At 51.0% G+C, this 70990-nt stretch overlaps 1 protein-coding gene and 1 long non-coding RNA gene across 2 annotated transcripts; both read right to left on the reverse strand.

The window, feature by feature from the left end:
* Positions 1–6678: 6678 nt before the first annotated feature.
* LOC120384013 lies at positions 6679–7555 on the reverse strand. Its single transcript, XR_005588601.1, has 3 exons — positions 7532–7555; positions 6998–7133; positions 6679–6774 (listed from the first exon to the last, which is right to left on the reverse strand). It is a non-coding gene; the product is annotated as an uncharacterized LOC120384013 (long non-coding RNA).
* A 24006-nt stretch (positions 7556–31561) lies between these two features.
* LOC120383517 (butyrophilin subfamily 1 member A1-like) lies at positions 31562–58905 on the reverse strand. The gene is made up of 7 exons (XM_039501685.1): positions 58780–58905; positions 55207–55323; positions 49627–49974; positions 48834–49115; positions 42196–42303; positions 39364–39428; positions 31562–32263 (listed from the first exon to the last, which is right to left on the reverse strand). The coding sequence occupies exons 2-7, from the start codon at positions 55310–55312 to the stop codon at positions 31709–31711; spliced, it is 1464 nt and encodes a 487-aa protein (XP_039357619.1). The 5' UTR covers positions 55313–55323; positions 58780–58905; the 3' UTR covers positions 31562–31708.
* Between the last annotated feature and the right edge of the window lie 12085 nt (positions 58906–70990).

Here is a 70990-nt window from a genome sequence, read left to right on the forward strand (position 1 = left end):
CCCCTCTCCACAGCCCCACCCCCTGACAGGCTCCCCCCAGAACCCCTGACCCATACAAACCCCCCTGCTCCCTGTCCCCTGACTGTCCCTTGGGACCTCATGCCCCTTCTCCAGCCCCCCAGCCCCCCTCACCATGCTGCTCAGCGCAGTGTCTCTGGTGTGCGGAGCCAGACACAGTCTGCGCTACCCCACAGAGCGCGCAGCCCAGCCCCCCCAGAGCGCTGCCGGCGCCGTGCGCTGATCCTGCAGGGGAGAGGGGAGCAGGGGACAGGCTCTGACTACTGGAGGCCTGGATGCGAGCAGCTCAATCCAGCCCAGCTGCCATGTTAGCTGCGTCGCGCTCTGCACTAGGAGGGAAATCCCAGACCTTTTTAGATTTTTACAAATTCCTCCCAGATGGCTATTTAAAAACCAAAAAGCCGGACATGTCCAGGAAAATCCGGACGCATGGTAACCCTACCATAGGGACTCCAGGATCTGCAGCTGCTGCCACTTGTATGGTGAATCCTCCAACTCATCACCAAACAGCTCTTCCACTTTCTGCAAACTGGCCTCACTGGCTGACTGTGTAGAAGAACAGAAATCCTTTGTTACAGCAGAAGACTCTCGTCAATGCTGCACTCTTTGCATGGCTTTCAGAGGTCACCGTCAAACACGACTACCCTGCCCCTAGGAGTCTCTCAAGGAGCTGCCTGCGCAGTCACTTGACACCCACCAGTAATGGTCTCTGACAGTGGCATTGCAGAGGGAGCTTAGCAGACCGTCCCTTCTATGACTTCCCGAATTGCTGCCAGGACTGATTCTAAGAGAAGAGCAGATTTCTCCTCTGCGCTAGGGAGATTCCCATAGGAAAAGCAGCTGTGGTGGGGGAGGGGGCAATACAAGCACTACCCCTGAGCCCTTGAATAGCAGCAACCAGGACTCTGGGAGCCAGGGGATTGGTGTGTCTTGCTGGGAGAGCAGAGCTGGAGAGCAGAAAAGGGCATTGGAGGAATTGTAGAAAAGTCAGTGTCATGGCCAGGACATGGGCAGCCAGACCTAGTGGTCAGAGGCAGAGTCCACACTCAGAAGACAGGAGTTGAGAGTCAGCTGGGTCAGGATACTGGAAGAGCAGAAGCAAAAGACCAAGGAGATGAATGGGATCTTCCATCTAAGCCTCAATGGGACCCATGTTGCTTGGTTTGACAGGATGAGATCATCTGTCCCCACTGCTCTCTGAGCTGGGCTGGCTGCAGCATACATCTGTGTGAGAGGCTGGGACAGAGACTGGAAGAAAGATGTTACAATCAGGGTCCAGGCACCCCAGAAGGAGAACAAAGGGTCTGAAACCGAAAGGCAAAGCAATCAAATCACCGGATTCGACAGAGAATTTTTGTACAGTACAGGGACATCAAATAAGGTCTGTTAGGAAAGCTGAGATGTTAGTCTGGAAATTGCGAAGGCCAAGATTGTGACTCTTAAGATTCAGTTTTAGTCACTACAAAGTGTGTTTTGTTTTGTTTGTCTGTTTGAAATTTGTCTCTGTCTCTTGCTTAGCATCACTTAAATCTCTTCTTTGTTACTATGCTTCCCTAAGCACCTCAGTGTTGTGTGTGTGAGTGAAGTGTGAGTCTCCAGCCTACCTAACAGACTGAGCTGTGCCCTGTTTCTTCAAAGGTAGCAAATAATTTTGGAGTGGTGCTGGGCACAGAGTCCATGGGTAGTTCTCCAGACATCTCCTGTGAAGCCCAAAGAGAACAAAGGAGCAGGAGAGATTCAGGCCCCACTGACCTATGGGAACTTCCCATAGAAGAGGCTACACAGTGCTCCAGACACAACCAGCAGGATCCCTCCCACAAGCTGGGCCATGTCCTTCCCCTCCCAGCCCCACAGCTTCTTCCCTACCCCAGCCTCAGTAACCCCTCCCATCTCCCTGGTCTCCCACCCACGCTCCAATACCAGGCTGTTTCCATAATGGAAGCAGCTTTGTACCAGAGTTCACTCACCGCTAGATCCTGGCCAGTCCTCGTCTCACAGCTTTCTAGCTGGGCTAGCAACCCCATTGATAGCCACTCTTGCAGTTTGTTGTCTGGGAACTCAGCCCTCCAGCCAGGTGACTGTCCTTTAGGCCACTCCTTCCTGGGTCACGCTCCTTCCAAACAAAGTCAAAAAATGTCTTGAAGAGAAACAAGGACTTCCACCCTCGTGGGGAGCTCTTCCTCAGCCTGATTTTGGCTTGGCCTGCCCTTCTTGGGTTTCTATGGTCTTCTATGTCCCCTTCCTTAGGGACGGTGGGAGAACCCAGTGCTACCCTGGACTCCAGGTTTTGGCCCAAGGCCGTATACTGAACAGCTAGGGCTGCTTCTGTACTTTTGCTGCTGTTTTCCCTTGTTTCCTCTCAGGTGGGGCTCACTTGGTCATCTCCAGGCTTTGCAGCCACAGGCCAAGACACCCCGTTATATATCCCCTCCTCCTTAAAATCCAGACCAACCCGGGGCAAGTTCTACTCTTGTCCAGTATTCATCCCTCACCATCTCATCGCTGTCACCGGCTGTGCACTCGTACAGCCTCGTATTCACCAGAATTCAGAGGCCATCCTTCTCTTCCTGCAGCCACTCATTCTCATTTACAACTGCTTGCAGAGCCTTGTTCGGAAGCCACTAGCTTCTTCTGTAGCCTTTTTTTTTACTGCTGCTGCATCCCCCAAAACTTTTTCCATCAGGGTCTGAGCACACACCACTGCTCAACTCTTGTGCCTGATTCAGCTCTGTGCCAACCATTTCATCCTTCACCTCCCTGCAGCACCCGACAGGTGTGTTGGAGGAGGGTCTGCAAGGTCCACGGCCACCCCTGCCATCTCCACCTAGCCTGCCTCATGTGTGTTTGTCCAAGAGGACACCTTCTCCTTTCTTTCTATCTTCTTGGGGCCCTGGCCCCTCCTTTTGCCACTCAGGAATTTCCTGTGCAGGCCGGGTCTTTTGATGTGTCCTGCTTCTCTGCACCCAAACCAAAGAACTTTTGTTCCCAACTTGCCATTAGGCTATGCTTGTACACTTTCTCATGCCCTGCTCTCCTGGGCTAACCTTCTCAGTACAGCCCCAGCATGCTCTCCAAGTCTGCTCTTTTTGTCCATGGGTGTAGCAGGTTGATTTCCCTTTGCAGGATCTCTCACAGGTATTGCTGCTGCTCCCTCAAGATTACCAGCTGCATCTGTAGCTCTGCCTGCACTTCCTTCAGCTTCTGTTGGGTTTCTAGTAGCTGCCGGAGAAACCCGAGCCCTGCTTTGGCTGCTTAACCAGTCCCTGGAACTCAAATGGGAAATCCCACTTCGGGGGACAGACCTTCCCTCAGTAACCAAGACTTCCATGAGGTCTCATGGATGACTGGGTGAATTCAATCCTGCTGACTATGCCAATAATGAATGAATCTCCTCATTGTTAGGTGCCCTCTGGTCCTCCATCGATGGTCACTCCAGCACCATGGCAGTCTCTCTGCCTGGTAATTCGGCCCTCTGGCCGGCTCACCACCTTTAGTCCATGCTTTTGGGGCTCAGCTTGTCACACACTGAAAGTCCAAAGAGGTCTTCCCAGAGAAAAAAGTTCTTCTGCTCTCGCTGGGGCTCTGGCTCAGCCTGCAGCTCGCTTGCTGGGCTTGGTACCCCTCTCTGGGTGTGTGTATGTCCCCTTCTTTGGGGCCAGTAGAGGAACCCGGTCCCACCCTGACACTGGTAGCAGCCCAGGGCTCTGTATTCAACAGCTAGGGCTGCTCTTTTCTCTTTGCTATAGGTTTCCCTGGGCACATCCTACCTCTCTTCTCAAGTTCCCTTCTAGGCTTTCCTTGCTGCTTTCAACTTCCTACCTAGTTCTCATTCCAGTTCATAGCCCAGCTGGGCTTTATCACCACTGAAATTCGGTTCTTTCGGGGCCAATACATGGTCCCTCTGAGGTAGGACTCATTCTGTAATCAGTTTGGCTAAGCCCCAGGCTCTGCAGCCCAGGGGAAAGCACTCGCCTTTCCCTGTTACAGACCTACTCTGCCCAGTCCTGCTCTTCTTGGGTTGAAGTGAGTCTTGCCCCCATGGTCAGGGTTTAGCTGATCACCATATCTGGGATCAGGAAGAAATTTTCCTCCAGGGCAGATTGGCAGAGTCCCTGGGGGTTTTTCACCTTCCTTGGCAGCGTGGGGCACGTGTGGTTCACTTGCTGGAGGTTTCTCTGCACCTTAAAGTCTTTAAAGCATTATTTGAGAACTTCAATAGTTCAGACATAGGTTAGGGGTTTATTACAAGAGTGGGTAGGTGAGATTCTGTGGCCTGTATTGTGCAGGAGGTCAGACTAGAGGATGATAATGGTCCCTTCTGACCTTAAAGTCTAGGAGTCCATGAGTTCAGACCTGGTTTCCAGAGGGGCTAAGTTCACAAAGGCTCGACTGGCTGCAGTTGGAGTTTTGCTGGTTCTGGTGACTCTGACATTCACCATTCAGAGGCTGACAGGTTTGTTGAGGGGATGGTGAAACCCCATTGCTGATCAGAAGGAGGTCAGAGTCAGGTCTCTAGGAGCTGAAGGTTCATTTGTCCTGCTGTGGGAAGTGGAGCTGGAGAGCAGAGATGTTATGTGAATGAGACTGCATGGTGGAGTTGGAGACTGAGGGACGGGAGCCTCCTCTCAGAAACTCTCCCAGGAGAACAGGTTTGAGGACATCTCTGGGGAGCCTCTTGCTAGAAAAAAACCAAGAGTGGCACATCGATGGAGATGTCTCTGTCCCAGGGTTGTGGGGGGAGCTCCCAATCAGGCTATGCAGCAGGAATCCCATTTCTCCCCCAGGAGACCCATATGCCCAAAGAAGTAAATGGCTCTTACCTCCATTAGGGAGCGAGGTCTTCCCTCTCAGCCTCTTTGGGAACTAGCACTGCCTGGTTTCATAGGACAAGGTGACCTGTCCCCACTGCTCCCTGAGGTGGCTCAGCTTCTGACTGCCCCCATCTGGGAGGCTGTCACACCCCCCAGGGCCTAGAAGACGGGTGGGGAGAAGGTTCCTATTCATGTCACCCTCTGAGAGCCCATAGAAGGGCCACAGGAAGAATAAAGGGCAGGAGGTGAAACAGGCCCTGAGCCTCTGTCCCATCCTCACCTCCTCAAATGTGGAGCTTCCTGAGCTTCAGTTGGGCAGACAGTCTGCAGCCCTGACACAAAGGTCCTTCTGCGCCATATGGGGCAGGGAGAGCTCTGCCTGGGAGCACGGGGAATGGGATGGGGGTCAGAGCAAGGAAAGAGGGGAGGGGTATGGGAGTGAGGGGAAGAGCTCATGCCCCAGATGAAGGAAGTTTGGGGTCAGAGGGAAGGACCCTGGTCCACAGAGAGGGGAGAGAGTTTCTGTCAGTGACAGGGGCCTCCATTTCCCCTTCCACTAGCCCCCCATTTACAATGAGACAGAGCAGTACCTGCAGCAGGGAGCGGGAGTTGCTGAACATGGGAGGGGAACCTTTAAGGGCATCAGATGAGGCGCAGCCCTTGCAGCGCCTCGGGCACCTGGTGCAAGTGCCGGATGATACGGAGCTGGCACATCACCTTGGCTGTGACATCCTCCAGCTGCAGGGGAAGGAGAACATGTCAGAGACTGAGACACTGCCCAGGAATCAGGGAGGATTAAGGGCACCTGGAACCAGCACCATTTCCACCCAGCAGCTGCTCATGTCTGAGTGGTGGATTCACCCTCCTGATCCCCAGGATGGAGGCTTGTTGTTCTCTCTAGTGACCTCCAGTGCCAACCCCCCTCCTTGTAGGTTTAACTCCTGCCATCTCCCCCTCAGTGCCCCTGACAGCTGTTCCACCTCCAACCCACCTGGGGTCACCGCTCAAGTTCATAGAACCCTCTCCTCCACCCCGACCTCCATCCCCACCCAGGTAGGGGGGCAGGAGGGATTCTGGCACCAGTGAAGTGGGACAGGGGGAGGTTGAGACCTTTCCCCAAGTCACCCCAGTGACAAATACTGAAGCCAGAGGATGGCAGCCCTGGTGAACGGGACAGGTCAACAGCCCCTGCTGACTGAATCCTCCCGTTCTCTCGAGAGCGGGTCCAGATTTTCTACTTGTGCAGCAAGTAGCCGCAACTTGGGTCAGTGACAATGTGCTTCTTTGGAACAGTGGCTGAGGTCCAGATACTCTGCCATTCCCTGGCCAGGTCTGGAGACACGAGGAGGGCGCATATAGTCCATATTGGCTCTGGAACTCACTGTGTCCCCTACCCAGTTCCCAGGTTGGGGCATTCTGCTTCCTGACTGGCAATGGAATTGGACAAACCCCACATCCTTTCTCTGCTTCTACAGGGTGCAGGGAAGTAAACAAGGGTCTCATCAAGCAATAGTGACTGACTGACCCAGTGCTCTCCTCTCAGACACTTGGGGATCAGCCAGGGGGACAAGGAGCAGAGAGACACCCAGCGCCATAATCCTATATTAACTCACCCACCCGGGGATTCTCCTTATGCCACGTAGCAATGGCTCCATGTAAGACACTCAAATCACGGCAACTAGCCAGGTTCCAATGTGAGACCTTTAGCACCCGCCTGTCCCACTGGGTGCTGGGTGAGGAACTCTGAGCTGGAAATAAGGAGTGGGCTCTTGTCCTGTCTCCAGGAGACATCCACATCCCACCCAGCCCCACTCCCTGAGCTGTGTCATACCCTGCCACAGTGTCCTTACCTCCCCCACCCTGGCTGTGTTCTTATAGCCCAGGAGCCTGCTGTCCTGGTGTCAGTCGTGGCACCACAGATCTTCTGCCTCGTGTATGGTCAGCCCTGGAAGAGAGAGAGAGAGAGAGACACTTTGATCATTCTGGTTGCAGTTTCTGTGTCCTTCCAATCCCATTGGTGGCTGCACAGTGGAATGGAGAAGAACAGGGCAGAGAGAGACTTGTCCTCCAGTTGGGGTCAGTCTGAGAGAAATTGTCTGGGGTCCCATTATCCACCTGTGGTCACTCTCAGTCCCCTACTGGGTTCCGTCTGCCAGCGGGTTCCTTACCCCTCTGTTGGAGCAGCAGCTGGTAGAGCCGGTAAGTCCCCTCCCTGGCCTGCCGGCTGATGTCCTTGTCTGGGTCACTGACAAACAGAGCCAGCTGTGCCACGTGGTGACCCATCCTAGGGAACTCTGCTGAGATCTAATGGAAGGGAGAGGAGAGGGGACTCCATTAGCATTTTCCTGTCAGCTCCCTGTCCCCCCTGGGCCAGAAGGCTCCTTCCCCTTAGTCCCTCTGCAGGAGATGCTGGGGGAGAGGAGCCTGAGATAGGCCCTTCATTTGCTCTGCTGCCAAGGGAGCCAGGAGCTGCTTTGGGATGCCAAGCAGGGGCTGGAGCATGGTCCCTTTAAAGGCCCAGGGACAACACTTAACCAGGACAAGAAGAATTTGAGTCAAGCCTATCTCATTCCCTGCTCTGACTCTGCCTCCCCAAGAGGAACACTCTGAACCCACAGCCCCTGCAGCAGCAGATCCTACAGCCCGTTGGAGCCAGCCCGCCTACGCCTGGAGTCAGGAAGCTGGGGTCAGAGGTCACTTACGTCAAACTCAGGGAGCGTGACTGCAAATCTGAACAGGGATGTGCTGCTCCTAATGGCCCTGACTCTCTCCTGGGACACCCTGGACACGATCCAGAGGTTGACATGCTGTGGGGAAAGGAGGCAGGTCAAGATCAATGGGCAGGGGCCCGAGACATTATGCGCAGGGGAATAGCTGAGTGATTGATCACAGAGCTTTAGAAGGGGATTCTTTCCCCCAGGACACAGCTTGTATCCTGCAGGTCACAACTTGTCAGGGTCTCTCTAGATTGGGACAAGGTTCGGTGTCAGGGCTGGTCCCATCCTCCCAGAACTCCTGATTCCTGAACAGTTCACCAGAAAGGAGACTGAACCCTCACCCTTCCCTGCTACTAAAATCCTTGGTGGGATGTAGGGAGTCACTGAGAGCACAATCCCCCCAGGAATTTCAGAGCATACCAGAGAGAAGGGCTGATTCCCTGGGGTCCTCCTGTTTCTCTAGGAAGGAGCGTGTGCCTCTTCTCTGAGAACCAGCTCCGGAATCTCATGGGCTCTGTGTCTTGGGGGGTGGGGGGATGTTTCAGACTCTTATTCCCCAAGACAGCCAGGGGCCCTGTAGTTAGTGCTCAACAGAACCAGGCAGAGCTCTGGCTTGAAGTCCCAGCTCCTTCCTCTGTCCCTCAAGAAAGCAGGACCTGACACTGCATTGCACTGACCTCCCCAACCAAGGATGCCCCACTGAGGACCCAACTAGGAGGACAGAGTAGAAAATGGATCTTCCAGTCTCTCCTTACCAGTCCCCCAAAGAGTTAAGGTAAAATTGGTTCCCACCCCTCCTTATGGGGCTCACCTCCAAGTTGAAGTGGAGCCGGTCTGCATCTGGGGACTCTGCCAGCAGGTTCCCCAGCATGGCATCCAGGAGCTCTGGCATGACTTTGAGCAGAGCCTGCAAAGCATGGGTCAGAGTTAGGGAAACTGGGCCTACACCTGCCACAGGATGGGAAGAGGGGTCTCTGGGAAGCACTGGGGAGACTCCCATACACATCTCCTGGCCTCTCTCATTCACATCCCACTGCAGGCAATTAGCAAGGATTGATGACACCTGGATCTTTGATCCATGAGCTTAGCAGGTCTCTGCAGAGGGCCTTGTAGGCAGAAGAGGATGAAATAGCCAAATTGCTATGGATGGAAGCTGGGCTGCTGGGCAAAACATGGCATATGAAAGAAAGAAAGAAAGAAAGAAAGAAAGAAAGAAAGAAAGAAAGAAAGAAAGAAAGAAAGAAAGAATCCCCCAGGGAGGGGTAATCCTCTGGAGAGAAGGATCCAATCCTGCAGCTTGTTCCATCTCTGCCTACCCCACCCCTAAATCTGGAGCTCCAGCGAATCAAGGGAGCAGGACCAAGGACCACTCTGGAAGAGGAGGAGGATGGAGGAGGAGGATGTACCTGGATGTTGATGGTGTCCTTCTCCGTGCCCAGGATGAAGACGGAGAGAAGGGCAGCTTGCAAGAGGCGGGTCTCTAGGACAGGCTCAAGGGCAGGTTTCATGGTGCTGGCAAGAGAGAGGAGCTGGTATTAGACTGTGCAGTACGGGGGTGGGACTGTTGCCAACACAGACACAAAACCACAGGGATGTAGGCACAGGCTGGCGAGAATGGAAACTGAGGCACTGAGCTAGGGAATGACAAGGCCGAGGCGTCACAGACAGACAGTGGCAGGACAGGAATAGTGCCTGTTCCCTGGAGCCTGCTGCCCCTCCCGTATCTGAGCCCAGGAGTGAGCCTCTCCCCAAGGCCCCTGGAATGTTAGTGGAGTGAAAAGAACAGCCCAGCCAGGAGAGAGTGAACCTTCCCGCCCCACCAACTCTGCCAGAGGAGCCACTCCTGGGAGGTGACCTGGGAGTGAGAGGGACAGTGACTCCCAGCCTTGGGCCTGAGCAGCACTGGGGTTAGGGGAGCCAGCGGGGGTGGGGGTGGGGCTGTCTCGGTACCTGAGGTTGCCCACAGCAGCCAGGCAGTTGGTGAGGATGGCGCTGGGTGGAGAGTCTTTAGGAAGCTCCTCAATAAGCTCCTGTGAGACGCGAAGGAGACAAAGCAGCATGAGAGATTCGGGCCCTACTGACACTTGCCAATGAGGAGATTACACAGCCAGTGCCCCACATGGCCAGAAGGATCCTCCACTACCTCCTGCTCCTCCCATTTCTTCCTGCCCATCAAACTTGTCCCCCTTCCAGGATTCCTGCCCAGCTTGGTTCCAATCCCCTTCTTTCCTCCTCCCTGTCAAACCTGCCCCCATTCAGCACCATCCCAACTACCGAGCTGGGACCATGTGATTCCTTGTCCCCCAGTCTTAGCTGCCCTCCAGCCCCACAATTCCCCCACTGCCCAGTCTCACAATTCTCCCTTCCCTCTGCTGCCCCCTCCAACACCACCCAGCCCCCACCCATTAGCCCGGCGATACCCCAGCCAATCCCATGTCTCTCTCCTCCCTCCAGCTGCCGTAGGATGTGTCTCACTCACCACAATCCTCTCCATCACAGCCGCCTTGCAGCAGCGCGGCTCCAGCGTGTCCTGCCCTCTGTCCTGCCCAGCAAGTCACGTGGGGTAGATGCCCTGCAGGAACATGAGCTGCTGCCCCTCATCCTGTACCCACCAGGAGTGGGGGATAGCGAGAGAGAACCTGTTAGCTAGGGACCTTCCTGCCCCACCCACACCAGCTCCAGGGCTCAGGCCTCAGTGGGGGATTGTGGGGACCCACCTAGTGTCCAAATCCCCCACGACTCCTACACAAGCAGGACTGGGAACTGGGACAGTGCCTGTGGGGGGAGGAGACCTCAGCTGTTGTGAGACACACTACCCCCATCTTGGGGGTCCCACATCATGGATGTAAAAGGTCCCCATGAGGGGTGGTGGATCATCAGGGACAAGCCCCTTGGCAGGGGGTGGGGATGCTGGGAAGGGACAGGACAATCTTGGTTCCAGCCCAGGTGGGGAACATTTGTACCTTTTCTCTGCACTGGAGCTGCTCTCTGATGACCTTGAGAGCAGCTTCATCTGTGGACATGTCCACCCATTCCTCCTCCTCTGAATCCCTGGGGGTCCCTGCACCAGGGAGAGAAGGGAACAGGGTGATGCCTGCTGCCACTTCGGGGAAGGACAGGGGCGTGGTGGGGAGAGCAGGATTAAAGACCCCCCTTCCCACCTCAAGCACCCAGGGCAGATCGGGCCCCACACCTCCCTCTCAGGGATGCCTTCAGCCCCCAACAGCTTCAGAAGCCCGTAGCAGAGAGCCCCCCCCCCCCACCTCCACTGTCCAGGACTCCATGGGAGGTGCCGACTCCCCCAGCCCCAGAGCACCAAGGGACAAAGTGGCAGCAGCTCTTCATGCCCCCACCCCCAGTTCCCCTTGCTGCAGGGGCAGCTGTGTGACTGCTGCTGGTGTCAGTGGGGTTCACGTGGCTCAGGCCACACACCTGGGCAGGGGCGGCTCTAGAAATGACGCTGCCCCAAGCAGCGCGGAGCGCTGCGCCGCCCTTCCCCGGTCCGCGGCGGGTCCCCTCTTCCCGCGGCTCCGGTTGAGCTCCCGCCGGCATGCCTGCGGCAGGTCCACCGGAGCCCGGGACGAGCGGACCTGCCGCAGTCATGCCTGCGGGAGCTCAACCGGAGCCGCGGGAAGACGGGACCCGCCGCAGTCATGCCTGCGGCAGGTCCGCTCGTTCCGGGCTCCGGTGGACCTGCCGCAGGCATGCCGGCGGGAGCTCCACCGGAGCCAAATGCCGCCCCCCCGGGAAACGGCCGCCCCAAGCGCCTGCTTGGCGCGCTGGTGTCTAGAGCCGCCCCTGCACCTGTGCTGGGGACCCCCCCCCCGCCATATCCCTGGGAGAGTGTCTGGGCCCAGGGTGTTCACATCCCCGTCCTCACCCCTCCCTGAGCCCAGCCTGGCTCCTCACCTGGAACAAAGCAGCAGTGTCCATCGGTGTCGTTGCTGCCAGAGTCCCAGGCACTGCTGCTGTCCCATGCTGAGCTGCTGGTGCTGGGACAGGGATCTTCCACCTCCTGGCCTGAAGGGGCTGGAAGATCCTCAGTGGCCGGGCAGGGCGATGCCTCCTGCTGGGAATGGGGGCCGGGCTCCTGGGGCCGCTGCTGGGCTGGGTCCTGTCTGTGAAACCGCATCCTGAGCCAGCTCCATCTGGGCCTGGTCGGGGCCTTTCCCAGCTCGGTGCCTGCGCCGGGAGCTGGGTTTGTTCACCAGAAGGCTGGGCACTTCCACCTTCTGGCCTGGGTGGGAGCTGCTTCCCCCCCAGCGGGGACGGAGAGGTGGCTCTGCCCCTTGGGAAGATGGCAGCTGCTTCCCTCAGGCTCTGGGGCCACCTGCAGAGCCTTCTTCCCGAACATCCTCAGGAGCCCGGCCATCCTGGAACCAAGCGGGGAGCAGGTGTGAGTCTGGGCTCAAGGCAGCCTTTCACTCATGGGCCTTTTCAGTCCCTCCTCAGCCCTGCTCCAACCAGAGCAGCCCCTTCTCCCCCCACAGGAGTGCAGGGAGTGCAAGCTACACACACTGGCAGGAGTTCATTGCATGATCTGCTCCCAATGTTCCCCCTCCTAATCCCTGCTGCTGCTGCAATATCCAGGAAGTCTAATCCTTTTAGAGCAATGGGGTCAGTCCCAAAGAGCAGCGGTTAATCTGGACAAGCAGCCCCCTCCTGTCATCCCAGGCCACACTCCCCTGCCCAGACTACGGAAGGAACAGAACCCAGGAGTCCGGACTTATCCAGGGAAACCATTCCCCATGTCAAAGTCACAAAGACCTGAGGCACAGGAAGACCAGGGGCCTCCTCATGCCCCATTGATTTCCATGCTCAGCAGCTCACAGGGGCTGGCCCAACTCAGAGACTCTCAGCCTGGGGAACAGTGTCCCACAAGGGAAGGGCTGGGAGCTCCATTGCTGGGACCTTTCCAAAAACACTGGAGACGGCTCTGGAGAAGCCCCTGCCCAGTCTGAGAGTGAGGGGCTCTTGGGGGCTGTTTGCAAATGAAATCCCCCTTTGGAGATGTTCTCTCTCCCTCTTTCTGCCTCTCCCCAGACAGACAGGGGAAGTCACCGAGGAACCCTAATGCCACTCACTTGCTCTAGGTGATGGTATGATGGATGGTGGATGTTCAGGGTCAGCAGATGTCCCTCGCCCGCCTCCTCACTCCCCAAGCCCAAGGCAGGCTGGAGAGGGTGGTGACCTGAGAAGTTACCTTGCCCAGCCAGCAGGCAGGGTGATGACACTAGGGTGATCGACTGGCTGTGAAAACAAGAGTCTGTCTTATTGCCAGGGGACAGAGAAAGTCAGCCAGCAGCAGCGGGGTGCAGAACACTGCCCTAGAGCGGAGGTGACAGTGGCTCCAGGATCCTGACATCCCAGCACTTTATACACCTTCCTGGAGTCTCCCAACCCCCCTGGGATGTAGCCATGGGACCCCAACCCTACTGATGGCAAACGGGTCTCAGCTACCGGCTCAGGGTCACACCGAGTGTCAGAGCCATGGATGGACCCCTTCACTAACCACTGCTGCACACTCCCTCCCACAGCTGGCAGTTGCAACCAGGCCCTAATGTCCGGTCCCCCTGCCTTTGAGAGGGAGTGTCACTACTGCTTCCATTGCTGCCTATTGATCTGTGGGACTGGGCAAGTTGCTCCCCCTCTCTATGGCTCTCTGGGACTCACATCCCCAAGTGGGCTTTAAAAAAGACAATGGTTCAAATTTGGCCCCAACTATTTCTTGTTTCTCTCCACCAGCCATTTTAGCAAAGTTTAGAATTCTTGACGTTCAACACCTGGGAACGTCCCTTTCTCCTTCACAGACAGCTTGAGCCTCCCTCCTCACCCAGGCTCTCTGCTGCCTGGAGTTAGAGAATTGACCCTGTTCCCATTGGACCTACCCAAGGAGTCACACAGCAAAGCGGTGACAGAGCCAGAAAGAGAAGCCAACAGTCCTGTCTCCTGTTCTAACTAACAGACAACAACCCCCACGGAGGCAGGGATAGAGCCCAGGAAATAAGGGGTGAAAATTTTCTTGGAAACCCTTTTCTGTCAGAAAATCCATTCAGACTAAACCACTTTGTTTCTTGAAATCATAACAAGTAGGATGAAAATTCTTTGCAAACAAATATTTGTTTGCAAAACAAGAGCATCTCCTGTTTGTCACGTGCATTAAACTGTCTCGTCATACACAAAGAGGAGACATTGTGATCTAGAAAGTTAGATGAGATGCTTCAGTCTGAGCTAAGTAGTTGCTGCTCTTAATTTCAAAAGAATAAAATACCAATCAAATAGAATATTATGTCATCATCTGATATGGCTCAATGTGATAGGACACCTCCTATTCTGCACTGCTACTAGTGACACTCTTCAATGGATCCCCATCATCCACCCAGCATGAGGTAGGTGGGAGAGGATTGTTATTCATACTTGACAGAGGAAGAAACTAAGGCTGAGAAAGGAGCAGTGATTTGTCTTAGCTGATGCAGCCAGTCAGTAGCAGAGTTGCTCTCAAATGAGCTACAGACCAACAACTGTTCATAGTAATTATTCAGCAAGTATTTTAGAAGAATTGGAATGTTAGAGAGGATCATGAACTGCTCCGAGACAATGAATGGAGAGCAGCATCAACACTGATCAAACATATCACTGGTTGTGACTTATTTGCTTGGTCATAAAAGAGAACCACAAAGACCAGAGTTTCCTCCCTGTCAATAGCCCCCTCCTCAGCCAATCAAGGTTGAGACTTTGAGGGGTGGGAGGCTAAGGGTTCTTATCAAATAGCCCAAAGAATGGCGCAGGTCACCACCGAGGGGATCACTCTCGGAGCACTATTCCAGTCTCACCTCTCTCTGAGGGCCTCCCACAACACCCCCACCCTCGCCCCCGCTGCACACACAGAGCAGGACAAAGGACAAAAGAAGCAAGAAGAGAAAGGTAGGAGAGACAGAGGAAAAGGGAAAACAAAAAGGAGAAACCCAATGTCCCCAGTGATTCTAAGGGACAAGTCCTACGTTGGGAATACAATGCTGCCACCTCAATTTAGTGTTATCCATTCCTAGAATTCAGCCGGCACCTGATGGATCAGACTGATCAGGTTCCAAACCTCTTGGAGGCTCTTACCTTCTATACAGGGACATCTGTTTTCTAGCAAAATGAAGAAAAGAAAAGGAGAAAACTCCAAAGAGGGTTCTCCTTGTGCTCACTTACGTGAAAGTGAATTCTCTCTCAGTCCTCAAGGAGAGATCTCGAGAAGGAGACGTGCTGAAGCAAAGCCACAGAGATCTCCAAGGTTGCCCCTGTCCTGCACCCCTGTCTTGCCTGACTGATGTCAAGATCTCTCTGTGAGATCATCGCCTCCCCACCACCTTTGTCCAATAGGCTGTCCTGTCAAAGGCCCTTGTGATGTCACTGCCACACCCACCCCTCCCCTGCAGTGCTGATGTCCTGCCCCTGTCCAGCCACACTGGATGGTTGAGCTGCTTCCCCTGGATCACCCCATTCAATGACTCTTCATTGTGGGATGACACCAACTACACAGTAGAACACGAGAGGCTCTTCCCCAGGCTGCAATCAGGTTTTCATAAGTTAGTAGACTTTATGGCCAGAAGGAACCATTAGAGCATTTAATCTGATCCCCTGCGTATCCTAAGGCCTCCTGTGTGTCAGAAGAGCTGGGTTTTTCTTTTACTCAAACAATTTCCAGAAAGGCATCTAGTCTTTATTAGAAGATATCAAGAGATGGAGAAGCCATCATTTCTCTTGGTAGTTTGTTCCAGTGATGAATCACCCTCTTACAAACCTGGGTCTTATTGACATTATACTTTTTATGATTTCTGCTTCCATCCATGAGGTCTTGTCATGCCTGTCTCTGCTAGATAAAAGCCCTTTTATACTCAACACTTTCTCTCCATGAATTCAAGCAACTCACCTCTCCTTCTTCTTTTGTACATACTAAACAGATTGAGCTTTTTCAATGTCTCATTACAAGGCATCATCCCCATCACTCAATTATGAATCTTTTCTGTACCCTCTCCAATTTTTTAACATAATATTCAAAATGTGGACAGAAGAACTGGATTCAACATTCCAATATCAGTCTCACCAATGCTGGATCACTTTCCTTTCCATACTCACTACTCTATCCATCCAAGAATGGCTTTAACCTTTTTTACCACAGTTTCACATGGACAGGTTATGTTGAGCAGCTCGTCCACTATGGCCCCGAAATCCTTTTCAGGGTCACTGCTTTCCAGCGGACTGTCCCCCATTCTGTAGGGTGCCACCTGACTCTTTTGTGACTGGAAGTATGGGTTTGCATATGGCTTTATTTAAACCCAATTATTTAGAAAGTATTTTAGAAGAACTAGCCCATTAGAGAGAGAAAGACAATGAATGGAGAAAAGCGGCAAGAGCAATCAAACACATGTTTGGTTATGGCTTATTTCCTTGGTCTTAAAAGTGAGTAACAAGGACCTGAGTTTCCTCCCTCACAATCAACACTGAGACTCTGAGAATCAGAAAGCTGAGAGTTCTCACCAGATGTCCCAGGTCACCACCAGAGGGAGTCACTCTTAGGGCTTGTCTACACTACAGGACTATTTCGAATCTACTTAAGTCGAATTTGTGGATTCGACCTTAATAAGTCGAATTTGTGTATCCATACTAAATACACAAATTTGAACTTCTGAGTCCACATTCACGGGGCCAGCTTCGACTTTGGAAGCGGTGCACTGTGGGAAGCTATCCCACAGTTCCCGCACTCCCCGCTGCCCATTGGAATTCTGGGATTTCCCCCCAATGCATGCTGGGGGGAAAAATGTGTCGTCATTGAACCGTCAATCACGCCCTCCCTGTCTTCCTTGAAAGCGCCGGCGGGAAATCTGTTCGGGCCCTTGTCTGCTCGGTTACAGCGCGGATGCCACAGCACTGCGAGCATGGAGCCTGCTGCGATCATCGCTGCACTTATGGCCGTTGTCAACTCCTCGCACGTTATCGTACACCTCTTCCACAGTCAGATGCTGAGAAACCGGGCGAGGAGGCTCCGGCAGCACGGTGAGGAGAGTGGTGCAGACCTCTCAGAAAGCAGGGTACGCCGGGCAGTGGAGATCATGGTGGCAATGGGTCAAGTTCATGGTGTGGAACGGCGATTCTGGGCCCGGGAAACAAGCACGGACTGGTGGGACCGCATAGTGCTGGAGGTCTGGGATGACACAGAGTGGCTGCGAAACTTCAGGATGCGTAAGGGCACTTTCCTTGAACTGTGTGACTTGCTGTCCCCTGCCCTGAAGCGCCAGGACACAAGGATGCGAGCAGCCCTGACTGTGCAGAAGCGAGTGGCCATAGCCCTCTGGAAACTTGCCACGCCAGACAGCTACCGGTCAGTAGCGAACCACTTTGGCGTGGGCAAATCTACCGTGGGGGTTGCTGTCATTCAAGTAGCCCACGCAATCGTGGAGCAACTGCTCTCAAAGGTAGTGACTGTCGGAAATGTCCAGGTCATCATAGATGGCTTCGCCGCGATGGGATTCCCAAACTGCGGTGGGGCTATAGATGGGACTCACATCCCTATCCTGGCACCAGCCCACCAGGCCAGCGAGTACATTAACCAAAAGGGCTACTTTTCAATGGTGCTGCAAGCTGTGGTGGACCATAGGGGACGTTTTACCAACATCAACGTCGGGTGGGCGGGCAAGGTTCATGACGCGCGTGTGTTCAGGAACTCTGGTCTGTTTAGACGCCTTCAGGCAGGCACTTTCTTCCCGGACCACAAAATAACGGTTGGGGATGTGCAGATGCCTACAGTGATCCTCGGGGACCCGGCCTACCCGCTAATGCCCTGGCTCATGAAGCCCTATACAGGCGCCTTGGACAGTGAAAAGGAACTCTTCAACTACCGGCTGAGCAAGTGCAGAATGGTGGTGGAGTGTGCTTTCGGACGTCTCAAGGGGAGATGGCGGACCTTACTGACTCGCTCGGACATCAGCGAAAAGAATATCCCCGTAGTTATTGCTGCTTGCTGTGTGCTCCACAATCTCTGTGAGAGCAAGGGCGAGACCTTTTTGGCCGCTTGGGAGGTTGAGGCAAATCGCCTGGCTGCTGTTTACGATCAGCCAGACACCCGTGCTGAGAGAATATCCCAGCGGGAAGCGATATGCATCAGGGAGGCTTTGAAAGCGAGTTTCCTTGCAGAGCAGGGTAACCTGTGACTGTCCACTTGATTTTAAGAGAGCCTGATCATAAACCAAGTTTCCCCCACTTCCCAAGGACGTTTTAAAACTAAGGACACGTTTTAGTAATTAATAATAAATCTTTCGTTGACTTTGCATTTCTCTGTCTTCGTTGAAACATGGAAGCATTCTGTGCTGGTTACGGTGTGCACTGATGGGTGGGTTTGCAGGAAGGGGCGAGGGGTGCCGTTTTTGGATAGGGGTTAACATGACGGCTGTGGGTTTGGGCGTTGGAAGGGGTGAGGGGTGAGGGGGAAGGGTGAGTATCTGCCCCTGGATGAGGTCTCTTTTTGGGGCTCAGGGCACCGGGGAGGATCGTGACTACGGTCCAAGTGCATGTGAAGGGAAGCCTGCCTTTACATTCTGGGATGTCAGGCACCAGGACCCTGCACAAGCATACACATCAAGGAAAGACCCGGGGCAGCATACACCACACAGACTGTCCCTGGTGCCTAGTGACTGCAGTCTGTGTGTGCCCTGCAGTTGACCCTGCTGCCAAGTCTGTAGCATGGCACTGTGGGCTATGCAGTGAAATTACAACCCCCCCCTCCCGTACAGAACAACAGAAAGTCTTCTGACACCAGAAACGTGACGGAAACAGTCAGTAACACAAAACCGCTTTTAATAATGTAGTAAACAGTGGGGGGTTTGAACTTGGAGTTGGGACTGGTTGATGCTTTAAGGAAAGAGCTTGTACAAATTTACAGCGCGACAGTTGTCTCGAACATTATCGGTGCGCTGCGGTGCAGGGACAGTTCTCACGGCCCCTACCGCCCCTCCGTCTTGTCACTTTGGGTGAGGGGGGGACAGGACTTCTTGGCGTTGGAGGGCAGTTGCAGATGCACTGCAGGGGGGCTCTCTCCTCCTGACTGCGGTCTTGCAGAACATCTACAAGGCGCCGGAGCGTGTCCGTTTGCTCCCTCATTAGACCAAGCAGCGTTTGAGTCGCCTGCTGGTCTTCCTGCCGCCACCTATCCTCCCGTTCCATGTGTGTGCGATGCTGCTGACACAGGCTCTCCCTCGACTGTCTCTGCTCTGCCGCCTCCGCTCTGGAGCTGGCCATCAGTTCCTGGAACATGTCGTCCCTTGTCTTTTTCTTGCGGCGTCTAATCTGAGCCAGCCTCTGCGAGGGGGATGGCGGGCAGTCGGGAAGGAGCCGAAGCTGTGTGATGCGAAAAAGTAGGTGATTTCCTTGAACAAATACATGTTTGCCAACAGTAAACACAGTCTAGTCAGTTTCAGTTAAGAAGACCAAACAGGGAACCAAGTCTCAGGAGATCTCGGAACTAGTCCGAGATTTCGGAATACGCTCTCATTGGCGGCGCGATTGCACTGGATAGCGCACCAGCGAGGAGAGACAGCTGCATCCCTCTTGCACAAAGTCCTGGTAAGCCTTACAGTACAGAGTGCTTATCAGTTAGTGCTTAGCTGTGCTCTCCTGCTGGAGGCAATGTGCAAAGCAGAAAAGATGAGCGTTATGCGGCACCTCCCGCCAGTGAACGGGAAAGACCCCTGTATGCTTTTCCTCTGTGGCCTGCAACACGTGGCTGTTAAGCGAGGGTCATTCTTATGCAAAGTACAACTCTGTTAAGCGAGGGTCATTCTTATGCAAAGTAAAACTCTGTTAAGCGAGGGTCATTCTTATGCAAAGTAAAAGTCTACCATGCACAATAGTAACAGTACACTAATTCCACTAATTAGATGCAGCACTTCCACAACGACATCACCCTGAGGCGTGTCAGGCGCACACAGAGAGAGCGGATGCTAACAGAAGCCCTGCACAGACCAGGACCATACGCTGCCATGCTCGTAGAGGCGATGGTCCCCCTGTACCTGAGGATGGCCTGGCGCAGAAGAGTGTGCTTCAACGGAGCACCCAATAAAGCACCTCTCCCAAGAAACCTCCTGCTGAGGCTTTTCCAGCTGCTCTCTGAGAGCTTTTTTGAACTGTCCCCAGAGGACTATTGCTCCATTCCTATCTGTGTAGACCTGCTGTTTGTATAGTTTCATATTTAAAAATTTTTATATAGTATTTCTATTTTTTATATATATCCCTGTTTCTTAAAAAAATAAATGTTTCCCTGTTTGTAGCACTTACCGCCTGATCCTTCCCCTGATTCCGAGTCCGGGTTAACGGGCGGGGACTGTTGGTAGGGGATCTCTGTGAGGGTGATGAAGAGATCCTGGCTGTCAGGGAAAGCGGGAGTGGGTTCGATGTCGCCTGCACCGTCCTCAAAAGACCCTTCCTCATCTTCCCCATCGGTGAACAGGGAGGGGGAACTGTCCCGGTACACTATTCCGTCCTCGGAGTCCACCGTCACTGGTGGGGCACTGGTGGCAGACCCACCTAGAATGGCATGCAGTGCCTCGTAGAAGCGGCATGTCTGGGGCTGGGCTCCGGAGCGTCCGTTTGCCGCTCTGACTTTTTGATACCCTTGTCTTAGGTCCTTCACTTTCACGTGGCACTGCATCGCATCCCAGCTGTATCCTTTGTCTTTCATGGCTTTAGAGACCTTCTCGAAGGTCTTCGCGTTCCGCTTGTTGGAGCGCAGCTCCGAGAGCACAGACTCCTCGCCCCACACAGCGATCAGATCCTGGACTTCCCGGTCAGTCCATGCTGGGGACCTCTTTCTAGTCTGGGATTGCCCGGACTCCTCTGCTGGAGAGCTCTGCATCGTTGCAGGTGCTGCGGAGCTCGCCCCGATGTGCAACCAGAACATCAGATTCAAACCGCCCAGACAGGAAAATGAATTCAAATTTTCGCAGGTCATTTCCTGTGTGGCTGGCCAGAGAATCCAAGCTCGGACTGCTGTCCAGAGCGTCAACAGAGTGGTGCACTGTGGGATAGCTCCCGGAGCTGCTAAGTTCGATTAGCATCCACACCAAGCCTAATTCGAGCTAGCAAGTTCGAATTTAGCGTTACTCCACCTGCCGGGGTGGAGTACCAAATTCGAACTAAAGAGCCCTCTAGTTCGAATTAAATGGCTTCCTGGTGTGGACGGTTGAGCGGTTAGTTCGAATTAACGCTGATAAATTCGAATTAAAGTCCTAGTGTAGACCAGGCCTTTGAGCACTATTCCAGCCACGTCTTTGGGAGGGCCTCCCGCAATGAGAATTGGAGTGTAACTCCTCCCCCACACACACTCCACATGCACAGACGGGTCCTGGTGGTGAAAGGAGAGCAGGGGGAATGGACAAAGATGCAAGAGAAGAAGAGAAAGGAGGGAGAGACAGGAAAAGGGAAAACAAAAAGGAGAAACTCCAATGTCCCCAGTGATTCTAAGGGACAAAGTCCTAGGTCAGAAATAAAATGCTGCCCCCACAGTCTAGTGTTTTCCATTCCTGGAATTCAGCTGGCACCTGATGGATCAGACTGAACAAGTTCCAAACCTCTCGGAGGCTCTTACCTTCTGTACAGGGACGTCTGTTTTCTAGCAAAATGAAGAAAAGAAAAGGAGAAAACTCCAAAGAGGGTCCTCCTTGCGCTCACATACGTGAAAGTGAATTCTCTCTCAGTCCTCAAGGAGAGACCTCGAGAAGGAGACGTGCTAAAGCAAAGCCACAGGGATCTCCAAGGTTGCCCCTGTCTTGCACCCCAGTCCTGCCTGGCTGATGTCAAGATCTCTCTGTGAGATCATCGCCTCCCCACCACCTTTGTCCAATAAGCTGAGGTCCTGCCAAAGGCCCTTGTGATGTCACTGCCACACCCACCCCTCCCCTGCAGTGCTGATGTCCTGCCCCTGTCCAGCCACATTGGATGGTTGAGCTGCTTCCCCTGGATCACCCCACTCAATGACTCTTCATTGTGGGGATGACACCGACTACACAGTAGAACACGAGAGGCTCTTCCCCGTGCTACCCTCAGTTGTTCATAAATTATCAGACTTTATGGACAGAAGAGACAATTAGAGCATGTACTCTGACACCCTGCCTATCACATGCTTTCTGTATAGCATAGTAGCTAGTTTTTGACTAAACACGTTCCAGAAAGGCATCTAGTCTTCATTAGAAGACATCAAGAAATAGGCAATTCCCACCACTTCCCTTTCCAGTTTGTTCCTTTGGTGATTCATCCTCACTGTTGAATACTTGTGCCCTATTTCTAATATGAATTGGTCTCATTTGAGTTTCCAACCACTGGGTCTTGTTATGCTTTTCTCTGCTAGATTAATGAGCCCTTTAATACCCGATATTTTCTCTCCATGAATTCACTTCAAGACTTCAGTGACGTCACCTCCTGATCTTTTTGATAATCTAAACAGGCTGAGCTCTTTCAATAGCTCACTAGCAGGCATTTTACTCCAGCCCTCATTGCTTTTTGCTGCCCCATCTCCAATATTTCAAAATCTTTTTCAAAACTGGATGCAGTATTCCAGGATCAGTCTTACTGATGATGTGTCACCGCCCTATGCTACTCACTGCTCTTTTCCTACATCTAAAGATGTCGTTAGCCCTGTTCACCACAGCATCACACTGGGTGCTCATGTTGAATGGCTTGCCCAGCATGGACCCTAAATCCTCTTCACAGTTAGTGCTTTCCTGGATACACTTCCCCATTCTGTAGGTGCGGCCTGCATGCTTTGCTGCTAGGTATAGGACCTTTCACTTGGTTCTTTTCAAACTTTTCTTTGAATGGGTCCAGCTTATCAAGGGATCCGATTGCTCTGTGTCACTGCCCTGTCCTAGCATTAATTACCACTCTGCTAGTATTTTATCACCCACCAATGTTAGCGGCAGTGATTTTATATTGCGTTGCAGTTCATTGATACTTATTTTCAAGAATTAGTCCTTGAGAGCCTCTTCATATCCCGAGTGCCCAGACCCTGCTCCACACAGCCCAGCAAGAAAAGGCCGCCCAGCCCAGCTGTTCCATAGGGGTTAAGCACAGAACAAACTTAGGAGCTTGTGTTATCCATAGGTTCTGAACAACATGTGGAGGTCATCAGCTTACAAAGACATTCTAGATCAGTAGCATAAACAGGCCCCAAATGTATCTAAGTTTCCTGCCTTGCAAAATAGGAGAGAGAAAAAACAGAACCTTGATTAGCTTCATGTTATAGTTGTGGAAACTGAGGCACACAGAAGCAAAGAGATGATCAAAAAGACAGGAATAGAAAATGGCAGATCTGCTGATAGTCAGTCCTGGCCCTAGCCGTGTTTATCCTGACCTCTCTGCTTCAGCTCCAGTAACAACCAGAATAGAGGTTTTCTTCTTCTCCATGTTCTTTAACTTCACGTCACTGCAGAAGAAAGATTTTTTCTTACCGGCTGGCTCTAATGCATGGAGATGTCTTTCCAGAAGATGTGCTCTGGCTCAGGCACGTCATAGGTTTTCTGGAGGAAGCACTCGGTGATGTTCTAGGGCCTCTGCTATACACACGTTCTAGGCCGTGCCATCCTTCCCCGCTGCTCCTTCTACCAGCTCTGCAGATGTCCCTCCCCCAAGCCCCAGGGCATACGCCAGGTGGCAGCAACTCCCTCACCTGCCACTACATCATCTCCTCCGCAACCATCTATAGTGGCCGGGGCCCCCCACTGTGACCAGGAAGCACGGCATCTGTTGCCTCCTGGTGCCCACCTTGCCCCAAGTGGAGAACTACATGCAGGCGTTGGCAAGGGTGGTGGGGCACATTGCCATTGAGGCAGCCTCCAAAATGTACGGGAAGGTCGTCTTCTTCCTAGCATCGGAGGCCGCTGCTCAGGAGGTGGTGAAGGGTCTGGCAGTGGGGGCGTGTTCGGCCCCCTGGAACCGTTGGAAGACCTAGGTGTCCAGTTAGTCCTGATCTCCATCCCTCCCTTCCTGCCCAATGCTGTCCTGCTGCTTGTGCTTTCTACCCTGGGACGACCAATCTCTGTTATCAGCCTTCTTCCATTGGGCTGCAAAGACCCCACCCTCCATCACGTCCTCTCGTTCTGCCGGCAGGTGCAGCTTCAACTGCCACTGGCGGCATGTGATGGAGAGGCGCTCGAGGGTTTCTTCCTCGGCCCCTACCATGGAGCCCACTACCGGGTGCATTATTCCATGGGGAAGGCCCGGTGCTACCTCTGCCGGGAGATGGGACACGTACGGAGGGACTGTCCCTTGGCCCATCACGGAGGGTGTAAAGAAACCATGTTCCAGGGGAGTCAGAAGGGTCTAATGATTATGGCACTGGACTAAGAATCAGGAGACCTGGGGTCTATTTCTGCCTTGCTGGGTAAGTCAGAAATTCTCAGTGCACAGACTGTAGATTAAAATAGGGTTGACTTCTTCAGGGACAAGAAACTGTCCAGAGCTGTGGCATTTGAGGCCCTTTCAATTATCCTATGCTGGTTCCATCAGGCAGTTTGTGTTTCCACTGCTTGGTTTGAGTCTCTCTTAGATCTCCAAGGAGACCTTTGAGTGCTCTGGGTAACGTTCTCTGGTTTCATTGGAAAGACAGCAGAGAACCCAGGGAGTTACAGAAGGTTTCTGGTCACCCTGCTGTCCCTGTCACATGCTTTGCAGGAGTTCATACAGGATCTCATGCCAGGCAAATGTCCTGCTTGGACTGGACTTAACTTTACAACCCCTGCAATGAAGTGGACCTGAGCAGATGGCTTCCCATTAAATCAAACACTTTGCATCTTTCCCCATGTTAAATACACCTGAAGTGTTTTTAAACATTAGCTAAGCTAACTGTTTATCATGATCTGTATTTATTATTGCTGCACAATAAATCCTCTAATCAGCTTTAACACAGTGCAGCAACCACTTCTATTGCCCGCTGTGCTGGCACAGTGAAAGTGAATTTATGCAAGTTTTCAGTTGCGGAAGTTTGGCCTGTATTTATTTATGTCTGAAAAATACCAAAAGTTAGATTCTGACTGTGTGGAGACATCAGCTATTATAGAAACCACATTATAATGTTTACTTTGCTTACTATAGATGGGATTATAATAAAAATGTCATAGGTAAGATCCAAATGATAACTCTAGCCTGTGTTCTTGCACACAGGTTGTTAAACCCCGGGAACTGCTGAGAGCAGATTTAATCGGACTATATCCAGTACCACAGAAGCGATACCTGTATGTACTGACAGCTACAGATGATTTTTCAAAAGAGGTAGAAGAATTTCCACTTAGAACTATGACAGCACATGAGGGGGAGAAGACGACATGTAAAATTATATATCAACATGGCTGTGCAGAGCAGACACTGGCAGATCTAGGTTCTGAATTGAATAGTGAAGTAACTGTTTCCATTTGGGTGTTATTTCCACAATATGGTCAATTACACAATCATGGCCATGTGCCAGGGGCTGTTAGCAGCTACAAACTGAGCCCTTTGGAAGCCGGCACCCTGGTCACTGAGAACACCCAGGGCACCGGGTACAGTTAGAGTAGGAGGGACTGAGCAGTTTGGGTTTGGAAGGGCAGAGGGGATCACTGGCACCTGTAGGGAGCCTGATGAGGTGACTAGCTCAGCGCTGAGAAGAAAGCAGCAGTATAAAATTCTGAACCAGAGAGCAGGAGGGAGGCTCCTCGTAACTGCTGTTATGTTGTGATGCACCATAAAAAGTCAAAAAGACCCTTGGTGGAAGTTCCCTGGCAGACTGCCTGCTGCTTAATTCACACAGAGGTCTGCCAGCCAGGGGCTGCAGGAACTGATGGGGGAGCCCATTCAGAGTTAGAAATTTAAAAATGAACATTGCCTGCAATCTCTTTATGAGACTTCATGCTGTAAATTGTGACAACACGTTATTGTGTCTTGTCAGATAGTAAAAACCATGTTGTATATTAACCTATTTGCCAACATATTTCCCCATGTAATAACACAATAAAATTGGATAAGGGAACACAGTAATTACACATAATTCAGTGAGAACTAGGGAAAGGAACGCAGAGATTTCTGAAGGTAATTTTATGGAAAAATAATCTATTTTTAGATTAATATTTCCCTGTGTTAAAAATTAGGAAAATCACAAAGCTTCAGGAGCCCATGCCACCTAGACACCAGTAGACTGGATAAAAAGCACAAATGACTCCATTAAAAGATAATTTTAGGGTATTTATTTTCCAATAATCAAGGTAAGTTTAGGGCACTCTGGCATGGATGGCATATTGTGACTAAGGGTATGTCTACACTACAAGAGTAGTTCGATTCAACTTAAGTCGAATTTGTGGAATCGACCTTATGAAGTCGAATTTGTGTATCCACACTAAGGACACTAATTCGACTTTGTGAGTCCACACTAACGGGGCAAGCGTCAACTTTGGAAGCGGTGCACTGTGGGAAGCTATCCCACAGTTCCCGCAGTCCCCGCTGCTCATTGGAATGCTAGGTCGAGCCCCCAATGCCTGCTGGGGGAAAAAAATGTGTCGAGGGTGGTTTTGGGTAACTGTCATCATTGAACCATCAATCCCGCCCTCCCTCCCTGAAAGCGCCTGCAGGCAATCTGTTCGTGCACTTTTCTGGTCAGTGACAGCGCGGATGCCACAGCACTGCGAGCATGGAGCCCGCTGCAGTTATGGCTGTTGTCAACTCCTCGCACCTTATCGTCCACCTCTTCCACAGTCAGCTGCTGAGAAATCGGGCTACTTTTCAATGGTGCTGCAAGCACTGGTGGACCATAGGGGACGTTTTACCAACATCAACGTCGGAGGTTCCATGACGCGCGTGTATCCAGGAACTCTGGTCTGTTTAGACGCCTGCAGAAAGGTAGTTTCTTCCCGGACCACAAAATAAATGTTGGGGATGTGCAGATGCCTATAGTGATCCTCGGGGACCCAACCTACCCGCTAATGCCCTGCCTCATGAAGCCCTATACAGGTGCCTTGGACAGTGACAAGGAGCTCTTCAACTACCGGCTGAGCAAGTGCAGAATGGTAGTGGAGTGTGCTTTCGGACGTCTCAAGGGGAGATGGCGAAGCTTACTGACTCACTCGGATCTCAGCGAAACCAATATCCCCATTGTTATTGCAGCTTGCTGTGTGCGCCACAATCTCAGTGAGAGCAAGGGGGAGACCTTTATGGCAGGATGGGAGGTTGAGGCAAATCGCCTGGCTGCTGATTACGCTCAGCCAGACAGCCGTGCGATTAGAAGAGCCCAGCAGGAAGCGCTGTGCATCCGGGAGGCTTTGAAACCTAGGTTCCTCAGCGAGCAGCGTGACCTGTGACTGTTCAGTTTCTTTACAGAGAAGCTGAACCTGCCCCTGTTTCTTTACCCAGTTACTGTTGACTATCCTCTGCAGTTACATACCCCATTCACCCAGTTTCCCCCACTTCCAACACACGTGTAAAAATAAAATACATGTTCCATTGTTACTTAACAAAGGTTTCTTTATTAATGACTTTGCGTTAAAGGGTTGAAACTGGGACGCAGACTGTGCTGGGTAGGGTGTGCGGTGATGTAAAGACCGCCTCTAAACACGAGGAATGACAGGCTCCTGCTCCTAGAGCAGTCCGCAGTGCCGGATTGGTTGTTTCAACGGAGCCTGCCATCCCTCCTTTTTGGGACTCTGTGTGCGGGGGCTATGTGACCTTGCGGCGGGGGAGGACGGTTATAGATTCCCCTGCTGGGTGGCTCTGTGGTCCAGGACAAGGACCGCTGCATAAGATCTGTAACCGCCCTCCCCCGCTACAAAGTCACGTACCCCCCCACCCACATAGAACCTGGAAACCACCTCCCATACCGACCAGGGTGCCTACTGACTGCACTGTGTGTGTGACCTGCTGCTGATCCTGCCCCCGTGTCTGTACCCTGGTAAAGGTGACTGCCCTATGCAATTACCAACCCCTTTCCTCCTCCCTTCAAACACAGTCTTCTGTAAAAAAACATGAGGGAAACAGTAATTAACAGCAAAGTATTTTTAATAATCAACTAGACAGTTAGGGGATGAAACTGGGATTGGGGCTTGGGTGAGTCAGGAAGGGAAGGACTTCTCAAAATTGAGGGTATGAGAGCTTTTGGGTACTTGAGCACTCTGCTGGGGTTCAGTGACAGTTTTCACGGCCCCTGGCGCCCCTCCTCCTGGATATTTTGGGTGAGGGGGGTATGGGACTTTGTGGTGGGGGAGGGCGGTTGCAGATACACTGCAGGGGGGCTCTGTCCTCCTGCCTGCGGTCCTGCAGAACATCCACAAGGCGCCGGAGCGTGTCCGTTTGCTCCCTCATTAGTCCAAGCAGCGTTTAAGTCGCCCGCTTGTCTTCCTCACGCCACCTCTCCTCCCGTTCGCTGTGTGAGCGCTGGTACAGAGAGAGGGTCTCCCTCCACTGGCTCTGCTGGTCCGCCTCGGCTCGGGAGCAGCCCATAAGTTCAGCGAACATCTCGTCCCGTGTCTTTTTCTTTCGCCGCCTAATCTTTGCCAGCCTCTGTGAGGAGGATGCTGTGGCAGGTCTGGAGACAGTCGCAGCTGTGTGATGGGAAAAAGGGAGTGAATTCCTTGTAAAGATACATTTCTGCAAACAATGAACACAGTCTAGTCTGTCTCTGTGAACAAGACCATGCACAGCACCTATCTCGTGCGCACTCCTGCTGCAGGCAATCCGGAAAGCATAAACTCTGCCCCTGTTCCACCCCATCGCAGTGTCCCCCAACCCTTGGAATTCTGGGTTGAGATCCCAGTACCTGATGGGGCAAAAATCATTGTCGCGGGTGGTTCTGGGTAAATGTCGTCAGTCATTCCTTCCTCCGGGAAAGCAACAGGAGACAATCATTTCGAGCCCATTTTACCTGGATTACCTGGCAGACGCCATAGTGTGGCAACCATGGAGCCTGTTTTGCCTTTTGTCACTGTCACCGTATGTGTACTAGATACCGCGGACAGAGGCGATTCAGCAGCGCTACACAGCAGCATTCATTTGCTTTTGCATGACAGCAGAGATGGTTATCAGCCATACTGTACCATCTACCATGCCATTGTAAATTGGCAATGTGATGACGGTTACCAGTCCTACTGCACTATACCTTCTGCTGCTGTCATAGGTGCCCCTGGCTGAGATCAGCCAGGGGTGCGAAAGAAAACTGGGAATGACTCCCTGAGTCAATTCCTCCTTTATGGTATCTAAAAATAGAATCAGTCCTGCCTAGAATATGGGGCAACTGTACTAGGGTTGCAGCGTATCAGAGAACTAGAGAGCACAGCCGCTCCGTGTCAGATCCTGCAGAAATGACGAGCTGCATGCCATTCACAGGGGGTGCCCCTGCAACAACCCCACCTGTTGCTTCCCTCCTCCCCCAGCCTTCCTGGGCTACGGTTGTAGTGTCCCCCCATTTGTATGCTGAAGTAATAAAGAATGCAGGAATAAGAAACAGTGACTTGTTAGTGAAATGAAATGAGGGGAAGGCAACCTCCAGCTGCTACGATAGTCCAGACAGGACATTAAGCAGTGTGGGGGAGAGGAGACCAGCATCCTGCTGCTATGATAGTCCAGGCAGTACAGAATCTTTTCTTTACACATGAAGGGTGGGGGCTGATGGAGCTCAGCCCCCTGTTGCTATGATGAAGACGGTTAGCAGGCCATCTACTTATGGGCTGATGACGAGGACGGATACCAGTCATATTGTACCATCAGCCACCCATGAGGCGGGGGGGGGGGGGTTAAGGATGCTATAGTATAGTGCCGCAGCATCGCGTCTAACAGCAGCATTCAGTACACATAGGGTGACATTTAAAAGAATCAAGAGACGATTTTTTTTCCTTTTCCTTCTGGGGGTGGGGGAGGGGGGTACATTGACGAGCTATGCCCTGAACCGCCGCGGACAATGCGTTTGACCGTACAGGTATTGGGAGCTCAGCCAAGAATGCAAATGCTTTTCGGAGACTACAGGAACTGTGGGATAGCTTGCGTCCTCAGTCCCCCCTCCCCCCATGAGCGTCCATTTGATTCTTTGGCTTTCCGTTACGCTTGTCACGCAGCAGCGTGCTGAGACTCTGCTACGCCGTCTGTCTGGAGATTTTTTAAAAATACTTTGGACCAGGTGTAACATTACAGTAATTCTCCTAATTAGATGCAGGAGTCACCGAGCGAGATCGCCCTGAGGAGGGTCACTGAAGGAGATAGAGAGCGCATGCTGCGTGAAAGCCAGCACAAACCAGGGGCCTATGCTGCCATGCTCGTGGAGGCAATGCTCCCTGAATACCTCATGAAAGCCTGGCGCGGAAAAGTGTGCTACCACGGAGCACCCAATAAGGCAGCTCACCCCAGGAACCTCCTGCGGAGGCTTTTTGATTACCTCCAGGAGAGCTTAGTGGAGATCTCCCAGGAGGATTTCTGTTCTATCCTCATATATATAGACCTCCTTTTCACATAGTTCAGATTCCTGTTCCATTAATAATAAAAGTTTACATGTTTAAAGCAGTTACCGACTGATCCTTCCCCTGATTCAGGGTCCGGGTTAACGGCCAGGGAGGGTTGGTAGGGGATCTCCCTGAGGGTGATGAAGAGATCCCGGCTGTCGGGGAAACCAGTGTTGTAAGCGCTGTCGCCTGCCTCGTCCTCCACAAACCCTTCCTCATCTTCCCCGTCCGCGAACATCGCCGAGGAACTGGCCATCGACACTATCCCATCGTCGGAGTCCACGGTCACTGGTGGGACAGTTGTGGCAGACCCACCGAGAATGGCATGCAGTGCCTTGTAGAAGTGGCATGTCTGGGGCTGGGCTCCGGAGCGTCCGTTTGCTGCTTTGGTCTTGTGGTAGCCTTGTCTCAGGTCCTTGATTTTCACGCGGCACTGCGTTGCATCCCGGCTGTATCCTCTGTCTGTCATGGCTTTGGAGACCTTCTCATAGGTCTTTGCATTCCATTTTTTGGAGCTCAGCTCCGAAAGCACAGACTTCTCGCCCCACACACCGATCAGATCCAAGACTTCCCAGTCAGTCCATGCTGGGGCCCTCTTTCTATTCAGAGATTGCATGGACTCCTCTCCTGGAGAGCTCTGCATCGTTGCCGGTGCTGCTGAGCTCGCCCCGATGTCCAACCAGGAAATGAGATTCAAACTGGCCAGACAGGAAAAGGAATTCAAATTTTCCCAGGGCTTTTTCTGTGTGTCTGGTCAGAACATCCAAGCTTGGACTGCTGTCCAGAGCGTCAACAGACTGGTGCAGTGTGGGATAGCTCCCGGAGCTACTAAGGTCGATTTCCATCCACACCTAGCCTAATTCAACATGGCCATGTCGAATTTAGCGCTACTCCCCTTGTCGAGGAGGAGTACAGAAATCGAACTAAAGAGCCCTCTAGGTCGAACTAATTAGCTTCCTGGTGTGGACGGGTGCACGGTTAAGTCGAATTAACGCTGCTAAATTCGACATAAACTCCTAGTGTAGACCAGGCCTAAATCTTCAAAACTGAATTATTACATTGAAAATGTTCATAACGCATCACATTTAAAACAAAAAGGAGTCCTAGTAATGCCATCTGATGTGCCTCCCCTCAGACTCTGCTCAGATAGATCTTCAAGAAATTAGGTTCAACGGCTAATTTCAAGGAACCAGATCAGTCAGTCACTATTTTTACAGAGCTTTAGAGAAAGTGGTGGACAGAAACCAGAGGAATTGTGATGAATTTCCTGGAGAAACTTTATTTTCTTTGTACTCTAAAGCTCACATGAGAACAAAAATATCACATACTGTTGAAATGTAAATTAAAATATTCTTGTATTTACACCTTGTTACAATAATATTTTCTAAATTAAAATAATCTTTTTCTTTCATATTTACATTGAGATTTCACAGGGGTAGAAAATTCTGACAGGAGTGAATGACCCCATCCCCCACCATCTGCTACCCCTGGGGCAGGGGAAGGGGAAGGTGGGGGCTGGGAGTTCCCAAGTGTCCGGTTTTCGACTGGAACCTCCAGCTGAAAAGGGAAACTGGCAGCGTCCGGTCACCTCAGAAAGTCCAGTTGCTGCAGTAACTGGCCCCCACCACAGGGACGGGAAGAGCAGCAGGGCTGGGAGGGGCCAGTCTGTGCCGCGGGGTCACTGTCAGGGACAGAGATTCCCTCCGGCCTGAGCTGGAACCGGGCAGATGATCAGGGGAGCCGCGTTTGTACCCCCAGCATTGTGACCAGGACGGAAATAAGGGCGGAGCGTCCCGGAGAAGATGTCGGTGAAAGTGAAGAGATGGGACCTGTCAGTCACATTGTAAAACGAGACCTCGCCCGCCTCATAGTCCAGGAAAATCCCCACCCGGCTGGGCCTGACGCTCACAGGGAGGGGGGTCCAGGGGGAGGTGAGGGCCTCGTATCCCCCATCGCACAGCCCCATGGCCCAGTATCCATTCCCAGGTGTGAGTGTGACCTGCCCCTTCCTGCTCACAGATTCCCTACAAACCCCAAGGTACCATCTCGTCTTGTCTCCCACCTCCACCTCCCAGTAACGCTTCCCGCCCGTGAACCCCTCAGCGCCCAGGACACAGATACAAGGATCAAATCTCTCAGGGTTGTCGGGCAGATCCTGGCGTTTGTCTCCATATCTCACACATTTCCGATCCTCAGACAGGACGAGCCAGGGATTTGCCGTGTCTGGATCCAGAGTCACATCCACTGGGGAGAGAGTCACAGAGTCAGAGCCGGGGGCAGGGGCTGGTCACTGGGATCAAAGGGAAATTAACCTGCGTCCCCCTTAATCATTGGCAGTGGTGAGGGGGTGGGCGGGTTTTTGCCTGGGGGGAGTCAGGGGAGGGGACAATGAGGGGAAAGAGCAGGAGAAGCGGGGGAGGGGGTGGAAGGTGTTGGAGGAGGTGGGGAGAGGAGGTGATAGACTGATGCTGGGAGAGGAAAGGGGCGGGGGAGGTGACAGGAGCAGAGGGAGTGGAGGGAGGGACATAGGGGTGGGGCAGGCACCAGGGGCAGAGGGGGTGAGGGAATGGGGAACTCCAATGGGGCAGGGGAAATCAAGGGCAGGGTGAGCTGCCAGGGGGTGAGATGATGAGGAGTGGGGAGGTGGAGCCATGGGGGGGGGGAGCGAATGAACAGGCATTGGTGCCAAAGGGGCAGAATGGGGGGTGAGGGAGCAGGTGAGCAGAAGGGGGGCAGAGAGAGGGGTGTGGAAAAGGGCAGGCCCTAGGGGGGCAGAGGCGTGTGCAGGGAGATGTGGGCACCAGGGGGGCAGAGAGGGGATGAAGGGAGGGTGGGACCCAGAGGTTAGGAGAGGGGAGGGGAGGGGTGGGGCAGTGCTGAGGTGAGGGGAAGGGCTGAGACCAGGGGGGCGAGGGCAGGGACTTGCACCAGGCAGGCAGAGGAGGCAAAGGAAACAGCAGGCACCAGGGAGGCAGATGGGGCCAGGGTAGAGCTGGGACTTGGGGCAGAGGAGGAGCTGGCACCAGGGGACTGGAGGGGTGGTGAGGGGTGCAGGTGTCACGGAGCCAGGGGGGAAGGGGAGGGGCTGGGGTGAGAATTACGGTGAGGGTGGCAGGGGCGTTGGGGGCAGCGGGGCGCGCGGAGCGCCGGGCCCGTGGGGCTGCGGGTGGGGAGGGGCTGGGCACCAGGAAGGAAGGGGACAAGGGGAGGGTCAGGTGTTGAGGGGCAGGAGGAGGGAAGGGGCAGGCAGCAGAAGGGTGCGGGGGGGAGGGGAAGGGCAGGTGCCAGGGGATTGAGGGGGTTGAGCAGAAGGGCAGGCACACGGAGGGCAGTGGAGGGAGGGAGAAGCACTAGGGGGCAGAGAGGGGTGAGAGGCAGAGCAGGTGGGCAGAGGGAGGTGTTAGCAGAGGGGATTGGGGAGAGGCAGGTGCCAGGGGTCAGAGTGGGGCTAGAGGAGGGGTGGGCACTGGGGTGAGGGAAGGGGCAGGTGCCAGGGTCAGAGAGGGTGGGGAGAGGGGCAGGTGTCAGGAGGGCTGAGGGGAGTAAGAAGGGCGAAAGTCAGGACAGCAGAGGAGGGGGAGGGGAGGGGTGGGAGACATGGCACAGAGGAGGGAAAGGGGAGAGGTGGATGCCAGGACATAGCGGGGGTGTGAAGTGATGGGTAGGCTCCAGGGTGCAGAGGATGTTTGGGGGAGAGGGGCAGATGCCAGGAGGGCAGGGGGAGAAGGGATGGGCTGTTCCAGTGGGGCAGAGATGGGTGGAGGGCAGGGGCATGTGACAGGGAGGCAAAGTGGGAGTAGAGGGGCAGGGGCCCAGAGGAGCAGAAAGGGAGTAAGAAGAGCGGGAGGGATGTTGGTGAGGGGTCAGAATAGACGCAGGGTCCAGGGTCCCTCACAGGGGTGAGGGAAGGGTAAGGGAGGGGCAGAAGCCAGAAAGTGAGGAGGGAGAGGCAGGCCCCAGGTAATCTCTGTTGCTTTCGGGCAACGTGTGGTTGGTTTCTCGCTCAGAGCAGGTTGGTGCTGTCCCCACACACACTGGGGGTGCAGCCCTGCCCCAGGGGGAGCAACTGGGACTCTCCAAGCTGGCAGGCCCCACAGGCCCCACCATCCAGCCAGGAAAACCCCACAGCCAGTCCCTCACCTCGCACGGCCTAGCCCCACCCCCACAGGGGCAGTTGCCTGGATTGGGCTCACTTGGGGGGCACTACAATGGAAGATTCGGGGGGGTTATAAATGCGCACTAATGGGCTGTTGCTAATGAGGCCAGGGCAGTGGGGAGGGGGCATTTCCCCACTTACTGCCCCCTCCATCTGGGAGAAGCTGCACTGGGGACCAGTCCCAGTTCACACCTGCACAGCGCGTCTGCACTAGGGGTTTGCACCAGTACAGCTACATCAGTGCAAGGAAACCCCGGCAGACATGGCTGAGACACTGCTGTGCCAGGGGCCGTAACCCCTCCCATCACTGGGGTTATGGATCAATAATTACAGGGTCACTGGAGCAGGGGAGCTGGACTCTGGGCTCCCAGGTGGGGGCCCAACACACTGGGCTGCAGAGTCATTCTCACTCCCAGGCTCTGGCCCAGGGCCCATGGCAGTGTTCAGACACAGGGGGACGTCATCAGACACCTGGAGCCCAGCGGGTCGAGCTCTCATGGCATCACACAGGGGGATTGAACATGGGGCTCCCAGCTGAGGGCCCAACCACTGGGCTAAAGTCTACAAGGGAAGCGGCAGCACCTTTTTCTGTTCATTGAAACCAGTCAGCAAACCCGACATGGAGTCGCGAATAGTTTCTGTTGACCCGAAATATAATTTTGCAGCAAATAAACTATTTGTCCAAAACATTTCACCCAGCTCCACTGCAAACCTGTCTGAGCAACTTAGGAGCCCCAATCCCAGTGACCTGCAAGGAGAGACTGCAACATCCCCAGAAACGCAGTTACAGGCAGGCCAGGCTCAGGACAGCAACTGTGAAACACTCCAGAGCTGCTGTTTAATTTGCCCTTTGCAGACAAATGCCCCCTGGGCCCCTGATCTCACCCCCACAAATCAGGCTGAAAATGGAGACTCGGCTCCAGCCTGAACTCTCTGCCCAGAGCCATTTGTCCCATGGAAGCTGCTAGCGGCACAGACCCTCTGCAGCTGCACCTGGGCATCTCCCAGAGCGGATAACAGTCACAGAGACCGTCTCAGAGCCCCAGGAGCTCAGGTGTCTCCATCTAACAACTGTGCCAGCCAGGGGTGAGCTGGAGCCGGTTCGCACAAACCCGTTGTTAAATTTAGAAGCGGTTTTAGAACCGCTTGTTAACTCGCTTTGCGAGGGAAGCTTTGATGGGCTCTGGCTGGGAAGGGTGTAATTTCTCCTCCCGGCCGCCGGGGGGTGCTGCGCTGCGGGAGCCATGTGAGCTGCCTCCTGGCCCTGTTGCTGCTGCTGCTCCTCGGACCTCTGGCCGTGGGGCTCCTACTGCTGCCTGGTGAGTCCCCGGGGGGCTGCTCCCAGCCGGTCCCCGCATGAGTACCTGCATCTCCTGCCCAAAGCCCCTGGCACAACCACCCGCAGCCACCCCTTGCCACACCCACCCCCTGCCACAGCCACTCTCTGCCCACAGCCCCTGCCACAGCCACCCACAGGCACCCCCTGCCACAGCCCCTGCCACAGCCACCCGCAACCACCCCCTGCCACAGCCACTCTCTGCCCACAGCTGCCTGCAGCCACCCTCTGCCCACAGCCCCCCCGCCACAGCCCCCCCCTGCCCACAGCCACCCCCTGCCCACAGCCACCCCCTGCCACAGCCCCTGCCACAGACACTCTCTGCCCACAGCCCCTGCCACAGCCACCCACAGGCAACCCCAGCCACACCCCCTGCCACAGCCACCCACAACCACCCCCTGCCACAGCCACTCTCTGCCCACAGCTGCCTGCAGCCACCCTCTGCCCACAGCCCCCGCCACAGCCACCCCTGCCCACAGCCACCCCTGCCACAGCCCCTGCCACAGACACTCTCTGCCCACAGCCCCTGCCACAGCCACCCTCTGCCCACAGCCAGCCCCTGCCACAGCCCCTGCCACAGCCACCCGCAGCCACCCGCTGCCACAGCCACTCTCTGCCCACAGCTGCCCGCAGCCACCCTCTGCCCACAGCCTCCCTCTGCCTGCAGCCGCCCACAGCCACCCACAGCCACCCCCTGCTAGCCCCTGTCTGCATCACCTACCCACAGCCAGCCCCTGTTGCAGCCAGCCCGTGTCACACTCCCTGCCTCCAGCTAGCCCTGCCCCACGCCCCTGCCTGCAGCCAGCCCCATGTCCACTGGTGCCCTGCAGTTCCCAGGGCAGTAACCCTGTACACCTGCTTCAATGAGGGGGGCAGGGAGCAGCTGGGACCCACACATGTGCCCACCCTAGGGTGACCAGACAGCAAGTGTGAAAAATCGGGACAGAGGGTGAGGGGTAATAGGAGCCTATATAAGAAAAAGACCCAAAAATTGAGACTGTCCCTATAAAATAGGGACATCTGGTCACCCTAGCACACCCCAAGGGAGTGGTGGGGACCCACACATGTGAAAAGGAGCTCATTTCTAGTTCAGGCCCATCTTTTTAAAAAAGAACTTTAGGTAGGGTTAACATACATCTGTATTTTCCTGGACATGTCAGGCTTTTTGCTTCTTAAATCACTGTCTGGGCAGAATTTTTAAAATTTAAAAATTCCTCCCAGGAAAATACGGACGTATGGTAACACTATTGGTACAAAAAATAAATGCTCTGGCACATCCCTTAAATAGAGAACCGGTTGTTAAGATTTTAGCAGCTCATCACTGGTGCCAGCCACTCCCCTCGCTCTCATTAACCAGCCCTGGGACAGACACGCTGGGAACTTTCACACCCAGACTCTGGAGACACTTTGGGTCCTTCTACACAGCCTGCAGCAGCGAGTCTTGGAACAGGGTGGACAGATTCAGGCTTACGAGGCTCCCTCTTTGGAATTAAAAATAGCCGCACAGATTTTCAGGTTCTGGCTGGAGCTCAGGCTCTGAAGCCCAGGGTGGAGCTGGGTCTGTCCCTCACAGTGCAAGAGGGGACATTGTCTGTGTCCACATCCCCTTCACCCCCTTCCTGGGATGGGGAACAGCAGCCCCAGGGCCCCTCCCTTCACCCCCAGGGCAGGGGAGTGAGAGCCCTCAGCCTCCTGGGCAGTGGGGCCTCCCAGCACAGGTTCCTGGGTGAGCGTGAAACTGTCTCCACACAGAGAGCTCTGCGCACCCGGCAAATACACAGATGCGCCTGTGGATCAGGATCCGGGATGGTGCTCTGCCCAGGAGTGATGGAAGCTCCCTCAAAGTAGAGGGGTCACCCACTCGTGCCAGCCCTTCTCCCTGAGCTCCTGTCCCGGCACCCCTGAATTCTCGCTCTCACACTGCCCCTTCTTCCTGAGCCCCTGCCTTCACACCACCTCTTCCCCACACCCTGACCCCCTGGTCTCTCCTCTCGGCCCCCTCCCCCATCCTCACACACCCTTGCAGCTGGTAAAAAGTGGGAGGGCATAGCCCTCCCACTGGTAAAAGTGACAAGGCCATGGCCCCCTGCCCCCCTCTTCCAGTGCCCCTCACTCACTCGCTCTCACCCCAGGAGGTTTGGGGTAGTGGCAGTAAGTTCAGTGCTGGGGGTACGAGTGGGGTTTACACCCCAGCTGCTGGAGCTCTGTGTATCGAGGTTACTAGGACGTCACAGCAGCTGTGTGAGCCCCCCACTGTCCTGCCAACATGGCTCAGCCCTGACACCTGCTGGAGCCTCTCCCTGGGGAGGAATTGTCGCTGTAGCCCATTCAGGCCTTGGCCTCCCTGCGGAAGTGGCTGGTGAGGCTGCTGTTAAGGGGAGTTGCAATGTGCGCTCAAAGCAGGACCAATCCCCCACTAAACCATCCCAGCCAGGGCTTTGTCAAGCCTGACCTTAAAAACCTCTAAGGAAGGAGATTCCACCACCTCCCTAGGTAACCCATTCCAGTGCTTCACCACTCTCTGAGTGAAAAAGTTTTTCCTAATATCCAACCTAAACCTCCCCCACTGCAACTTGAGACCATTACTCCTTGTTCTGTCATCTGGTACCACTGAGAATAGTCTAGAGCCATCCTCTTTGGAACCCCCTTTCAGGTAGTTGAAAGCAGCTATCAAATCCCCCCTCATTCTTCTCTTCTGCAGACTAAATAATCCCAGTTCCCTCAGTATCTCCTCATAAGTCATGTGCTCCAGCTGCCTAATCCTTTTCGTTGCCCTCCGCTGGACTCTTTCCAATTTTGACACATCCTTCTTGTAGTGTGGGCCCCAAAACTGGACACAGTACTCCAGATGAGGCCTCACCAACGTTGAATAGAGGGTAATGATCACGTCCCTCGATCTGCTGGCAATGCCCCTACTTATACAGCCCAAAATGCCGTTAGCCTTCTTGGCAACAAGGGCACACTGTTGACTTATATCCAGCTTCTCATCCACCGTAACCCCTAGGTCCTTTTCTGCAGAACTGCTGCCTAGTCATTCGGTCCCTAGTCTGTAACAGTGAATGGGATTCTCCCATCCTAAGTGCAGGACTCTGCACTTGTCCTTGTTGAACCTCATCAGATTTCTTTTGGCCCAATCCTCTAATTTGTCTAGGTCTCTCTGTATCCTACCCCTACCCTCCAGCGTATCTACCACTCCTCCCAGTTTAGTGTCATCTGCAAAATGGCCACTTCAGAGCCTGTCTGTGTCAGCGCGAGCAGCCCTGAGCTCACTGCTTGGGTCCCACATTCCCCATCACCCCTTTAAACACCAGCACGCTATTTGTAATTGTTCCATCCCACGGGTGTTTTGCAATTTCTCCAGCAAACACATTTTCTCTCCCTCTCCCCTCCCTCCCCACTGGAATTGTCTCTGTGCAAATACCTTCCCCCACCACGCCAGCTGGAGGGGCTCTGCTGATTTCCCACCCGTCACCGCTCCCCATTGCTCTGCCATGTCCCCGCTGCAGGCGCTGCAGCCCATGTAGCTCCACAGCCTAAGCCATCATGTCCTACAGACCCTCCATATAGCCGGATCCCCAGGGGTGAGGAGGGAATCCCCAACTGTGACCATCTTTACATGGAGTCCCAGCCTCCCTTTGGCTTCATTCCAAATGTCTCCCCTGCCTGGCAATCTCTAGTTTACTTATGCGCCACATTTTTGGGAAACATTCTCACATAACCTTTAACCCACCCCACTGGTCCCAGACACTGACCTTTCTCGCTCTCCAGTTCAGATCGCAGCATCTCTATGGGGAGAAAAGTTGGAGAGGTGAGATTCCCCTGTCATATTTATAGGAATGACTCTTACATCAGTTAATGTAACTGGCCCCAGACACTGACCTTTCTTGCTCTCCAGTTCAGATCGCAGCTTCTCTAGAGGGAGAAAAGGGGGAGAGGTGAGATTTCATTCCATCTTGTTAATGGTAAAGTTTCTATTGTTGTTTAATGCAGATCTGCTGTAGTTATAAAATAGAGGAACAAAGGGAGAGACACAGATGGGTCTGTCTGTGGAGGTCCCTGCACTTCCATCCCAGGCCAACTTCTAATCTTGTGGATGGTGCCTGCCTCCTGGTCCTAACGTTACAAGAGAACAGCTCCCTTTAAGGCCAAGTTAATTGGGAGATACCCCAGCTACGAATGGGATGGAGAGGCCTTTCTTTAGCTGGGTTCTCAGGTCAGCATGGGCCAGGGAGGGGTGTATGGATGGGCTGCTACAGGCATCACCTCTAAGATCATCTCTTTCCACTGGGAGCTCATCCCCGGGGTACCAACACTGCTGGAAATGGAGGTAGCGTCATGTCTGCCAGTCACTGCTGAGCACAGCCTGAGCGAAAGCATCTTGTGCCCAGTATGAGCAGTGTCTCAGACCAGCCGTGCAAATCCTGAGTGTGTTTGTGTTATTACAGCATCCTAGTCACAGCTCACCAGTGCAGCTGGTGCGGAGAATTCTCTGAAAGGCCCAGGGAACAAGACAGTGACAGTTAATTGTTCTGATGGTTTCGTGTTTGGAAAGGAGCCCACCAGAATTCTCTCTGGGCACACAGACAAATTCTATACACCACTCAAAATGAGTTAATCCCTGTCACCTAATCAGTGCTGCGAACTCTCATGATTTTGTCATGAGTCTCCTGATAATTATTGTTTTCCTTAAAGCCCCAGCTCCTGGAGTCTAGTGGAGATGTGATGATTTCAGCCTTCCTTCTTAGAGAAAAAGTACATTTCTAGCCCTTGTGGCTGTGGAGAAAACTGTAGTAGGATGCCCACAGAACAATGGGATTGGGAAACCTGCATCATGTGATGCTGTGCCTGCCCCATGAGGCATTGCAAACCCTTCCCAAAGCACCCTGCGGCCAGTTGCACAGTGGGATAGCTACCACAATGCACTGCTCTCTTTGTCGTTGCAAGAGCTGCTAATGTGGATGCGTTTCACCATCACAAGGAGCACAGTGTGGACACGCAACAGCGGTTTAATTCCAGCGCTTTAATAAAAGTGGTATAACTGCTTGCGCAGAAACTTCCCAGTGTAGACATACCCATAGATTGACACTATATTTGCCCTTTTCCAGTCTTCTGGAATCTCTCCTGTCTTCCATGACTTTTCAAAGATAATCGCTAATGGCTCAGATATCTCCACAGTCAGCTCCTTGAGTATTCTAGGACGCATTTCATCAGGTCCTGGTGACTTGAAGACATCTAATTTGTCCAAGTAATTTTTAACTTGTTTTTCCCCTATTTTAGCCTCTTCTGACCCTACCTCATTTCCCCCGGCATTCACTACATTAGACATCCAGTCACCACCAACCTTCTTGGTGAAACAAGTCATTAAACAACTCTGCCATTTCCACATTTCTGTTATTTTCCCCCTCCCCCCACCCCTTAAGTAACAGGTCACAAACTAAACCAGTTCACACCTGGTGCTGACAGAGTGTGTAGGTGACAGTTCTAAAGATGCAACATCCAGTTCCAACTTTCACAAGTAGAAAGCACAAGTAAGCAGCACAGCTCCTCTGCTTCTTGCAATTAACCTGCTTCCGTCCCCACTGGGAAATCATTGTACCAGACATTTCCCCTTCCCAATCCTTCCAACACTGGTACATTTCTACATACAGTTCACAGCATTTCAGGTAAGAAAACCCTCCAGGTGAGACTTTCACAGCTCCCTTGGGGGTTTGCATATTCGGTGTCCATTACTTTAAACAAAAATCGGGCATTCAGAGGCCTTAGGCAGCGTTGAAAACCCCAGCGCCCTATAAACACATAAATCACTGAAGGACAATTTCTGCCTTTTGGGACTAAAGGAAAAAAACCTACAGCTGAGGACTTATACTACAATAGAGGGTTCACTGCCCTGTCGCTGTAGCAGCATCTCAGGCTGAACAAATCTTAGGCTTTGTCTACACTGCCACTGTCAGCACCAAAACTTCAGTCATTCAGAGGTGTTAAAAAATACCCCCCAAGTGACAAAAGTTTTAGTGCTGAAAAGTGCCATTATAGACAGCTAGCACTGCTCGTTTGGGGTGGGTTTTTTATTCGCTGTGAGAGCTCTTCCCCGGCAATAAACTGTGACTACACTGCCCATGCCACAGTGCTGCCATGGCCGTGCTGTAACGTGGGCAGTGTAGACATACCCTTAGTGTAGATAAGGTAACTGCTAACCTTTCCATTTGCACAGCCACTACTCTGCCCATCCACAGCTCCTACTCACCTGCATGGGGAGATGGGAGGTGGGGGGTTCATGCACAGACTGAAGGGCAGAATTGGGCCATAAGTTCCCCTGCCCGGCTTTGCATTCTGGTTTTCCTGTAAGGAGCCAAGTTACGTACGTCGGCACTCCAAGCCCAGCAACCTGAGCCTCACAAGGTGTTTCAAACTGAGCCAGGCTGATCCCCAGGGAACAGTTCAGAATCACATTCAATTGGGATTCCTTGAGTGAGATCTGAAGGGGTGAAACCACTTGACGCTTCTTGGTTCAAACATGATCATAATTTATTCAGCTTCCTCTTCACCCTCAGCCCAGCTTCCATTGCCTGAAACTCCTCCAAACACAGAATCAAAGCCCCTTAATCCCTGTATCTTTACTTTTGTTTATACATACATACATCTATCTATCTCACCAAGTTCCCTCCTCTTGTTACTTCACCTTTCGCTCTGTGTTGCCTCCAGAAGCAGTAACCGGCCAGGGGAAGGAGAACAGCCAGGATCACCCATAGAGCCACCATCCAGGGATTGACCCTTGGGAAAAACAGCTCTGCAAGAGAAAGTGCCATTGACTTGGGAGCAAACACGCACAGAATGGAGGCAGGACCCTGTGACAGTGGTGATGCTGTGACTAGTTAAAAGAGCCTCACAGGGAAATACACAGGGAGATGTGGCTACTTTGTACTTTATTATCAAGTCAATAAAAGTTCAAGCTTTAGCCTGGTTACTGAACATGGTTAATTAATGGGAGGGTGTGTGTTGAGGGTGGGGAGGAGGTAGGGGGCAGCTCCATTATGCTACACCATCCCCCACTGGCGTAAGTTCAGGCATTCCCTAGGCTGCTCTAAGTGATCCCAAGGCTGCAGCCAGTGCAGACTGGACCTCAGAATCAGAGAGTTGTGAGGAGCCTCCTGACACCCCTGTGCTCACTGGGGTTCAGCCACATGAAAGCATCTGGCCCAAAATATGTTAATGCAGGATTTTAATAAAAACAAACTCGAGCCTGGAGATTCAGAGTAAAAATTCCTCCAGTGTCCTCTTTCCTGGGCCTTGGAGCAATGGCTGTCTAGAGGGTCCTTGTTAAGTGATTAGTGAAGTGTATTGAAAACTGTAGGGGGCATGCATCTGGGTCCTCTGAGCAGAGCAGGTTTGGTTCAATCTCTCTGCCTTAGGGAGCAGCCTGCTTTGTCTCTCTCTGTATTTGGCTGTTGCCTGTTAGAGTTCTGGATTCTTAGAAATAAAGCAGTGTGACATTGCAGCCTTTCAGGAAGAGTATTTAATTCTCCATGTGCGTGCTGTGAACATAATCAGGTAATACTGGGCATAGCATAGACTAACCAGCAGTGCAGCACCAGGAGACCTCAGATGAATAGTGCTTTACAAATACAATGTTCTTACTATCATAGTGATGAAATATTCATTCGATAGTAACCAAGTTATTTGGTAGATAATAATACATAAAATCGCAACCTTTTTTTTCTAAAAATTAAGTTTGCTGGCATTTTCAGATGTAATCTAAGTAGCACCGCTCAGACCATATTCAGGGCTCTCTTGTGCTAGTCAGGAAAACTGACTTTATTACCCAGATTTTCATAAATTCTCAGCACCCACAACTCTCACTGAGAACAAAGGAGAATTCCCTCCCTCACCCCCCTGAGAACTGTGATAATCACAGCGCGCACACAAAGTTAGTTACAAACATAAATACTCCCGCTGGAAGGCTGCAGTGTATCATGACTTTATTTCTTAGAATCCAGAATCTGAATACACAAGAACCCCAGAACAGAGCGGGAGGCGCCTCCCTAAGGCCACGGGCACAACTCACCCACCTTGCCTTACGGTGTCTCATCTATAGGCAGTTAGTGCACGGCAGGCTGGGATGTAAATCCACCATGCACTGGCCTACTGCACACTGTCTGCGTGCACCTTTCTGCACTGCACTAAAAGTTCCCTGGTGCACTTTGATCTGTTCCCATTTCAAAGTGGGGTAGATCAAAGCACAAAATGGAATTGTTAGTGTATGTAGCAGGGTCCACACAGTTAGTGCGTGCCAGGCTAGTGCGAGGCATATTTACACCCCAGCTTGCCACAAACTAACTGTTCCTGTAGACAAGCCCTGATTCTGCTCCCACGCTTTGCTACAGAGCCCTCTAGCCTGAAAATAGCAACTGTAATTCCAACACAGTCCTCAGTACAGCACAAGAACAAAGGAGAATTCCATCCCAGAGCCCCACTGAGGGTGGGGGGGGGGGCTAAAGGTTGTGCATATCTTTCTCCACATTCAGGGAGGGGGAGAATTTCAATAAGTTTACGTTGCAGTTCTCTGTGCAGTGCAAGACAATACAATTTTGGGTCTACACTCTGAGGGTGGTGTGTACACTCGAGTGCTGGGCAATTCCATAGCTGAGTCCTTCCATGCAGACCTGATTTCAGTGTCTGTGTCTTTCTGCAGTGGAGCTGGGTGTGTCCCTACCTGTGTGTGCTAAAGGAGGCTTGAGGGCCTGGCATATCAGGACAGGGTGAGAGAGCCCAAGCTGCTGGAACAAGCAGGCTCATTGGAAGCCCAGTACATCAGGTGGCACAGCAAAAAGGGGAGCAACCCATTCCCGTTCTTGGATCACAAGCAGAGATAGGTGCCTCCCTGCATCTGATACTGAACTCGGGCTTCAGCTTCGGGGGTGGGTGGGTGGGGGGGTCAAGTAGTACTTTTTGTTGTCAGAAGGGGGTCACGGTGCAGTGCAATTTGAGAACCCCTGATCTAGTCTGTCCTCCTGCACAACACAGGCCAGAGACCTGCCCTGAATTAATTCCTGCTTCAAGTCCAGTAGCTGCGGTTGAATGACAGCACTTCTTTTAGATACAGTAGAACCTCAGTTACAAAACACCAGTTATGAACTGAGCAGTCAACCACACACTTCATGTGGAACTGGAAGTTCACAATCAGGCGGCAGCAAAGACCAAAAAATAAAAAAGCAAATACAGTCAGCGCTGTGTTATACGTGAACTGCTAAAAACAAAGGGAAACCAGCATTTTTCTTCTGCATAGTAAAGTTTCAAAGCTGTAGTAAGTCAGTGTTCAGTTGCAGAAGTTTGAAAGAACCACCATAATGCTTTGTTCACAACACAAACATTTCAGAGTTACGAACAACCTCCATTCCCCAGGTACAGTAACTCCTTGCTTAACGTAGTTATGTTCCTGAAAAATGCAACTTTAAGCGAAATTATGTTAAGTGAATCCAATTTCCCCATAAGAATTAATGTAAATGGGGAGGGGATTAGGTTCCAGGGGAATTTTTTTCACTAGACAAAAAACATCATTGCTGTGTACAGTATTAAATTGTTTGTTTAAAATGTATACTGCATGTATATGTAATTAGTGTGTGCGTGCGTGTGTGTGTGTATATATGTGTGTATGTATATATATATATATATATATATATATATATATATATATATACATACACATATATACACACACACACACACATATATACACACACACACACACACGCACGCACACACTAATTACATATACATGCAGTATACATTTTAAACAAACAATTTAATACTGTACACAGCAATGATGATTGTGAACTTTGCTTGAGGTGGTGAAGTTAGGGTGGAAGAGGGTGGGATATTTCCCAGGGAATCTCTTACTGCTAAATGATGAACGAGCTTTTGGTTGAGCCCTCAAGGGTTAACACATTGTTGTTAATGCAGCCTCACACTCTATAAGGCAGCAAAAAGGGGAGACAGCATGGCAGACAGAGACAGAGACACACACCCTGTGTGTGGGGGAGAGAGAGAGATGCACATTGCCCCTTTAAGTGCATTGTCTTTTTAAGTTGATCAGGAACTTGAGACAGCAGCTGCTGCCCCAGGCTCTCTCTGTCTCTCTCTGTCTGTGTCCCCTCCCTGCTCTATATGGAGGAGGAGTAAGCGGGGTGCAGGAGCAGGGGGACACCCTGACATTAGTCCCCCCTTCTCCCTCCTGCACAGCAAGCTCAGAGAGCAGTTCCAAGGCAGAGGGCAGGAGCAGCACATGGCAGTGTGGGGAGGGACAGCTGAATGCCGGCAATTGGTAGCCTGCGGGGCAGCTGCCCACAAGGAACTTAGGGAAACAGGGAGCTGATGGGGAGCTGCCGGTCCACCCTGGTTCCAAGCCCCCACCAGCTAGCTGCAACGGGCTGCTCTTCCTGTAAGCAGTGGACAAAGCAGGCGGCTGCTAAACAATGTTATAAGGGAGCATTGCACAACTTTAAATGAGCATGTTCCCTAACTGATCAGCAATATAACAGCGAAATAACATTAACCAGGATGACTTTAAGTGAGGAGTTACTGTATTCATAACTCTGAGGTTCTACTGTACGCGTAAAAGCCCCAAAAGGATGTGTCCATACAGGGTGTTCTCTGAGATTAACGGACACAAAATACGAGTCAGGAAATTCAGACTAAATCAGATATGACAGCGCAGACCTTAGCTCTTGAGATAAACAGAATCCTAAATACTACAATGAGCTTCCCCTCCCCCACTGGCTGGGTGCAGGTGGGTGGTTTGAGAGGCTGGGGGAATGGAAAGTGAAGGTAAAATTGGTCTGCGTTGGCCTAATCAGTAGCCCATTGTAAGAGAGCCATATGCTGCTTTGGGAGGACACTGGCTGCATTAAAGGATTTTGGTTTTTAAGATGTCTCAGCTCCGTTGTTCAAATACCCCTGATGGTATGGTGGGTGCTGTTACTGTTCAGCATTGACTAAAACATTAATTCTATATTAACAATAATATTTGATAGGCAGCATTGCCTTCCTAAGTGTCAAAAGTCATGACTCCAACCCCCAAATCATGAGATTTTAGAAAATAATAAATGTTCCTTTCTATTTGCCTTCTGGTTTGAGAGCCTGCAGGGGCCACGTTTTCAAGCTTGTCTCTGCAAGCAAGAGGATTAGAAATGTTTTTTTAAGTAAAGCTGAGATTCTGATATAAACACTCAATTCTAATGGCTAGGGCTTTAACTGATACAGCCAATATCAGGAGACTCACTAAAATATCATAACAACCAGCAGTGCTGGTGGTGAATAATATAAAGGATCCCTGCACTTCCCGCTCTATAACTTAGGATACACCTATGTAATATTTCATATCTGATGAGTTTGGGTCTGACGATTCTGTGTCCAGATCGCCCATTGATTTGTGTATGAAGAACTGGGCCCATTGTGTAACACACCATCAGAAAGTACATGCTCAGGGGAGATCAGGGTCAATGGGGCCATGCAGATTCTCACTCTGAATTCCCTCACTTTTATGAAATTTAATATTGTGACACTCTTCAGAATGTGGGTGACCATTTATAGTATTGTTGATACCAATATTGCAATGGCTCTTACAAGATACACCATGTAAGGTATCAGTGGGAAAGTTATGATTTGCTGAATACGATAAGCTTATTTATATGTATGTATCATCTTTGTATCATGAGTTATAAATATATATATGACATATTGATATCTCAAACTTGTTCTGTGTATCTGGGTGACACCCCCAGACAAGTTGTCCCTGATGGGCCATCAAACATGCCAGAGAGTGCTGATGCCAATCAGCTGTACAATGAACCCATTGAGAGAAGCCAGGGGCTACACCTATGAGTTAGCAGGACATGTAGGGACATGCCTGTGGACAGGGGACTCCAAAAGCTTTTCTATGCCCATGTGCTGTGAGCTTGTGTTTGGGACACAGGAAGTACAAGCCACATGGCTAAAAATTCAAAAAGCAGCTGCATCATCTCCCTTTTGTCTTCAATAATCCTGCTTCCTACCTCTGGAGCAACTTCCCTACAAACTGAAGCTTTGAACAAAGGACTGATAGATCCACCTAAGCTTTGGGGTGGTCCAGAGGGACTTTACAAGCCAGCAAAATCACCAATTCTGCTAAGACCCTGATATATGGACTCTGAAGTCATATGTATGTATCTGATTGCTTTGATAATTTAATAACCCTCCTTGTTCTTTTCCTTTCTTTTATGACAAAGCTTTAGTTTTAGTTACAAAAGGATTGGCTGGCAGCGTGGTATTTTGGGTAAGATCCAAACTTGTATTGATCTCAGGGCTGCCCAGAGGATTCCAGGTGCCCGGGGTCTTGGGCAGCAGGGGGCCCCCACTTCGGCGGTAATTCGGCGGGGCGGGGGGTCCTTCCGTTCCAGGACCCGCCGCCAAAGTGCCTCAAAGACCCACGGCGGGGACCCGCCGCCAAAGTGCAGCCCCCACCGTGGGTCTTCGATGCGGGACCCACCGCCGAAGTGCAGCCCCCATCGTGGGTCTTCTGCGGTAATTCGGCGGTGGTGGGGGGTCCTTCTGTTCCAGGACCTGCCGCCAAAGTGCCCCAAAGACCCACGGAGGGGACCCGCCGCCGAAGTGTAGCCCCACAGTGGGTCTTCGGAGGACTTTGGCAGCGGGTCCCGGAACAGAAAGACCCCCCCTGCCAAATTACCGCCGAAGACCTGGCTGCACTCCGGCGGCGGGTCCCGCTTCGGCGGTAATTTGGTGGCGGGGGGGTGTCCTTCTGTTCCGGAGAGGAAGGACCCCCCCGCCAGCGAAGACCGGGAGCGAAGAAGCTCCGGGGGCCCGGGCTGGGCCCTGCTAGAGTTCGCTCCGGGGGCCCCAGAAAACTCTCGTGGGGGCCCCTGCTGGGCCTGGGGCAAATTGTCCCACTTGCCCCCGCCTCTGGGCGGCCCTGATTGATCTGGTAATGTGGCTCTTTGGGGGAATCTGCTCTTTTTACAGCCTACCCTGACCTTAGCATTTTCAGTGTGGGCAACCCTAGGTACCTCGGGTCACAAATGTAATAGTGACAGTCCGGTCCCTTGGTCTTCACTCAGACAGAGCTCTCAGCTAAGCCAGTGGGAGTGTTGCCTGGATCTGGACTGAAGGCCTGGGTCCCTGGTGGTTCTATTACACTGATTTAGTTTTTTGGCATGTACTATATGAAGCCTTCCTAGGAGAGTATCTAGAAAAAATATATAAACAAAACACCCCACTGACATCTGCCACATCCATTCTATCCCCGGCGCAGCGCAGATGGGCACTCACCTGCTATGGAAACTGTTGATATTTTCTCTTGGTTGAGGAGTGGGTTCCTGACAGAACAGGACAAGTCCTGGTTGGAATGTTCTGTTATAACAATAGAAATCTGCCAGTGAAACAGGCCGTTGGCCTCCTTAGATATTTTTTCAGAGGCAGATGATAACAGCTGCCCATGGTGATCTCTCCACTGAGCCTCAGGTTCTGGATGCCAGCCTGCCGATCGACACACAACCCAGATCCCTCCGTCCTGGTGGCCATCAACAGAGATGTGGGGGTCAGAGCCTGAAACTAGAGACGAATGGAATAAACCTGTGTTAATTCTATGCATTTAGCAAAGAGAACAAGAGGAGGCAGAGTGAATTAATTCTCCCTCTGCATGCACAGAACCCAGGGTCACCGGAAACTATGTCAACATGCATGGCAAGTGTTTCTCAGAGGGTCGGGAGATCTTTTCCCTCCTCTATAATTTCCTGATACTTCTCTCTACCTGTGGAAATTAGATCCTGAGAGTGTCCTCTATGGAAAATAATAAGGCAATTCCAATAGGAAGCAAACAGAGAAAACGGCAAGTTAATAAAATAAATAAATAAATAAATATGTGCCCAGCTCCTGAGAAGTGCTGAGAGCTCAGGCACTTCATTGGGAATCACCAGCACTGCTGCCCCTTCTGCTCAGTAACTAGAATCTGAAAGGGGATTCTGGGTATCAATGTGTGAATGAGAAGCATCCAGAGTCCTCTCACAATGAGCTCTCCTGCCCCATTTATTACACTGCTAGTGAGGTAAAACAAGCTACAGACCTGCCACTTGCAGTTCCAGTAAGGCTTCTTCATACGAAACATTGGACTGAAAGAAACACGTGTACTGTCCATGGTCAGAAAGTTGGACATTGCGTATTCTCAGGGAAACACTCCCACTGGTGATATTGTCTTTCAGCAGCTCTGTCCTTCTCTGATATCCCGGCATCTGCTGTCCGTACTGATCCTGCCCATCCTTATACCGGTGCACAACTGCAGAGAACTTGAATCGGAACCACCTCAGCTCCATGTTCTCAGCGCTCATCCTGGGGGAGAGGTGGCAGGGCAGGACGGCCTCCCCGCCTAGGGAGGCAGTGATCGGGTGGCCAGGTCCCCTCACTGTGAACTGTTCTGTGAAATGAATCAAGGGGAAAAGAAAATTAAATTGGAGAGGAACCAAAACAGACAGAAATGTAAGTGAAGCCAGATGCTTATTCCCATCTTTTGAAGTGTTCAAAAATCAGGAGTCAACCTCCTGAAAAAAATTAAGGGATTGGCTTAAAAATAGAGACTTTTTTTAAATAATAAAATTGGGGTTGTTCTCTGCCTTCTGATTTCTGAACCTTTAAAGTTGACTTGGGTCACATTTCCAAGCATTTATCTGCAACCACAAGGGACAGAAACTTACTTTAAAACAAAATGAAAGCTGAGAGTCTCACCTAATCACAGGCCTGCAGGAGTTGTGGCTTTAAGAAACACATCAAATATCATGAGACTTGGGATAAAATTCTGTGAGCTGGTAACAATGAGGGGACGTCTACACCTTGAGCTGGAGCTGTAATTTCCAGTGGGGTAGACATGCACCCACTAGCTCTGAGTGAGCTGGTGTGAGAAAGTGTAGCCGTGGTGGTGTGAGCGGGGGGGATGGGTTAACTCCCCAGGTATGATCCTGCCCAGGGCCCTTGGCACATATTCAGGGAGGCTGCTCATGCCACTGTGTCTACTCTGCCATTTATAGCAGGACAGCTTGATCAGAGCTAGCGCAGGTACGTCTACCCCATCTGGAGACAGCAAGGAGAAACATCTTACGTATTAAAGGCTTCTACAGTGCTAACTAATGGCTTAACGGTGTGGGAAGGGGAGGGAGAGCTGGAATATTGGAGGGGACGGGGGGGGCTACATGTTGTGAGGGATGGTGCGGCAGGGGGTGGAGGAGGAGACAGACTCAGCAGTTTTCTCTCACCCTTACAAGCACTGTAAGCACAGCTGTCACAATGCTGGGACATAGACTGTGTCTCAGATTTCTCTAACCAGTGCTGTTAGCAACTACACACTGCAAATACTTCAAAGCTTGACCCTTATCCCCATTCCACTATAACAAAAGGAATAGGTGGGGCAAGGAGTGCTGAGGAACAACACAGCAGCCGTGTGGCCTAGCAGAGAGACCACTGGACTTGGACTATTCCTGGCTCTGCCACTGGCCTGCTGGATGACCTTGGGCAAGTCTCTTCACTGCTCCGTGCCTCAGTTTCCCCATCTGTAAAATGGGAATAATGAATAAAGTTCCTTGAGCGCTATTGATGAAAAATACTATAGAAAAGCTAAGGATTTTGTTATCTAGCCACAGTCATGTATCAACTGCAAACCTAAGTGAGAACTACAACTGTCTGCTACAAATAGTGCTTTCTGTTCAAGAAACTAGGAAGGAAAGTCACTGATAAAATCTTTGCTATTGCAGAGTTAAGGTTCTCAGCGGTATCTCAGAACCATCAACAGAGATGTGGGGGTCAGTTCAGCAAAACTCAGGCCTCTGAAAACCAGCAAATGCGGAATTAAGGTACATGCCAAAGTGACCTTAACTCTGCCCTGTTTGAGTGATGACCTGATACACCCATGGCGCACAGACCCACACCCTGCCTGTGCAGATAGAGCATGTTACTCATGGATCAGGGCACATGACAACTGCAGCACAAACACCTTCTCCTTGCTGAGGGAACATTTGTTTTAGGTGAGCTGTGCCGTACAGGAGCTACCCACCCTGTTCTGCCCTCAACGTTGAGCGACTGCCCAGAAACAGCCCCACGTTTGTTACTTTACAAACCCTTCACTCCCTTTTACAAGCCCTTCACCCTCACTCCCAGGATTCCATCTAGCACTATATGTTCCCTTACCCAGCATTAAACACACCGACAATCCCCGTGGCAAGCAGACCCCTGAGCCCTGCTACTGACACAACTACACAGCTCAGGGCTGAAATAAAGGATGCAGGATCCCTCAAGGGACACCTGCACCTCTCTCCTTTCATCACACACTGGGGGGTGGGGGTGGGGGTGGGGGTGGGGGCTCAGACCCAGATCTCCTCATATCACAAGCACAGCTCTACCAAGCTGCTCCAGCTAATGTCTCCACCATTTAATACAGCTGCACCTAACACAGTGACTGCAGATGGGGTGGGTAGAGATGTGTATAATTATAATTTTGACACTCTCCTTCATAAGGAACAGTATTATGGACACCATAGGTGCAAACTCCGTTGGTGCTGGAGCACCCCTGGAAAAAATAGTGGGTGCTCATCATCACCCACCAGCCACCCACCAATCAGCTGTTCAGAAGGTCCCAGATCAGCTCCTCCCCCGCAGCACCGCCTCCCTGCGGCCCATCCGCTGTTCGGTGGTGGGCCGGAGGAGGAGGCGCGAGGCCCGGAGCCTCGGGGATGGGGGCAGAGCAGGGGTGGGAAGAGGGGGCATAGGGGCAGGGCCTCAAGGCAGAGCGGGGGTGGAGCACCCCTCGGGGAAAGCTGAAAGTTGGCCCCTGTGAAATACAGGAATTTAGAGATGTGCCCTGGAAGCTGGGGTTGAGAACAGAGCGTAGCCGTGTTCAGCAATTCACTACAGAAGCTCTCTGGTTTGTTTTATTAAAAGTTTTATTCCTTTCTAATAAACCGGTTTGTTGTTTAATGAACCCCAAGATCATTACATGGGGTCAGAGGTGCTGAATGAGAAGGAGGCTACAGTAATTTTGAAGTTAACTCCTGTGTTTGTAGCTGAAAGCAGAGGCAAGGGGAGCACATGCAGCAGCAAACAGAGAAGGACAAAGGCTTTTGGATGTATTTTGTGAGCACAATAGTAGCTTGACTAGCTTAAGATGGGGAAAAAAGCCAAAAATGGATGTGTCGCAACCTCCACTCAGCCTGTAATTGTCAGGCAATGTTGCAGAAAACTGGAAAAAATTCAGACAGAGATTTGGCTTGTATTTAGCAGCCAGAGGGGCAGAAGAGAAAAATAATAAAGTGAAATTATCGATCTTTTGCCTGTTGTTGAGGCAGAAGCATTGGCTATTTATAACAACTTTAAGTTTGAAGAAGGTGAAAGCATGAAGTTAAGTAAAATAGTGAATAAATTGGAGGAACATTGCATGCCAAAAAGGTCTTAAGTGCAAACAACACGAGCATGAAGTGCGCTGTATTGGCCATGGATCAATCACATCATCACTAAAGTAGTAGGAAACTGCTTTTCATGCTTGAAATACAAGCTATGCAAACAAGCAGAGCCACTGAGACCTCATCCAGTTCCACCAAGGCCTTCTGAGAAGGCCAGCACTGACGTATTTACCTGGAAATCAAAGGATTATTTAATAGTCACTATGATTATTCTCTGTATTCAGAAATTTGCACACTGCACAGTACTAGTAGTAAGTCAGTGATAGTCATCATGACGGGAATCCTCTCCAGACATGGAATTCCAGATGAAGTCTTTAGCGATAATGGGCTTCAATTTTCCATTGCAGATTTTAGGCAATTTGCCATAGATCAGGGGTAGACAACCTATGGCACGTGTGCCGAAGGCAGCGTGAGCTGATTTTCAGTGGCACTCACACTGCCCGGTCCTGGCCACCAGTCCAGGAGGCTCTGCATTTTAATTTAATTTTAAATGAAGCTTCTTAAACATTTTAAAACCTTACTTACTTTACATACAACAATAGTTTAGTTATATATTATAGACTTATAGAAAGAGATCTTCTAAAAAGGTTAAAATGTATTACTGGCACGCGACACCTTAAATTAGAATGAATAAATGAAGACTCGGCACACCACTTCTGAAAGGTTGCCAACCCCTGCCACAGACTGTAGTTCAGACAAATCAAGAGGACACATTTTGACGAATCAAAGGGATCTACAATTAATTCCAGAAAGTTCCAACACATTGACAGTGGACGTGGACTCTGGCATTTCCCAACTGACTGATCCTTTATCATCAACAGACAAAGGAGAAACTGACAGGGAACAACACAGACTCTAATGAAAGGCTGATACTGAGAAGATCAGAGATTAAATGTCCTGAACAACTCAGAGACTTGCTAACCTGCCCGGAGAAGGGGGAGTTGAGGAAAGTGAGTGGTAAAGACTCACTCCAGAGAGATGTGCTGCTAACCTCACCTCTCTAGGTAATTGACACATGGGGTTTATGGAAATGTACTAGATGGATTGAGAATTTAATGCATGTGTTATTAAGTAGGTGTGTGTATATATATACATATAAAGTTTATCTTCTCTCTAAAAAAAAAATTAGAGATAGGTTTGTAGAAGATTATAACTTAGAGATGCTCCCTAATGAGGGACTGTATTATGAACAACAAAATTTAGAGATGTGCCCTGGAATCTGAGGTTGAGTACACAGTGTGTAGCTGTGTGAGGTTGCACTCTGTATGATGTTATGACAGTATGCTGATGAATATGAATGTAATGTAACTGGAATATGCTGCATGTAAAAGGTCTCTTGTAAGGTATCATTACAAAGCTTATCTACCGAGTGACAGGTTTCAGTGGTAGCTGTGTCAGTCTGTATCATCAAAAAAAGGAGGAGTCATCCTTGTGGCACCTTAGAGACTAACAAGTTTATTTGGGCATAAGCTTTCGTGGGCTAGAACCCACTTCATCAGATGCATGAAGTAAAAAATGCAGGAGCAGGTATAAATACATGAAAGGATGGTGGCTGCTTTACCAAGTGTGAGGTCAGTCTAACGAGACAATTCAATTAACAGCAGGATACCAAAGGAGAAAAAATAACTTTTGAAGTGGTAAGAGAGTGGCCCATTACTGACAGGTGACAAGAAGGTGTGAGTAACAGGAGGGAGAAATTAGTATTGGGGAAATGAAGTTTAGGTTTTGTAATGACCCAACCCCTCCCAGTCTTTATTCAGGCCTGGTCTGATGGTATCTAGTTTGCAAATTAATTCCAGTTCTGCAGCTTCACATTGGAGTCTGTTTTTGAAGTTTTTTTGTTGTAGAAGTGCCACTTTGAGTGACCAGAGAGACTGAAGTGTGCTCCTACTGGTTTTTGAATGTTATGATTCCTGCAACCGAACAGTCTCTATGCAAAAGAATAAATGGACACAAATCTGACATCAGGAGAAAACCTTTGTCTTAGAAGCTGCCAGTCAGAACAGCAGCGTGTGTGTAGCTAGGCCTGAAAAGATTGCGTATAGATAATAAACATGGTTCCTGGGGACCCAGCTGTGCCCTGTGGTCTCCATGGGGCTGGTTGTTGGCAGGTTGAGCAGACGTGCTTTACAAGACAAGGCAGTGACAGTGATGACCAGCAATAGTAACAGCAGCAAACCCAGTGAGGAGGCCAGAGCTCCTACCTGACGCCAGCCTGTGAACCTGTAGAGCGAGGAAGAGAGCGACGTAGCCGGGCAGAGCGGAGCTCACTGTGGAGCCGGGGGAGAACGAGGGAACCTTCCCCATCATCGAAGCTTGGTCTGGGGAACAGGAGAAATAAATCAGACGGCGAGTGAGTGGGATGCAGTGACAGAACAGTGCCGTGGGGCAGTGGGGAGGAAATAACAAGCCTCACTGCTGTCTAACATACACCAGAAGGGAAGGGATTTCCCCCACAGTCCTCGTCTGCCCTGGCTCTGAGCAGGGTTAGATGTCACTGTGGCAGCAGCCGGTCCATACCACACTCACTTCATAGAACCATAGAATCATAGAATATCAGGGTTGAAAAGGACCTCAGGAGGTCATCTAGTCCAACTCCCTGCTCAAAGCAGGACCAATTCCCAATTAATCATCCCAACCACAGCTTTGTCAAGCCTGACCTTAAAAACCTCTAAGGAAGGAGATTCCACCACCTCCCTAGGTAACCCATTCCAGTGCTTCACCACCCTCCTAGTGAAAAAGTTTTTCCTAATATCCAACCTAAACCTTCCCCACTGCAACTTGAGACCATTACTCCTTGTTCTGTCATCAGGTACCACTGAGAACAGTCTAGATCCATCCTCTTTGGAACCTCCCTTCAGGTAGTTGAAAGCAGCTATCAAATCCCCCCTCATTCTTCTCTTCTGCAGACTAAACAATCCTAATTCCCTCAGTCTCTCCTCATAAGTCATGTGCTCCAGCCCCCTAATCATTTTTGTTGCCCTCCGCTGGACTCTTTCCAATTTGTCCACATCCGTCTTGTAGTGTGGGGCCCAAAACTGGAAACAGTACTCCAGATGAGGCCTCACCAATGCCAAATAGAGGGGAACGATCATCTCCCTCCATCTGCTGGCAATGCCCCTACTTATACAAAATGCTGTTAGCCTTCTTGGCAACAAGAGCACTGTTGACTCACATCCAGCTTCTCATCCACCGTAACCCTTAGGTCCTTTTCTGCAGAACTGTTTCCTAGCCATTCGGTCCCTAGTCTGTAACAGTGAATGGGATTCTTCCATCCTAAGTGCAGGACTCTGCACTTGTCCTTGTTGAACCTCATCAGGTTTCTTTTGGGCCAATTGTCTAATTTGTCTAGGTCCCTCTGTATCCTATCCCTACCCTCCAGTGTATCTACCACTCCTCCCAGTTTAGTGTCATCTGCAAACTTGCTGAGAGTTTAGGGTTAGGGTTACCTATCCTTGGGGCACTCCGCTTGAAACCGGCTGCCAATTAGACATGGAACCATTGATCATTACCCATTGACCCTGATGATCTAGCCAGCTTTCTATCCACTTTACAGTCCATTCATCCAGCCCATTCTTCTTTAACTTGCTGGCAAGAATACTGTGGGAGACTGTATCAAAAGCTTTGCTAAAGTCAAAGAATAACACGTCCACTGCTTTCCCCTCATCCACAGACCCAGTTATCTCCTCATAGAAGGCAATTAGGTTAGTCAGGCATGACTTGCCCTTGGTGAATCCATGCTGACTGTTCCTGATCACTTTCCTCTCCTCAAAGTGCTTCAGAATTGATTCCTTGAGGACCTGCTCCATGATTTTTCCAGGGACTTAGATGAAGCTGACTGGCCTGTAGTTCCCCAGATCCTCCTCCTTCCCTCTTTTAAAGATGGGCACCACATTAGCCTTTTTCCAGTCATTTGGGACCTCCCCCGATCACCATGAGTTTTCAAAGATAATGGCCAATGGCTTTGCAATCACATCCGCCAACTCCTTTAGCACCCTTGGATGCAGCGCATCCAGCCCCATGGACTTGTGCTCGTCCAGTTTTTCTAAATAGCCCCAAACCACTTCTTTTCCCACAGAGGGCTGGTCACCTTCGCCCCATACTGTGCTGCCCAGTGCAGCAGTCTGGGAGCTGACCTTGTTTGTGAAAACAGAGGCAAAAAAAAAAAAACATTGAGTACATTAGCTTTTTCCACTTTACCTCTGTCACAGGTAAAATGGTGCCATCACCTGACCACACCTGTCCCAGGTGAAGGCTCTCTGAGGATCTCCCAGATCAGTCCCCGGCCCTGGTGATTTCCCATGCCAGTGACCGACCCTCATTGCCTCCAGCCTTGGTACAAATGTGAGGGATTAATTTTGAACAGGTCACCTCAGCTCTGTGCCCCCTGGGATCTGCAACATTTAAACCTCTCTCAGGGTACATCTACACTGCAGCTGGGAGCGAGCTTCCCCGTGGGGGTAGATAGACATGTGATAGCTCTGCTGGAGCTAACACACCTCAACTAGCATGTAGCACTAGCTGGGGTCGCAGAGGCAGCAGTTTGGGTTATGTGCCTGAGAACAAACCCGCCTGGACCCCCTTAGGCATGTACTTGGGTGGCTAGTTCGAGCCCCCACCTATGCTATCCCCAGCTACACCACTACTTTTATTGCACTAGCTTGAGCAGCGGAAGCACGTGTCTATCTGCCTGTGGTGGGAATCGCACCTCCCAGCTGCAGGGTAGATGTACCCTTAGGGTACGTCCAGACTACCCGCCATATCGGCGGGTAGCCATCGATTTCTCGGAGTTCGATATATCGCGTCTCATCTAGACGCGATATATCGAACTCCGAACGCACTCCCGTCGATTCTGGAACTCCACCACCGCGAATGGTGGTGGCGGAGTCAATGGGGGAGCCGCGGACTTCGATCCCGTGGCGTGAGGACGGGTAAGTATTTCGAACTAAGGTATTCGACTTCAGCTACGCTATTCGCATAGCTGAAGTTGCGTACCTTAGTTCGAACCACCCCCCCCAGTGTAGACCAGGCCTTAGAGATAAAGAGTCTTACTCAGAGCTCATGCCACACTCAGCAGCATGGCCCCTGCCAGGCTGTGCAGTGCTCAGGGGTGGCTCTAAGAATTTGGCCACCCCAAGCAGGGTGGCATGCCGCAGGGGGCGCGCTGCCAGGCGTCGGTCCCGCGGCTCCTGGTGTCCTCTTGCAGACGTGCCTGCGGAGGGTGCGCTGGTCCCACGGCTCCAGTGGAGCATCCTCAGGCATGCCTGTGGGAGGTCCACCCGAGCCGCGGGACCAACGGACCCTCCACAGTCATGACTGCAGAAGGTCCGCCAGAGCCGCCTGCCGCCCTTCCAGCAAAATGCCATCCCACGCGCGCGCTTGGCGTGCTGGGGTCTAGAGCCGGCCCTGGCAGTGCTGTACAATCCTCCCAGAAACCAGGCTGTGCCTATAACTTCCCCTAGACTGGGACAGCCGCCAGGGCCTGTGTTGCCCACAGAGCGGCCAGCGGGGGCCAGGAAGGGGCCTGACCAGGGCTCCAGGGCACAGACTCGTGGCCTCCCCCAGTGACTCCCAGTGACAGAGCTCTGGGGGAGGTGAAGCGCCCCCTGCCCCGGCAGGCACCTGTAGTAACAGCACCTGCCCTGCCCCTGGCAATGGCCCTGCAGACTGGGGTGGGGCTGGGAGGGATTCACTGACTCTGGAAATAACAAGGGGAGGGGGGAGAACCCGGCCATTCCCCGGGGGGAGTTTGCACCATAAATCCCCCGGTCACTCACCGAGGCTGCAGCACCCGCTCCGCACAGGGAGTCAGGGCGCCAGAGGCTTTGAGAGATTCATCCTGATGTTTGTTACATTTGTAGCTGAATTGAGGGGGCCGAGCCCCCCCGGGCCTGACACGCGCTTCAAACTGAAAGTACCAAAGTAGCTGGAAGCGAAAGTAACGGTCCGTGTCCGGGCTGGCTGGGGCGGAGCAAATTCCTGTGAAAGTACCAGCCCCCGCCAGTGCACGGAGCTGGGGACATAACGCGGCAGCAGCAAAAAGCACCAGCCAGTTCTCACCCCCTCCACCCGGGCCCTCGGTGGAGGCAGAATGAGGAAGGGGAGAGGGAGGAGCTGAAATCCGGAGTGACTGAGTGTGAACGGGGTGGGAGGCAACAGCTGATCAATGGGGTGTCGTGTCAGAACGGACTGAATGTGACCCAGGCGCTGCCCGGCTGGAGCTGCTCGCTCCTTGGAGGGAGTTTTAATGGCCAAGTCTGAGTTTCACTGAAATCTCCGGGGGGGCTCAGGGCTGGTGCTGAAGGCGGGGGCTGGGAGAAAGCGCCGTGGGGGGGGGGGGAGTCCCCTCCCTCCTCACTGTTGTGCTGTAACCAGCAGCCCGGACAGGAGGAGTCCGTGGGGCTCCCCGGGCGCTGAGCCCAGGGGCTGGATTCTTATAAACAACGAGTTCCCCTCTCCCCTCCCGCTCCTTCCAAACAGGAGCATGCGGGGAGCAGAGCCCAGATCTGGTGCCGTGTCCCTGCTGCTCAGCGCAGATGCTCCCAACCACCGACACCCCCTGCAACCCCCACCCCCGCCATCTGCCCAGCAGCCCTTAGCCAGGGCCGGCTCTAGGTTTTTTGCTGCCCCAAGCAAAAAAATATTTGGCTGCCCCCCTTCCCAGCCCTGGGCTCCCCCGAACCCTCCTGCTGCCCCAGTTCTGGGCTCTCCCCCCACATCCCCTGCCACCCCAGTGCTGGGCTTCCCCCTTTCCTCCCCACCAGTGCCCTCCCTCCACCCTGCTGCTGCCCCAGCCCTGGGCTCATCCCCACCAGTGCCTTCCCACACCTCCTGCTGCCCCAGCCCTGGGTCACTGGTAACTCGCTCCCAGGGCGGGTCATTCAGCCAGAATTTTGGATGTGCACAAAACACAGACAGGACTGGTTCCCATATGGTTACAGAGCTGCAGTAAAGTGGAACAATTTTCAGCTTGTGTGATTGGAGGATATCTGGATACATATTATAAGACTGTCCTCCATAAATGAGGAAAAGTTGAGGTGCCTTTATTATTCTTTTGTTCCACTCTTTCTTTCTATGGGGAATTTGCTAATGCAATATCACTGTCTTCCTTTTAAACAAACAAAAAGGCAATGGCTGTTGAAAATAGCAATTCCAGTCCTAATAAGCATTTCTTGCTCAATTTTATCCTGCTTTTTCTACAGCAAGTTACAGTGGATCAGTATATTTGATTTGGGAGAAATGAAGTAAAAGCTGCCCAAACCGAGCTTGAGCACTCCTGAATTTTGAAGTGTTCAAATCTGGAAGGCAGGTGCTGGGGGTGGGAGAGGGCTGTGGGCTCCATGGGGGAGCATGGCAGCAACTGTCTGGAGCTGCGCTGGTCTGAGTGGCACAAGCGGTTTGGGGGTTGGAGAAGGGGTAGGGGTTCCGGGGGGCAGTCAAGGGACAAGGAGCAGGGGGGGTTGGATGGGGCAGAGGTTCGGAGGGGCAGTCAGGGGACAGGCAGCAATTGGATAGGCATGGGAGTCCAGGAGGTTTATCAGGGGACAGGTAGGGGTGGGGTCCTGGGGGAAGTTGGATGAGGTCTCAGGAGGGGGCAGTTGGGGACAAGGACCAGTAGTGCTTAGATAGGGGGTGGGGGTCCTGGGGGGCAGTTAGGGCAGGGGTCTGGGGAGGGGGCAATCAGCAGCCAGGGGCTGGGATTCAAAGGGCTCTGGGCTCCCGCGGCTGCCGGCAGCGCAGAGCCCTCTGATTCCCGGCCGGCTGGGATTTAAAGGGCCCTGGGCTCCCCGCGGCTGCCGGCAGTCCAGAACCCTCTGATTCCCAGCTGCGGCTGGATTTTAAAGGGCCCTGGGCTCCCCGCGGCTGCTGGCAGCCCAGAACCCTCTGATTCCCGGCCGCGGATGAGATTTAAAAGGCTCTGGGCTGCCCCCGGCTGCCTGCATCAGGGGCGGCTTTAGGATTTGCCCCGGCGGGCCCCGAGGGGCACTTTGGCGGTCGCTGGTCTGCGGCTCCAGTGGACCTCCCGCAGGCTGCGGGAGGTCCACCGGGGCAGCCTGCCGCCCTCCCGCGGGACGCTGGGGTCTGGAGTTGGCCCTGCCGTGAGGTCGCGGCGGGACTCTGGGGCCGGGCGGCGCGGCTCCTGCCCCCTGGGTCCAGCTGCGACCTCGCCGGGCAGCGCGGTGCGGCTCCTGCCCGCCCTGGGTCCGGCAGCGAACTCGGCCGGGTGGCGCCGCTCGGCTCCTGCCCCGGTCCCCGGTCCGGCCGGCGGCGCGGCGCGGCAGCTCCTGCCCGGCCCCGGGTGTGGGTCCGCCGGGTGGCGCCGCTCGGCTCCTGCCCGGCCCCGGCCCCGGGTCCGGCTGGGCGGCGCGGCTCCGCTCCGGCCCCGGCCCGTGGGTCCGGCCGGGTGGCGTGGCGCGGCTCGGCTCCTGCCCCGGCCCCCGGGTCCGGCCGGGTGGCGCGGCGCGGCTCGGCTCCTGCCCCGGACCCCGGGTCCGGCCGGGCGGTGCGGCATGGCTCCTGCCCTGGCCCCTGGGTCCCAGCCCCAGCGCAGCTGGGCCCCCATCTCCAGGCAGCAAGGTAAGGGAGCAGGGAGGGCGTGTTGGATAGAGGGCAGGGGAGTTGGGGAGGGTGGATTAGTGTTGGAGCGGTCAGAGGGCAGGGAACAGGGGGATTGAACGGGGGCAAGGGTCCCGGGGGAGCAGTCAGAAAGGAGCAGGGGTTGGATGGGGCAGTGGGGGGCAGTTAGGGGTAGGGATTCCAGGGTCAGTCAGGGGACAGAGAGAAGGGGTGGTTGGATGGGGTAGGGGTAGGGGTCCCGGGGTGCCATCAGGAATGAGAGAAGGGGTTGGATGGGGTGACAAGGGGCAGTCAGGGGACAGGGAAGGGTGGTGGATAGGGCACGGGTCCCGGGGGGGGGGGGCTGTCAAGGAACATGGGGGCTTGGATGGGGCAGGAGTCCGGGGGGGGGCATGACCCCTCATGGGGTGAGGAGGAGGGACCCGGTTGTTAATATTTTGGCAGCTCATCACTGCACCCATGTACATATAAGTAATTTGTTTAACCAGAAGCACATATTTAAAAGGAATTTCCATAGCCTGAATTTGCTGGACTTCTATAAAGTTATTAGACATAATGGAATCCAAACAAATTACTAGCTAATCCACTCTCTTGGTTAGCCAGACTTCTTACTTAATTCCAGAGTCCCACTTTTCAAACCCAGTTTTCCCCACTTTTGAATAGGTATCTGTTCCCCAGTCTTTATTTGAAACCAGGCAGGTCTGACATTTGTTTCCCCCATTCCCTACCCTTTTTAACATGTCTGAGTTAATAAGTGTTACGTTTGAGCCCACGTTCACCATTCCTGTGAATTTCACAGCTTATATTATACATTCAATAGTTAAATTCCTTTTACTGTTCTTTAACTGCCCAGATCTAAACAAATAGTGTGGGACCTGGCTGACCCTTGTATCTTCATGCTTTGCCTCTTCAGCCTGATGCTCCCTCATTTGTCAAACTGGGACTTTCACTAGGCATTTGTGATGCTCTGTCCTCACCAGATTCATAGATATAACAATCCTTTTTGTTACTCAACTTTTTCAGTACCAGCATTTAGCAGAACTGCTTCCCTTAATCTTTCCCTTATTGCCAATATTCCTTGTTTTACAAATCACATTTAACAATGCTTTCAACCCATAGAAAAACATCATGAACCAAATTACAATTCCTGTTCCATAGTGTACATTACACACAGATTTGTACTTACACAGCTCATAGGGATCAGCTTCCGTCTTCCCCATTGGTGACTACTTTCTTCTCTGGTGGGCTGCTTCAAAGAATCTGTGGCAAATTCCCCAGACTCACAAAGTGTCCTTGGTCTCCTTTAGCTGATCTTCAGCTGCAAACTGAAGTTCAGCTGAGCTTTTATGAACTAGTCCATTACTAATTTGCCCTGAAGTCTTCACTGGTACCTGGATATTCCAGGAACACAGATCTCCTTGTGTTCTCCATCTGAGGTCTCTCTCCCCCACACCCACTTCTATCCCTTAACTATGCTCGGCCAGACTGATGTCTGGCTCCAAACTGCTTGTCAAGAGCTTGTAACAAATCCAGACATCACAGTCTATTTTCCAGGGTAAATTCTGCTGCGGCAACAGAGCTGGCCACTCAAGTTGACGGTCAGAAAACTCCCTCTCTCTCCAATCATTCATTTGGGCTATGACATTTGACTGAGCCAAATAAGACTCACAAGGATTTGTTCTCTCAGAGATAATGGGATATTGTATTACTGGAGCTGGAACCAGACGACTTCTCCTTGCTGGGCCTCTGTGGGTTACAAATGGGGTAGAAAAGTACTGTAAAGTACCCACGCTCCCTGACTGGCCTGATTCCTCCTCCAGGAGGCGGATGTCCACAGGGGTCTGCACTTTGGATTCTTTCTCTAGGATATATTTTGGTTTCTTACATCAAGGCTGGGAATTTTCTAGCTGCAACTCCAACAGAATTTCTATTTCTGACTCCAGGTAATTTCTTAGTCCTTTCTAGGAAACCTCCAGATATTACTTCAATACTTTTGAAACGTCTCTAGCTCTTGTTTTAGTTCCTTCTGGGACATCTCCAGCTTTTGTTTTCATTTCTTTTGACCAGAGTTAAACCCCACATTTGATACTGATTTGCTTTGATTTCTGTGAGCACCTTTGTTATCTGCTCCCACTGGGGTCAGCAGGAATCCCTGCTCACAATTATCTCTTTGGAAGCTCTCCTGCCCCAAATACCAGCGTTGCCCCCATTGGCATGAGCAGTTAGCCAATATTCAGGGCCTCACCAGGTTGTTTCCATTAGGATAAGAAATTGATATGAGCTGGGTGGTATTTTTTAGTGTAATCTGGTTTATTTACAGAACATGAGAACATAAGAATGGCCGTACTGGGTCAGACCAAAGGTCCATCTAGCCCAGTATCCTGCTTACCGACAGTGGCCAAATGCCAGGTGTCCCGGAGGGAGTGAACCTAACAGGCAATGATCAAGTGATCTCTCTCCTGCCGCCCATCTCCACCTCTGACAAACAGAGGCTAGGGACACCATTCCTTACCCGTCCTGGATAATAGCCATTAATGGACTTAACCTCCATGAATTTATCCAGTTCTCTTTTAAACGCTGTTATAGTCCTAGCCTTCACAACCTCCTCAGGTAAGGAGTTCCACAAATTGACTGTGCGCTGTGTGAAGAAGAACTTCTAATCATTTTAGTTGCCCTTCTCTGAACCTTTTCTAATGCCAGTATATCTTTTTTGAGATGAGGAGACCACACCTGTGTGCAGTATTCGAGATGTGAGCGTACCATCGATTTATATAAGGGCAATAATATATTCTCCATCTTATTCTCTATCCCCTTTTTAATCATTCCTAACATCCTGTTTGCTTTTTTGACCGCCTCTGCACACTGCGTGGACATCTTCAGAGAACTAGCCACGATGACTCCAAGATCTTTTTCCTGATTTCTTGTAGCTAAATTAGCCCCCATCATATTGTATGTATAGTTAGAATTATTTTTTCCAATGTGCATTACTTTACATTTATCCACATTAAATTTCATTTGCCATTTTGTTGCCCAGTCACTTAGTTTTGTGGGATCTTTTTGAAGTTCTTCACAGTCTGCTTTGGTCTTAACTATCTTGAGCAGTTTAGTAACATCTGCAAACTTTGCCACCTCACTGTTTACCCCTTTCTCCAGATCATTTATGAATACGTTGAATAGGATTGGTCCTAGGACTGACCCTTGGGGAACACCACTAGTTACACCTCTCCATTCTGAGAATTTACCCCTCTCCATTCTGAGAATTTACAAATTCCTGTTCCCCTGAACACTATAGAAACAAAAAACTTCAGGCAGATTCCTGGCTGAAAATTCCCCAAGTCTGCCACTCCAGCAAGTGCTGTGCCCCAGAAGCACTGTCCATCTGCTTCTTTTCAGGGTCATACTCACAACTGCTTCTCCAAGCTTTCTCCTGGCTTTTTGCCTCTACCACAGAAAGGCTACAAAACCAGTATCTTACCCACTTGGTTTGCAATCAGGGAAACTCTTCAGCCCACACAGTTTAATTCTGATCTGCCATGTGCCTTGGACAGTTCCTCCTTTGATTGTAGCTATCTCTACTATATAAAGGGACTTAATAGCTCCTTCTATAGAGTCTGAAAATATGATTAGCACACCCATTGACTTTAACTAGGTCAGTTACAGCCCAACGCTGAGATTCCTTTGCACACCAAGGCAAACCAAATCAGCCAAACAGAGAAGACTTTGATTTTACCCCACTTTGGCTATTCAGAAGTCATACAAGAAATTCCCTTAGACATTTGAGTTTCCCAGTATCACCACCAGTGCCACTTGTTATGGGGACAAATGGTTATGAAAACCAATACCCCAGTAAAAAAAAAAATGGTTCTCTCGATCACAAAAGACCACGCCCCAGACCCAGGTCAATATACAAGTTAGATCTTACCCCACAAATCATGCTGTTGCCAATCCTTTAGAATCTAAAATCGAAAGGTTTATTCATAAAAAGAAAGCAATATAGATGAGAACTAAAATTGGTTAAATGGAATCAATTACATATAGTAATGGCAAAGTTGTTGGTTCAGGCTTGTAGCAGTGATGGAATAAACTGCGGGTTCAAATCAAGTCTCTGGAGTACATCCACAGCTGATATGGGTCATTGAGTCCTTTGTTCAGAGCTTCATTTTGTAGCAAAGTCCCTCCGGAGGTGATTGGGCACTTACTGAGAATATCCCCATCTCAAGAAGCTGACCAAATGCTTCACTGAGGCTGCTTAGAATCAAAACACATTGATATCATAGAATCAGAGACTTTAAGGCAGAAGGGACCATTATGATCATCTAGTTTGACTTCCTGCACAATGTAGACCATTGAATCTCACCTACCCACTCCTGTATCAAACCCCTAACCTATGTCTGAGCTATTGAAGTCCTCAAATCATGGTTTAAAGACTTCAATGTGCAGAGAATCCTCCAGCAAGTGACCTGTGCCCCACGCTGCAGAGGAAGGCAAAAAAAACCCAGGACCTCTGCCAATCTGCCCTGGAGGAAAATTCCTTCATGACCCTAAATTACAGCGATCAGCTAAACACTGAGCATGTGGGCAAGACTCACCAGCCAGACACCCAGGAAAGAATTCTCTGTAGAAACTCAGATCCCAGCCCATCTAACATCCCAACACAGACCATTGGGCATATTTACCGCAATAGTCAAAGATCAGTTAGTTGCCAAAATTAGGCTATCCCATCATACCATCCCCTCCATAAACTTATCAAGCTTAGTCTTGAAGCCAGATATGTCTTTTGCCCCCACTACTCCCCTTGGAAGGCTGATCCAGAACTTCACTCGTCTGATGGTGAGAAACCTTCATCTAATTTCAAGTCTAAACTTCCTGATGGCCAGTTTATATCCATTTGTTCTTGTGTCTACATTGGTACTGAGCTTAAATAATTCCTCTCCCTCCCTGGTATTTATCCCTTTGATATATTTATAGTGAGCAATCATATCTCCCCTCAGTCTTATTTTGGTTAGGCTAAACAAGCCAAGCTCTTTGAGTCTCCTTTCATAAGACAGGTTTTCCATTCCTCGGATCATCCTAGTAGCCCTTCTCTGAACCTGTTCCAGTTTGAATTCATCCTTCTTAAACATGGGAGACCAGAACTGCACACAGTCTTCCGGATGAGATCTCATCAGTGCCTTGTATAATGGTACTAACACCTCCTCATCTCTACTGGAAATACTTCGCCTGATGCATCCCAAGATCGCATTAGCTTTTTTCACGGCCATATCACATTGGTGGCTCATAGTCATCCTGTGATCAACCAATACTCTGAAGTCCTTCTCCTCCTCTGTTACTTCCAACTGATGCGTCTCCAGCTTATAACAAAATTTCTTGTTATTAGTCCCTAAATGCATGACCTTGCACTTTTCATTACTAAATTTCATCCTATTACTATTACTCTAGTTTACAAGGTCATCCAGATTTTCCTGTATGATATCTCGGTCCTTCTCTGTACTAGCAATACCTCCCAGCTTTGTGTCATCCACAAACTTTATTAGCACATTCCCACTTTTTGTGCCAAAGTCAGTAATAAAAAGATTAAATAAGATTGGTCCCAAAACTGATGCCTGAGGAACTCCACTAGTAACCTCCTTCCAGCCTGACAATTCACCTTTCAGTACAACCCTTTGTAGCCTCCCCTTTAACCAGTTCCTTATCCACCTTTCAATTTTCATATTGATCCCCATCTTTTCCAATTTAACTAATAATTCCCCATGTGGAACAGTATCAAAAGCCTTACTGAAATCGAGGGAAATTAGATCCAGTGTGTTTCCTTTGTCTAAAAGATCTGTTACCTTCTCAAAGAAGGAGATCAGGTTGGTTTGGCATGATCTACCTTTTGTAAAACCATGTTGTATTTTGTCCCAATTACCATTGACCTCAATGTCCTTAACTACTTTCTCCTTCAAAATTTTTTCCAAGACCTTGCATACTACAGATGTCAAACTAACAGGCCTGTAGTTACCCGGATCATTTTTTCCCCCTTAAAAATAGGAACTATATTAGCAATTCTCCAGTCATACAGTACAACCCCTGAGTTTACAGATCCATTAAAAATTCTTACTAATGTGCTTGCAATTTCATGTGCCAGTTCCTTTAATATTCTTGGATGAAGATTATCCCCGATTTAGTCCCATTAAGCTGTTTGAGTTTGGCTTCTACCTCGGATGCAGTAATATCTACCTTCGTATCCTCATTCCCATTTGTCACCATTATCCCTAAGCTCCTCATTAGCCTCATTAAAGACTGAGGCAAAGTATTTGTTTAGATATTGGGCCATGCCTAGATTATCCTTAATCTGCATAGTGTTTAGTGGTCCCACTTCTTCTTTGTTTTCTTCTTATTTATATGGCTATGGAACCTTTTACTATTGGTTTTAATTCCCTTTGCAAGGTCCAACTCTACATGGCTTTTGGCCTTTCTCACTTTATCTTTACATGTTCTGACCTCAATAAGGTACCTTTCCGTGCTGATCACTCCCATCTTCCACTCCTTGTAGGCTTTCTGCTTTTTCTTAATCACCTCTATGAGATGCTTGCTCATCCAGCTTGGTCTACAATTCCTGACTTGAAATAATTCCAGGCCTCCTCCACCTTTAGATCCACAAGTTCTTTAGTCCAATCCATTTCCCTAACAAATTTCCTTATTTTTTTAAGGTTAGCCCTTTTGAAATAAAAAAAACCCTAGTCACAGATCTATTTTTGTTTATCCTTCCATTTAGTTTGAACTGAATTAGCTCATGATCACTGGAACCAAGGTTGTCCTCTACAACCATTTCTTCTATGAGGTCCTCAGTACTCACCAAAACCAAATCTAAAATGGCATCCCCTCTTCTTGGTTAAGCAACTACTTGGTGAAGAAATCCATCAGCTATCGCATCCAGGAAAATCTGAGCTCTATGATTATTACTAGCACTTGTCCTCTGGTCTATATCTGGGACGTTAAAGTCTTCCATGATCACACAATTCCCATTAGTATTTACTTCATTAAAAACATTAAAGAGGTCTCTCTCCATATCCAAATCAGATCCCGGTGGTCTATAGCACACCCTAAGCACTATCCCAGGAGAGGCTCTAGTAGCTTTCCTCCCCAATGTGATTTTTTGCCCAGTACATAGCCAATATTCTTAATTTCAACTACAAAGACTCACCTGGTGGCTGCCACTAGCAACTTTCATAACAACAGGGTAGATTCTCTAGGTCATCTTTTGTTTTCATTTGTTCATGTTCTGATCATTAGAGGTCCTTGCAGGTCTCTGGGATTGTGAGCTCTTGTAGTTTGGACATGGGGTTCCAGTCCATATCTCTCATCTTAAGACCCTAGCATGACTGGCTATTTCTATTAGTTCTAGGGCTCCTCAATCTTACGAAATCTAGCTCACAATCAATAGGAGTTTGCCCTTGACTTGCATGAGTTATTAATTCACAAACATTTAAGAAAAAAGAATCATGTCACTCTACGTTTAACATGGTCCTCTACCACTATCCTCAAAAAGCAAAGCTCTGGATGGAAATCTTGTAACTTTAGTGCATGCTGAAGTAGGGAAAAATATTTGATAGATAAATAGAGGGGAGAAGGGGATGTCTTTGTGGAGTTTCATCATGAGTAGTTTCATGAAACAGCATCTCTCAGCCTGCAACCAGCATAGTGCAAAGCCCTCACTGCTACCCTCTTCAGTTTGGGATTACTCAAAATTAGGATAATAAAGTGCCCAGAAGGATAAGCACTCATTATCACTATCCATAAATAGTAGGAGCTGATGGTAGATAATTGTAACAAAAATATTAGCAGTGTCACAAAATAAGAAATGTAGAAGAAAATGAAAGAGATCAGTCCTTTAATTGCTCTGACATGAGCCTCGGTAACGGTGTCCCTGGAGCTGCTTGTGGTTTTTTCCATCCTCTTGCTGTGTCTCCACAGGGAAGTGATTAACAGTACAGAGGAAATAATAAATATAATGAAGGGAGAAGAATATCCAAGCATGGACAAAATAAAGAGGCTAGAAGATAAATCAACCTTATATCGACATTCCCTGGTGGTGTTTCCTGATAGATTATTAATTGAATGGTCTATGTTCTTTCTTTCTATGGCATTGATTGAAGGGAGACAGGTGACCAAGGAGACCAGAAAGGATCCCATGAGTAGCTGTGGCACTAGCCCTGATATTCTCTGCTTCAGCCAGAGGAAAAGAGGTTGGCTGAAGTTGGCGATCTTCACACAATAGAAGACACTGAGCCAGGTGGCAAACCATAGACTGAGAGTATTTAGAAACATCCAGACAACAATCAATGTTCTCGACATAGCACACCGTTCATTCATCTCTGGAAATGAGTGAAAGAAGATACTATTAATAATTATTAGGCACTGTAGGAAAAATCTGGAGATGCCCAGGCTAGTCAGGATCACGTCACAACAGGCCAGTTTTCTGTTTCTGATCCACTCACTGCAATTCACAATGATCATCAATCCATTTGCTATAATCCCTGTAATGAACTCAATTCCTAAAATGATCAAACAAATAATAATTACAGGAAACATGGTTCTGCCTGTGGTCACTAATGCTTGCCCAGCTTCTGATGCTCCAAGAGAAATTGTCACAGAGGAAAATACCTCACTGAAGTGCAAGGCTTCTGGTATCTTATCAGGGCCTCTGCTGTCCTGCCTTTGTATCACAGCCGAAAGTGAGATTGGAGATGTTTTCAGGTATTGAACATGGAAGATTCACCTGTGTTTGTTGGGATGCAAATCTCAGAAAGATTCTATTACATTTAGTGATGATCTACTCCTTTCTCTTGCCTTTTATTTGTATATCTTCTTCCTCGTTGCTGTTCAGTGACTGTCTGTGACCTGCTTCACAGATATTTTTCTATTGATCTTTCCTGATTATTTATTATTATTGCTTCTTTGTTTTCAGATTGGACTACTGCTATTCTTTTTATTATAGGCAGCCCTGGATACCACTCATAAGTTGCTCCTATTGCACAATATAGCCATAAGATTTTCAAAAGCCTGCGTCCACAAGTATCAGATTTATCTCCATAGTTTGCACAGGATCCCTGCTGGTCTCATGCTTCAAAACTCGATTTCAATTTTACTATTTAAAGGTTGACTTGATTTGCCTGGAAGATAGACTTGATTTGCCTGGAAAGTCCAGGTATATTTTATCTGTATACTGATCAATAGAAGCCCTAACTCCCCAAACTAGTCCAAACAAGAACTCCAAATGCATCACTGTCTCAATGTCTCAGCATGACTTTGGTCAAAGGGCAATAAAACCTTCCCATAATTCCAGGAAGGATGTCAATAGTCCATAGGCTGAAAGCCATGACAATCTCTTTTAGAAAAGCAGGCTCTGTCAGCAGGTGGGTTCCACTG

The sequence above is a fragment of the Mauremys reevesii genome, linkage group 15 (genome assembly GCF_016161935.1).
Source record: "Mauremys reevesii isolate NIE-2019 linkage group 15, ASM1616193v1, whole genome shotgun sequence".
Lineage (NCBI taxonomy): Eukaryota > Metazoa > Chordata > Testudines > Geoemydidae > Mauremys > Mauremys reevesii.

What these genes read in the sequence shown, in the direction of transcription:
- LOC120383517 (XM_039501685.1), bottom strand. Translation starts at nt 55,312, where the DNA reads ATGATGGGGAAGGTTCCCTCGTTCTCCCCCGGCTCCACAGTGAGCTCC. An exon ending in GGTTCACAGGCTGGCGTCAG is followed by an intron (nt 49,975 to 55,206) that starts GTAGGAGCTCTG and finishes TTCATTTCACAG; the next exon opens with AACAGTTCACAGTGAGGGGA. An exon ending in GGCCAGTTACATTAACTGAT is followed by an intron (nt 32,264 to 39,363) that starts GTAAGAGTCATT and finishes TCCCCAGTGGAT; the next exon opens with GTGACTCTGGATCCAGACAC.